This window comes from Glycine max, chromosome 18, assembly GCF_000004515.6.
Source record: "Glycine max cultivar Williams 82 chromosome 18, Glycine_max_v4.0, whole genome shotgun sequence".
Classification (NCBI taxonomy): domain Eukaryota; kingdom Viridiplantae; phylum Streptophyta; class Magnoliopsida; order Fabales; family Fabaceae; genus Glycine; species Glycine max.
In genome coordinates, this window is record NC_038254.2 from 36179757 (window position 1) to 36251845 (window position 72089).

Below are 72089 nucleotides of genomic sequence, written 5' to 3' on the forward strand. Positions count from 1 at the left end.
GATCATTTAAGGCGTTGGACCTTAAAACGGTTTTTAGTGATTTTGGCGGACAAAAAGGCATGATTTGTGAGTTGATTTTAGCTTTAGTTTCACTTTGGTTATTAGTCAATTCATTCAAGGAAACTTTCAAAGAAAAAACGTCCGATTGATTTTTTATTATTTTATTCGAAGATATTTTGATTATTTTATTATTATTTTTCCTTCTTTCGGTTTAAACGTGGCTACTGCGTGAACGATCAGTTGGATTTTATTTTAACAGTGATTAAACAATATTACAACTCAAATGATCGGTTGAAATTCATTTTATTATTTATTAGGTGAGAAAACGACTTAAATAAATGGTTAAAGCACGTCAAAAAGGGAAGAAAAGAAAACAAACAAAATGAAAATAAAAGTACGCGAAACAAGTGGGGAACACTAAGGGTGCATATAATGAATTGAAAGATTTGATTTCGAGAACTTACCAGTTGAAGACCGAAGAACGACGAAGAACGGTGAAGAATCTTCACGACATCGCTCACGGAAGCGTTACGAAAGCACCTCGGCTTAGATTTTTTCCACGGAAACAATTTTCTTCACTAATTTCGAGAGAATCCTAAATACCAGAAGGGCTGAACATTTTTGCTCTGCCCTCTTTCCCCTATTTATAGGAGAAAAGAAGGAGGTGGTTGCCACCCATCTCGCCTAGGCGAGCTGGGTTGCTTCCACCAGAAGGCACCACTTTTTGTTAGAACCCCGGCTTGGTTGCTATTTGCACCCTTTTTTTACTAAATGCACCCCTCTTTTGTATTTTTTTGCTGATTTCTTTCCGAAACGTTATGAACCTTTACGAATTACGTAACGACACCCATTTTCTTTCCGGAATGTTGCGAAACTTTACGGATTATGCAACAATGCCCTTTTTGACTTCTGGAATGTTGCAGAACTTTACGGATTGCCAACAATGCTTCCTTTCGACTTCCAGAATGTTGTGGAACTTCACGGATTACCTAACGATGGGTGTTAAGTACCTCGAGGCGGTCAAGTGAAGGTTGCATGCCACCAAACAATGATCCCCGGACGAAATTAGGGTATGACAGGGGTGTTTTTTAATCAATGGTCTTATCAATATTTTTTTTAAACATAGTAAGTTGTGTTTACTGCTTCTTGTCAGAAGTGTTTAGGAAGTGAGTTTTCGCAAAGCATGGTCTTATCCATGTTTACAAAGTTCTATTTTTCCTTTCAACTATCCCATTTATTGAGGTGTTATCGGTGAAGAAAAGTGTTGGAAAATGCCATTCTTTTCACATAAAAGACTCACCATTCATAAACTGAGTTGCATGATCACTTTTGATAGAAGAAATACAAAAACCATTTTTATTTTGAACTCACTTACAGAATATCTCAAAGACCTTGAAGGACTCATGTTTATGTTGAATAGTCATCAACTATGACATAGCCATATTTCTTTCCTCCCAAACCCAACATTCGAGTTGGTCCAAATAGATCCATGTGCAACAGTTGTAAGGGTCTAGTGGTGGAAACATCATCTTTAAACATAAAAGAAGTTTTGATAGGTTTCCCTTGTTGACATGCTTCACAGAGAAGATGGATTTTCCGACAAATCGTAGGCAGTTCTTTCACTAAATCCTTTGTAAATAGTTTTGAAATGTGTTTTAGATTGACATGCCCATGTTTTTTGTGCCAAATCCATCTTTCATCCTCTCTAGAAAGCAGTCACGCTACATTTGGTTTACTTAAACCTATTAAATAAATCTCATACAAATTGTTATGTCATATGGCAGTGAAGAAGGACTTTCCTGAAAAAGATGATGGAACTCACAAACCAAGAAGGGGGTGAATTGGTTTCTAAATTAAATTAAAAAACAAAACCAGAGTTAAAAAAAAACTTCTCTTCCGAGGATCGTATCACAAAATTTTGATAAATCAACATTTAATCAATCACCCTTAACACTAAATCCTTTGTTAAATTTTTTTTCTCAAAAAGATATTTTCTTTAACCCTTAGTAAATTGATCAAGACTAGAATGAGAAAGAAAGATAAGATCAAGATAAGATATATACCAATTTTTATCCTAGTTCACTTTCTATCTATAGAGAAGTTAATCCAGTTATATAATCCAAACTGAATTAGATTTTCACTATGCATATAGAATTCTTACAAGCAATCACAATCAATCTCAATTCCTACCCTAGAAAAAGAGACTAAGGTACCCAACCCTAGGGTCCTTTGTGAATAAAAGCCTAAGAGAAACCTACCCTTAGCCCAAACTAGAAAGACCTATTCTAGCATGCCTTCAGAAATTCATACATATACTAACAACATGTAAAACACACAAAAAACTGAGTCAAGGAGAGACACAGTCTAATCAATCACATGCAAGAACCTTTCCTTGAGTGAATACGTGTCTTCTTGAACTCAAGAGAAATTCACAACTCACTTTTTACCACGAGAGCTTCAGAAAATCGAAGTCTAGAAGTTGTGAGTTGCACACTGATTCTAAACACTTATTCTTCTCTTTATTCCTCTTCATAAACATGAGAACACAAGGTGGTTATTTATAGAGAAAATGGTTATAACTGCCTGTAATCGGTTATTTCAAAGAAGTAATCGATTATATTATTATTTCAATCAATTAAATTGTTATTTCCAACACCTGGAAAACATTCAAGAACAATGTAATCGATTATATTCTAGATGTAATCGATTAAAGTGTTCTTTATCACTTTTGGGAACACTTTTAAGAACAAGGCAATCAATTACGATTATTTGGTAATTGATTAAAGCAGAGACTCATAAAAAATCAGTCATTGTCTCAATTGAACTGTATAATCGATTACGATTAATTGGTAATCGATTAAACCGAAACTAGAATCTCTCTGCAAGCTACAAACACTTGTGTAATCGATTAAAACAGAGAGTTTTATGCATTAAAGAAGTTTCTAACTTTAGAAACAATCTTCTTAATTCTACATGATGATGCATGATGTACACATGAAAAGATAGAGACAAAGATGCAACAATCAATACAAATGCCACTCAAGGAGTTGGGCATGTAAAAAGACAAAACTTCTTCAACCTTCTTCATGTTGCTCCCCCTATCTCTAACATTGTTATCTTCTGTCTTGACTATACATTGGTCTTTGTTGAAGGATACAATATATCCACTATAAAAAAATTGACTTATGCTTAGTAAGTTGTACGTCAGGCCTTCAACATATAAGACATTGTCTATGGAGGCTAAAGAAGGAATACCAATATTACCTATACTAGTGATCTCTCCCTTACCCATGCCTCTAAAGGCAACTATTCCTCCTTCAATTAGCTTTAGGTTGAGGAACATAGACCTTTCCCCCTTCACGTGTTGTAAGCAACCATTATTCAGGTACCAACTTAAACCCTGGCCTTTTCCTATCTAGGATATTTGCAACAGGAACAATCTCAGATTTTGGTACCAAAATCTTTTTGGGTCCATAAGCATTAGTACAATTAGAAATTTGTTTCTTCTTATGGATGCATCTGAACTTGGAATGTCTAGACTTACCATAAAAGTCACATTTGTTTAAGACCGACTGTGACTTAGAAGATGATGCTCTTTTTTCTACTCTTAGACCAGACTTGTCATGGGGATGTTGATGGAATTTTAAAAGCATTGTTAAAGTGTTAGAGCTTTCCAAAAACTTCTCAAAGTCTTTTGTAAGACAAGCAATCTCCTCTCTTAGTTTTTCAATAGTATAGAATTTGTCAATCTTATTGGCTTGAATTAGACTCTTTTTCAAAGTTTGGATTTTCTTTATCAGATCTTCATTTGATTTCTTCAGCTCAATGTTTTCACAAACATCTATTTTGTATTTTTCTTTATACTTCTTGTATTGAAGAGAAATCATGACTATTTCAAAGAATAAGATCATAGGGCATATCTTTGTTAGGGTTTTATTTCACTTAGATTCAACTTATAGGCCAAGTGTAACCCAATCATGATGTAGTAATTGAACTATCGTCCAGGTCGTCTCCCAAAGGAATAAAGGAGGGATTGTTAGAGATAGGGGGAGCAACATGAAGACTAGGCCTTGAAGCTTAAAGAAGCTTGAAGAAGTTTTGTATTTTACATGCCTAACTCTCTTGAGTGGCATTTGTATTAATTGTTGTATTGTGTGTTGCATCTTAGTCTTTATCTTTTCATATGTACATCATGCATCATCATATAGGAGTAAGAAGATTGTTTCTAAAGTTAGAAACTTTTTTCAGTGCATAAAACTCTTTTTTTTATCGATTACAAGGTAATCGTAATTGATTACACAAGTGTTTGTAGCTTGCAAAGAGATTTTCGTATCAGTTTAATTGATTACAAGGTAATCGTAATTGATTACATAGTTTAGTTGAGACAATGATTGGTTTTTCAGGAGTCTCTGCTTTATTCAATTACCAAATAATCATAATTGATTACTTCTCTTCTAAAAGTGTTCTCATAAGTGATCAAGAACACTTTAATTGATTAAATCTAGAATCTAATCGATTACATTGTTCTTGAAAGTTTTCCAAAATTTGGGAAGAACACATTAATCGATTGAAATGATAATATAATTGATTACTTCTTCAAAATAATCGATTACATCGACTATTTAATCAATTATAGATAGTTATAATTGTCTTCTCTATAAATAACCACCTTGTGTTCTCACTTCTGTGTGCTAAAAAGTACAAGCTGAAATAAGTCAAATAAAGAGAGAAGATTAAGTGCTTCGAAAAAGTGTGACTCATAACTTTTAAACTTCCTGTTTGAAGATCTCATGGTGAAAAGTGAGTTGTGAATTTCTCAAGTTCAAGAAGACACTCATTCACTCATGCAAGGTTCTTGCATATGATTGATCAAGTTGTGTCTATCCTTGACTCCATTTTTTGTGTGTTTTACATATTGTTAGCATATCCATGAATGTATAAAGGCATGCTAGAATAGGTTTTTCTAGATTGGGGGTACAGGTAGGTTTTTCTTATGGTTATTCACAAAGGACACAAGGGTCGGGTGCCTTAGTCTCTTTTAATGGGATAAGAACTGAGATTGATTGTAATTGCTTGTAAGAATTCAATATGCTTAGTGAAAATCTAATTTAGGTTGGATTAGATTACTGAATTAGCTTCTCTAGAAATAAAGAGCGAACCAGTATAAAAATTGGTGTACTTTTTCTCTTGAACTTATCTTTCTTTCTCACTCTTGTCTTGATCATTTTACTGAAAGTTAAAGAATATATCTTTTCAAGAAAGAACTTTAATAAAGATTTTGTGTTAAGGGTAAAATCTAGTATTGGTTTATCAAAATTTTGTGATACAATCCTTCGAAAATAAGTTTTTTTAACTTTGATTTTTAAAGTCTAATTTGACATAGAAACCAATTCACCCCCCCTCCCCTCTTGGTTTGTGAGTTCCATCATCCTTTTTATCATGGATTTCATGTAATTATTTAAGTAAGAATTAGATTTTTGTATTTTTTTTTTATGATTGTCCCAAAATAAATACATAAAATAAATTGCAACTAAAATTAAATGACAACAAAATAATTAAGTAAAAATAGAAATACTAGACTTGGATGGCGATGTCGATCTTAATGAATCAATGTCTAGGTTTGGACTTAGAATTCGTTCGATCTACTGTAACTTCAAAATTCTCAACTCATCATCCTCAATTCACTGATGTATTCTACCAAGCTTATGCATGGTCACAAATTCTAAACTACTTGCCCGAAACCCATTCCCTTGGACATACCGACACAAACAATCATCATTAATGGTCGAGAATTAGCGAGGCTTAACCAAGATTATTCTATCCCTAAAGATAATTCCAATTAAGTACTTGATTCATGTTCGAGTTTCAACAAGACTCACCAAAGCGCAAGTCAATTTCTGAATTCATCTATAATATGACCAATTAAATAAAAACATTCAGTGCAAAAATAAATAAAGAACTGAATATGAAGTATTGAATTGATATAATTAAAGCGAAACAAGGTTCATCCTTTCCTTTCCTAGGTGGAAGGAATTGCACTCATAAAAATTATAGAAAAATATTAAACATTTTTTTATCAATAAATATTAATTTATTAATTTTATTAGAAATATCAATTGAATAATTTGAACCCGTAATCTCTCATTTATTTTCCTTCTCCCTTCACCCGTCAACAAGCCAATAGACCAATCTTTTATTTTCATAAAAATACAAAACTTGTTAACTCCATCTGAATGTATAATTTGTTTTCAGCTGACAAAATTGGGTTCATCTTTTCAGCTGACAAAATTGAATATGTAGTAATAGTTGGGATTTGGTTAAGTAGTGCTACTGTTGAAAGAAATATATTCTTTCCTCTTAAATTCTAAAAAATTTATGATTGACTTGAATAACCTGCATAGTGGATAAATAACCCTTTTTAATGGTTACATTTAACCAAACTTTGATTCGGTTTCATATTTTCTTTAATCTCATCTACAAACGATACGATCATAATTTTATTTTATTTTACAAACGACAAGCTTGACTTCATATATGGAACCTACTACCGACATAGCTAATTAAAGTGTCACTATCCAACTTGACAATAAACTAAAACTTTAGTAGGCATTTATTATTCAATTGAATATTCAAAGTGACCAAATGGGTACTATTTCAGCATTTCTTACCATTTCTTAGTATTATTAATTTCAAACACGACAAGTTATGCGCGTCCATTCTGTCTTGAAAACAATTTAGGATGCTATGTTGTCATGTGCCCAACAGAAGATGACTGAGAAATTGACAACTTTATTTGACTGTCACAACCACGCAACCCTCCTTCAACTCTAAGGTCACAATATACTAATTTATCATCCTTTGTACTATTTTGTTATTATTTTGGACAAACTTTTTATTTTTTATCTATTTACTTTGGACAAACTTAACTGTTATTGTTTTAAAGTGTTTGTAATATTATTTTTCTCTTAAAATTGAAGTTTCATTTATTTATCACAAAGTACTTGTTAGGATTCATGTTAAAATATCCAACATCACGTTGAAATATTAAGTACCGTGATTTTAGGTAAATATTCATATAAACCAAATATGCATTGAAATTTGTTTTTTTCTTTTTGCTTGTATCTAAACCAAACAGTGTACGATGTGAAGTTCTCAATGAAACATAATAAACAACTGAAGCCAAAGTGAAAGGTACAATACTTAATTCAGTAATATTGTTCAGGATCAACCACGTCTTTAAGATAACATTATTGTCTAAACGTTATGAATAAATAAGAGGAAGACATACGAGAATAGCTGTACTAAAGTATTATTTTACAATTGAAAGAAGCAAGATTTTTTCCTGCACCAGCTAGGAACTCTGTTAAACGTATAAGCATTATGTATCAAAACTAAACAGCAAATAAACTGCTGTGGCACCTAACACAGCATCACCATGTGAGAAGAAACTTGACCATTTAGATACCAAAATTGCAGGCCTGAACGAAATCTAATTCATAGTCAACATACTTTGTCCAAAGTGGCTTGAACTGAGCCATTGCAATGTCAAGCCATGGTTTCATGTTGCCATTGAAGTGCACCACTGCTGCATTGTTAATCTCATCCATGCTGATGCTTGGGTTATAGCCAAGTCCCAGAACATGCCATGACTTATCCAGTGGCTTTGTTGTTGCGTAGTATGTGATTAAACCCGGTGGCAATGTCCCTAATTTCCATAATGTCCGATTCTCATTCTGCAGTAGCATGAGCATGTCGTGTTATACATGATACGATATAGGCTCAACATGATTAGTTACAAATGATTGGATATGAAATGAATAGATGAATGAGACATAACATGTATGAGCTATATTGTTTCTATTCTTAGTTTCTAAATGTGCAGACTCTAGCATCAATGCTAGTGATGCAATGATCAGCATCACATGGAATTTAATAGCATCAAGCCATCAACAGGTATCAAACAATGTTAAACGGGGTTAATAGCAGCTAAAACCTAGGGTTGTATAATAATGACGGGCTAAAAAGTTGCGGAGAAATAATAAGAGAATTAAAATAAGGTCTTACCAGATTCTGCCAGTAATGATATTCTTCTGTGCATTTTTCCCTTCTCCAAGCATCCAAATCAAAGAAATTCATTCCATAAGCCCATGCACAAGCCTTTGGATTAAACTTTGCTTTAATCAAGGGGTGAGAGAAATTCATGTACTGTGCATATCTATGGAATGACCCAAAACATGTTTCTACTGCTCCATTCACCTTGCCATCCATATCAATCTTCCATAACCCAGTGAGGTCCTTCTGAACCACTATGTCATCATCCAAAAACAAAATTTTATGCAGCTTTGGATACATTTCTGGCAAGTAGAACCTCAAATGGTTCAATATTGACAAATATTTGGGGTTCCTAAACTTCATATTAGTTGTGTCCTTTGTTGCATTCTCAAGCTTGTTCTCAAAGTAAAATCTCTGAAGGTTAGCAGACTCCAATTGTTTTAGGACTGGCACATAAGATGAATTCAGGAACTTGTAATCCTCCACTGCCTTAACCTCAATGTGTGCACCATTATAATCCTTCAACTTAAACATCACTTGCATTGCTCCAAGGTTCATCTTATCAGTCACAACATGAAACACATGCTTCCAAGGCTCCTTTGCATTCTTTGTTGCCGAATTGACCACAACAGATGCTGCAACAACATTATCAGAGAACAAGGCATAGTGGTACAGGTTAGGATCTTCAACTTCTGGAGGGGTTGGCTTCCCCTCAGTTGAATACTTCTCAGGATGGGCAATCCTCTCTTCCATCAACCTCATCGAGAGACAATGCAAGCTCTTTGGAATCGACTTGGCAGCAATGAGGCTGGAGAAAGCACCCTGCTTCTTTGCCTTGGTTAACTGCTCATTCACGGCGAAGATTGTATCCTTCAACTTCTGAATCTTGAGCTGGTTATCAAAGGACTCCTTTGCGTCACCAATCACCTGGCGTGTGGTCTTAATGCGCTCCTTCACTTCCTTCTCCAATTGGCGAAGCGCTGATTCATCAGCAGGGGATGCATCATTGCTGAAAAGGGTCCTGTATTGTGGTTTGTTCATTAGATCTGAGAAGTTGCGCGATAGCTCCGCAAAAATCCTAACAAGCTTTGAGCTCTCAAGCTTGAGCTTGCGTGCATAGGAAGAATAAACAAGAGCCAAAGAGCGATGATCATCGGCTTGCTTACGAATCTGGTCCAACCGAGGCTTGAGAGGATCTGTTTTCAGAGCTAGAATGGATCTCCTTATTGACTCAAATCCATGTGCAACACCACCATCAGAACCCTAGTTCACCACCACAACAACGATTAGTAACCTAGCTTCATCAAATCTTTTTTATTTCTCAGAAAGAAAAAACAATTTAAAGAAAATAACAAACTTTTCCCCTTTCTAGCAGTAACATTTCCATTGAAAATTTTCCACACTACAAGAACAAATCAAATAAAAAAAAAAATAAAAACAAACCCTGTTTGTTTCCAATGAAAATTAGCTCACATCAAGCCTAGTTCAAAAGTACAACAGCAATCTTGTTCCTTTCTCAGAAAAGAAAATAACAAACTTTACCCTTTCTACGAGTGACATTTTCATCGAAATTTTCCCAGACTACAAGACAAATCATACCCTGTTTATCTACCAAGAATGTTAAAACACATCAATCCTAGATCCAAAGCACAAGAACAGATTAATAACCTAACTTAATCAAATCTATGTACTTTCCCAGAATAGAAAACACGAACATTTTTCATTTCTAGTAACACTGCCAAGAAAATTAGCACAAATCAAACCCTCACTGGATCAGTAGAGAATCAGATCCGACCCATTTGAACCTACACAATAAGGTCCAAAACTAACCCCACACCACCAATTTTTTCTTCGAATTAAACTAACCCAATAAACCAAAAAGCCAGAAATCAAGAAATTGCAAAATAAAAAAATTGTTTTTTTTTTTTGTTCTCCGGGAAAAACCACAAAAGGGAAAATAAAACATAAAAAAGGGTTGAAAATAAAGTAAAAGTATAAGCTTACTGTGTGGTGGTATTGATGGGATGAATCAGAATGGGAAGTGAAGAGAAGAGAGAGAACAAAGAAAATGCAGAGGGCGATGGAGATAGCAGAAGTGAAAGGTGTGAAAGTTGGGATCCTTGAACGTGGAATTCGAGGATTCACCATTTTGGTGTCAGAAACTCAGAACCAGAGAGAGTGATGAATGATTTGATTCAGAGGAAGCAGCACTCACTCACTCGACTCTCAAAATCAGAGTCTCGGATTTTCTCTTTCACTCTTCTTCGCAAAGAGAGACAGGAAGGAAGGCACAGATTTGACATCTTATATGTTTAACTTAAATTATTAGTTTTTTTACTGTTTGAAAATATATATATAAAAAAAAAAAAAAAAAAGTTAAGCTTGTAGAATTTATTTTATTTTTTTAGAAGAAGTTAGGCATTTATTACTTACTATTAGGGAGTAGTTATATTTAACAAGTTTTAAATAGTAATAATAATTGTTGAACTTTTTTATTTTTGTTGTAATAACTTCTCCAAAGAGTGTGAAGGGCAAGAACTTTATCATTTTCCAAGACATCCGCATATTAATCTTAGCATAGCCTAGAAATAATTGAAACCTATATTGTAATTTTTCCTTTTTGTTGCCTTTTGTTTTATCCGTTTTTTTCCTTGCATGGACAGCATCATTAATTTTTTTTCTTTCAGCATTTTATGAAACAAATATTTTGTGAATATTAATCCTGATTCTTAAAAAAATGTTTTTATTTATTGTATGAATTTACTCACTTAAATAATCACAAACTATTAATTAGTAGTTCTATTTAAGTGAGAAGAGAGAGATTACATTGAGTTGAGTTCATAGAATAAATAAATTATCTTTTTATTCCTAAACTTTTAAAAAAATATATTTTTAATCTCTAAACTTTTTAAGTATGTTTTTAGTTCATTAACTTTTTTTTATCCTTTTATTTCTTTAAAAAAAATTCATTCTTACGTTTAATCCATTTAAGGAATTAAAAATAAAAATGAAAAAAAAATAAGGACTAACAGTCAGGACAAAATAAAAGTTAAAGAACAATAAAAAAAGTTCACCAATTAAAAACATATATTTAAAAAGTTTAAGGATTAAAAAGATAATAAACTCTAAAATAAATAAATATGAGAGAAAAATTTCTCAAATAATTATAGTAATTATTTTACTCAAAGTGGATAATTAATGAGTTTAAACCTGTGCAAAGTGGCGACGGATTAGAAAAACTCAAATAATTAATAATGAATTAGAAATTATTTTTTTATAATTTGTGTGTAATAATATGTTAAATTTATATTTTCTAAGCCTTTTATATGAAATTATATTGTTTAAGTGATTTAGCATAAATGAAAGGGGTCAACCTTGGTGAGAATTCAATGCCTCGAAAACCCAAGGGTTCCTCTGCAAGGTTTGTTATGGAGGGTGAGTCAGGGCCTAAGATCAAGCCAAAGAGCGTAGCCGATAAACAACAGGTGAATATTCTTGTACTATCCTTTGTTGGTCCCAAGGGGTAGAGAAGTTCCTGCTTTTTCAGGGTAATAAGGGGTAGAGAAAATGCCTCCGACCAAAGTTGAGTACCAGGCGTTATAGCGTTGAAGTAATCCATGTCATATTCCCAGGAAAAGCTGAAACGACCTTCAACAGATGGGTACCAGTACCCAAAATTTAAGGACTAAAAAGATAATAAACTTTAAAATAAATATGAGAGAGAAAAAATCTCAAATAATCATAATAATTATTTTACTCAAAGTGGATAACTAATGAGTTTAAACCTATGTAAAGTTGTGTTGGGTTAGAAAAATCCAAATAATTACTAATGAATTAGAAATTGTTTTTTATAATATGTCAAATTTATATTTTCTGAGTCTTTTGTATGAAATTAAATTGTTTAAGTGATTTAGCATAAGTGAAGGGGGTCAGCCTATTGATAAGAAATTTAGATAATTTGCAACAAGATGTTATTGTTAAAAAAAATGTGAAGGAATAAATTAAGAAATTATATATGACCTATAAATCTAATATTGATATCTAGACTGACTTGAGTTAGTAGAGTGTGTTTTGAAAGGTACTATTATGGTAGTTTATAAATCATTTTGACTAGCTTCTAAGGTAGTTTGATTTAAAGAGGAGTATTAACAACACATTTTTTATATATATTTTTTCTTATTGATTAAAATATATTAAAAACTACAAAATAAGGTGATAGTGTCATTAAATAAGATGTGGAACATGTAACATCCATAATTTTCAATTTCTCGACGGCTCTCATACTACAACACTTCACGCGGTGACACTTCACTCAACATTCTTATTGGTCAGAACTCTTCACCAGACATAACCCTTCGTAAGTAATCCTGTCTGATATCTCGAAAGTCAGTTTTGTCTACTTCTAGGATCAATTACTAACCTTACACGGAAGATTTTTTAGCGTGTTTTGTCCTCACTCACACGATTTTCGGGAAACTTTCCAGAAAGTCACTTATCTCATAACTACTCAAAGTCAAACATGTCTATTTATGAAGTTCTTAAGTAATGAATTACTGAAAAGTATATGCATTTTATTTGTATATGTAGTATCAATTAATTTTTTTACAGTGTCATACCTGCACAATCTCTGTTATTCTTGTGTGATTCAATCTAAGTGTTACATAACCCATTGAATTTTGTAATTTCCAATAAATTTCCACCAATGAAAGAGAATATTTTAAAAGAGTATGTTAGAGAATGCAAGCCTAACATTTCTTTTGATACAAATCATTTCTCTTTTATTCATTTTATCTTCACTTAAGTTTATTAAGTCAAAAAGAATAAAAATATTTTTTTAATAAAAACATAACTTGTCTATATTTTATTATTTAATTACGGTGTTTAATAATTGATATACATTATATTATTATTTGTTAAAATACTATTTATCCCAATTTAACATAACTACTCTCTTGTAATTATTATTGATGTGGATACTTGATACAAAAGAATTCCCCCGCTTCTTTTAAATTACTCCATTTTTTTGTATTAAGTCACTTTGGTTAGTGAACTAACATGTTATTATGGGAATAGAAATAAAAAATAAAAGATGAATAACAAATAAAAAAATTTAACGAATTATTCATTTACTGAAAATTTAATTTCTATATTTTTAAAATGGTCAATTTAGTTAACAAATATATAAATGTTGTAATAAATTAGTCCAACATGTAAACATAAGACTAAGTCCTTGAAGTATAGGGGTGTTCGTGAGTTGATTTTGGTTAAATTTAGGACTTAACCCAATCAAATTTGATCGATTGGGTTCGGTTCGGTTTTCACAATTTTTTTTTGAAATCTAACTCAACTCATTTTTGAACGGTTTGGTTCAGTTCGGACCAATGAATTATCCATTTAAATTTAATTTTTTTTCTTCTTAGAACTATATTTTATATCATGGTTCATTCAAATATCCAATACAATTAGCACAGTATTATCAAATCTTTGAAAGTAATAAAATTGATTCATTTAATATCATCAACTAATATTCTAAAATAGACTAATACAAATTAAAACAATTTCAACAAGATTTACTACAATAGTCTGAATCACAACTATTTTCTACAAATTAATTTCTTTCAATAAGTCGCAACCAGATTTGCTACAATCAAATTTGTTGCAACCAGATTTGCTGAAATAAATAAACAAAATATGATTCATTAATATTATAAATGTGACAGAAAAAATAAATATGAAAAAAAAGGTGAAACAAATAACAATGTACTAGAAAATAATACCTTAAGAAGTTTCAACACTAATAATTTCGACACTTATCGTTCCAACACATGCAGTACAACTCTAAAAATTTTGATCAGTTCAGTTCGGTTTTGATGGGATCTATAAATCTAAACATGTAACTCAATTCGTACATGAACGATTTTGATCGATTCAATTCGATTTTGACTCAAATACATAAATTACTCAACTTCAACTAAAATATTATAATATTAATTTAGATCAATTCGGATTCACAAATAACCCTTACCCATGAACACAATTGTTGAAGTATGACATATATTATCGTAATGATCTTAAAACTATATTACATATTGGCAAATTATTTCACGACATACATTATTCATATAAACAGTTCGACTAAAATGTTATAATATTTAACTGGATTAAATTAATTGTTTTGAAAATATATCAACCAAATTATCAGCCAATGCATAATTGAAGGATTAAATTGGCTATATTCTTCTTTTTTTCATATTCTATATTTTGTCGACATTCCAGTGGACCTGTGATCTCCGGTGTTTCCGGCTCCATTTTCCCACCGTCACTTCCTTGCTTTCAATCCCGCGTTACTTTTAGCTCCGGTTGCCCGTCACCTCCCAAATGTTGTGTTCTTTTTCTAATTTCTTAACAGAGGATGCATTTTGTTTTGGAGTTGATTAGTTGGCAATAGGGGTGGAAATGAGTCGAGCCAAGCCAAGCCAAGCTTTATTAGACTTGATCTCGGCCTGAGTTGAATACGTAAGGCTTGAGCTTGACTCATCACCTGTCATGAGTTTTTTTTTAAGGCTCGGCTCGGCTTATATAAAGAAAATAAAAAGAGCATAATATTAAAAAATGTATGGATTAGAGATGATTTGCAGAAAATGAGTTTTATTCTATGTGAACAGTGTGCATGAACAGTAATAAAAACTGGAATTCTAAAATCGTAGAATTATTCTCCTCTCCGAAAAAAAATTCCCTAAACTAAAACCTTTGTACTGTTATATAGGTCTTCAGCCCCAAAGCTTACAAATCTATTTTAAGTCCAAACCCATAAACGAAATAAAATAAAATCTGGACAAGATAAGATAAGATGGAATGAAATAAAATCTGGACGAAATAAAATCTAGATAGAATAAAATCTGAATAAAATAAAATCTAGATAGAATAAAATCTGGATAAGATAAGATTTGATAAAATAAAGTTATTATTATTATTATTAGTTAAACAAGTCGTGTCAAACTTAACAAGCTTTTTTTTATGGTTTGAGCTTGGCCTTTTTATCTAAAAAGGCTTTTTAAAAAGCTTGAGCTTGACCTTTATAGTAAACAAGCCGAGCCGAGCCGAGCCGAGCCTTACATAGGCCGAGTCGAAGGTCCTCGACAAGCTGATCGGCTCATTTTCACCCCTAGTTGGCAACATACTTCACAAATAAAAATATAGGGATTATTATTTTTTTCCCCTCTCACCTTTTGTGTATTTCGTTTTAAGTTTCTCGCGAAATTTTGTTTCTTAAAAAAATATCATTCCTTTTTTGCCCCTGATGTAAAATTTTTGAGAGAATAAAAATGGAACGAATTTTTTTTAGGAACTAAAAATGAAATAGTTTTTTTTTATTGACTAATACAAGTCAAAAAATTTATGAGCCATTAAAAAAATTCGCAAAAAATGAAGGACCAGAAAGTTACAAAACCCTAAAATATAAAGTTATAATTGTTTATAAAAATAATTTATAAATAAAAATTCAATAATTTCTTTACTTATTATCTCAAGTTTAATTTCTTAATTTATCTGGTATCATTTATCATTTTAACTTTTAAATTACATCTTTCACTTCAAATGAGGCAAATATCAAATTTTGAGTATCAATTCGAGTTATCTTGTTTGGATTATAGTATGTGTTCAGACGAGTCTTTGAAAATTTAATTTTAGATTATTTTAGTTTTATAAAATTAATTTTAGTTAAAATTATTTTTATATAGAGTAATTTATATATGCTTCGAAGCTTTTATCTATTTTGGATAAAACTAAATTTAAAGTAGAGGGTTTACGATTATAAAATTTTGTGATTTAGTGTTGAGTGACTAAAAACCAACTATATACACTTAAAAATTAAAAGACCTAATAATTGTGGCACCTATTTTTCACTTGTCCTTATTAATGGTATTAAATTTTAACATTAATATTATTTCATTGCAATCCTAAGAATTATTTATGACGATTCTGAATTTTGTGTTAATGTACTTATTTTTTTCCCAATAATTATTTTTCAGAACTTAAAAATAATTGTTAATTTACGGAACCAATTTTTATTGTTGTTACGCTTTGTATTCTAGAAATTAACATATAAAACTTAACAAATAAAAAATAGGTTTCGGAAATTAATTTGCACAGCAGAAATTCTTATGTTATAAAAATTAATTTATGGAATATTTTTTTATGCTCTGAAATCTTGAATTTAATTCTTGAAACTTATAAGAATGAGAAATAAACTAAGTATATTTTCTTTATTTTTAATTATCTGTTGGAGGACAACTTTTTACACAAATTTGAAGATCAAAGTTGATACTTGCCCAATTTAATGAAAGTTTCTTTTTCACATCCTATTATGGGGTGAGAGATGAATGGGAGGAAGAGAAGGTGGCCAATACTTCGTAGCTTGATTAATCTTAAAAAAAGTCTCGATATGGGTTGCCATATTTTTTTTTTGGCACATACACTATAAATCTCGTTTGACCGTTATTTTTGACTTTTTGGGTTGGCATATTATCACCAATTGGCAATTTGGCATGCAAATGTGTTTCTACCTAAACTATCTGAAATTCCTCCGCGTTCCTCAAATCCGGTGCAGCGGCAATGTAACCAAAAACTGAAAACTCAGCTGCATAAAAATAAACAGGGTCTCATTGTGTGCACTGTTTTGAAATTGAATTAGAAATCAAAATGGTAACATCCACGTAAATATCTATCTACTACTTATAATAAAAGACCGATCACCTAGCCCATGTGTTATTCTCTCCTTCACCCTCAGTTCATTTCAAAACTCCTTCTTTCTTTCACTGTTTGCTCATTTCAAAATTTACATATGTTTTCTGTTTTTTTTATAAAAAAAATAGTTAGTAGAGGCAATGCACTGCTATGGATTAGACGTAGGCGAGTTTGCAGTTCCTGGGCCGTGTGTAGAAGCATAGAGGGCTTACTTCTTACGCATTCTGTATTCCATTTTCACTATGCAATCTCCATTCTATGCTTTGTTCCGCTTTCTCTACTCTCCATTATCTCTTTTCTTCTCTGCGAGTGGGTATGGTTTTCTTCTTCAAAATCATTTTATTTTCTATTTTGTAATGTTGGTCTCGGTAAGGGTTGCTCTTTTATTCCACTTTTGTTTGCCATTTGATATGTTTGTTGCCCTTATATACCATTTTTAGTTGTTTGTTTTATCTGCTCCTTGCTCATGTCTTCAATGGAAGTTTTTTTTTTTCTACGACTCGGTAAGGTGTGTGTAGCAGCAGGGAGGCCTTACTCTTTCCATATTCCATTTTTCATTTTGCATTCTCCATTTTCTCTACTACCTATTATATGCTTTGTTCTACTATCCCTACTTTTCATTCTCTTATTCTTTGCAACTTGGTAAGGTTTTGCTCTTCGTAAGGTGTGTTGCATATCATTATTTTTCATTCTCTTTTTTTTTTTTTTTCAAAATTACTCTTCCTTAAAAAATTAGTCTTTCTTTTGAGGTCTCTCAGGGCGGATCCAGACAATAAATATCAGTGTGACTAAAATATAAAAGAAATTATAGACTAAAATATATTAAAAATAAGAAATAATGTTATTTAATGAAATGTATTTACAATGAAAATCGTCTACTACTCATTTTTTGAAAATGAGCTAAAATAACATCATTGTTGATTGTTTCAAGAACATCTCTTTCTATAAAAGTTACAAGACGATCATTTAACCATTGATCACCCATTTTGTTACATAGTTGACTCTTCACAAACTTCATAGCTGAAAAAACACGTTCCACGCTTGCAGTTGCTACCGACAAGACTAAAGCCAACTTCAGAAGCCTATAAACTATATCAAAGGTGTTGCACTTTTTTGTTTCCACAAGCTTTGCACAAAGGTCTGAAAGTCCTTTTAACTTTGCAAATTTTGGATCACATTGAACATTTCTAACATAATTCAGAAGCTAATGTCGCACCACCACTTCCGACACATCTACAAAATCATTTGGATAAAGTTCTACCATCCTCAACAATTTTTTCACATCAAAAGCTTTTTTCAAATGATGATGAGGGACTTAAACATGAAACACATTGTAAAAGTTTAGTATTCTCTTCATCAAACCTAGCATTGAGCTCATGCAACTGCAAATCTAAAACACTAAATAAACAATCATGCTTATAATGATCCAAATTAGAAACACTAGAAGTGGTAGCATGTCGTCTAGGTTTCTTCCCTTGCACATACGGTGCATCCAAATCAGGCACATCAATATCATGCTTATTGCAAATTTCCATAACCTTAGATATAAGTTCTTCCCATCCATCATTCCTCATTTCTTGTAATTCTTCTTTGGTGGCTTTGACAAGTGATAAAGCATTCAAAAGATCTTGATCACGCTTTTGTAGCGCTACACTTAAATCATTTGTAAATCCTAAAATCTCAACCATCATGTATAACATGAAAATAAAATCAAAGGACTGAAGCACATCTAGCAAAAGCATAGTTTCACCATATTTTTCAAATGACGTATCTTTCCCGACTTCTTCATGTACCTCAATAATGGCACCATATATAGTCATTAAACTAGTGACAATCCTAAAGTGGGAACCCCAACGAGTGTCACCCGCTCTAGCAATAGATGATTCTTGATTTAATCCACTACTAGTCTCTATCTGACCCTCTTCAATTAATTTAGCAAATTGAGATACTTATTTGTCCCGAAGCAATTCTTGTCTCTTATTAGAAGACCGTATGAAATTAACAAGCATATTGACCTTACCGAAAAAACCACTAACATCTTTGTGAGTCTTAGCACATGCAACAAGTGCCAATTGAAGTTGATGGGCAAAACAATGCACATAATAAGCGGATGGATTTTCATTTTGAATTAAAGTTCTCAAACCACCAAACTTACTCGCATATTGCTAGCTCCATCATATCCTTGCCCCCTTATGCTAGATAAACTCAAGCCATTAATAACAACAACTTCTCAAGTTCCTCCTTAAGTGACTTAGCACTTGTTTCTTTAACACTAACAATCCCAAGAAACCTTTCTTTTACCAAACCTTCACTATTAACATAGCAAATAACAATAGCCATTTGTTCTTTACCAGCAAAATCACCGGATTCATCAATCAAAACACAAAATACATCATCTGCAATATCACATACAATTTGTTGAGTTATTTCACATGCACAAGCAGCAACAAGATCTTTTTGAATCGTAGGAGCAGTTATAAAGTTATTGCCCAGAACACAATTTATTACATTAGCTATCTCTGGGTTAATTTCCTTTAAAGTGTCCACCAACTCAAGAAATGGCCCCTTAAATAAAGATTTAAAGGACTCGTCACTCCCTCTAAATGACATGCCACACCTTAAAAGAAATTTAGTAGCTATAAGAGATGTGTTTACATGAACACAATATTCGAAATTCATTTGTTTAGTTTGATTAACAAATGCAGCCTTAATACTTTGGTTTGGGTTCATGAGAGCATAACTCATATGCACACAATCAACATGACTATTGGAAGAAGTAGCATGATTAGCCAATCTTTGAGAATTCTTCCAATCACTAAACCCCTCGGTCACAAAGTGATCTCCCCCGTATTTAGAGACATTCTTAAACAAAAAACATGGCTAGCAAAATGCTAGGTCCTTAGATTCACTATAATCAATCCAATCATACAAATCAAACCAATTTTTGCCAAATCTACGTCTTTGATTACCTTTAAGAGACCAAGGGTAAACGAAATTATGAGGAGGTTGATGACGACTTATTTTTAAATAAGCTTTCCTTACCTCATTTTGGATGTCAGGATGATAGCTTGAAATTGGAGGCCTAATTCCTGGATCTGTTTCCAACAATTCATAATCAACAACTTTAATAATCTCACTTGGATTCTGAGTTTCTGATGCTTCTAGATTTACTGAAGAAGTAGCTTTGTCTCTAGAAAGCACAAGAAAAAAATTTCTTCATCCTATAAAGAGAAAATGAAACCACTAAAATTAGTTAATTATCTAACTCAAAGCTACTATTATCTTTAGCTGTGCATTAATAATTCATTGCAAGAAGTTGAATTTTGAGGTTTATCTGGTGAAAAAGGAAAAGGACCAAGTCCCTGAAAGAGGAAGGAAAGAGAAACAAAATGGACAGAGCAAAAGCAAACAAGGCCTTTCATGGAAACCTTACCTCAACAAAGTCGTGGAATGGTGGAAGGGAAGAGGCGCAGTTCACCGTTTAGCATTCAGATTTCAGAGGAAAAGGAACCCTAGGTCAGGTGCAGCACAACAACAATGAATGACAGAGAGAAGGAAGTTTTGTTTAAAAAAACCTACTAATCAAAACGACGTCGTTTTGAAACAAAAAAAAAACTCAAAAAATTCTGGTGTGGCTATAGCCACACTCTGCCTCAACGTGGGTTCGCCCCTGAGGCCTCTTCCTTCAAAATTACTTTTCAAATTTGAATTTTAATTCGAATGAGCTTTACATTTTCTCAATTCTTTATCCCTCATTTTCATTCTCTATTCTTCTTCTTTATCTTTTCCCTAAACAAAATCGAACAAAAAACCACCTTGGATGAACATGTATTGGTGCCGACACTATTTTTGAGTCTCTGCTTCGCTATTTTCGAGTTGTATCGCCCGTTCCGTTCCGAGCTCTGTCACCGTCGACTTCTCACCGCTCCAGTCTTGCGATTCCTCCCGTCGCAGATTCAGCTCCGACGACTCCCACAACAACCACAACCATTATCTCAAAACTTCTCTTATTTTTATGTTTTTTTTCATATGAAAATATGGACTTGGACAGCTATACTACAATATGATAAAAGTATATATATATATATATATATATATATATATATATATATATATATATATATATATATATATATATATATAATTTGTGTTTTTTTGTCATGTTACATTTTTTGAATGGGCAATTTAGTTTTATTAGAAATCTAATTATATTTTGTATGTTTTGTAATTATTATTTTTCAAGTAATAAGGGTATGAAGTTTCTTGGTTTGGTGTAAGATAAACAGACTATTGCTCTAGAAACCCATTAGCTCAATTCTATTTGTCATACCCTAATTTCGTCCGGGGACCTTTGCTTGGTGGCATGCAACTTTCATTTGACCATTTTTTAGGTACTTGGCACCCATCGTTAGGCAATTCGTGAAGTTCCGTGACATGCCGAAACTCAAAAGGAAGCATCGTTGCTCAATTCGTGAGGTTCCGTAACATTTCGTAAGTGAAAAGGGGATGATTATGTAATCCACAAAGAAGGCGATTGCTTCTGGAGGAAGCCACCTTGCTCGCCTGGGCGAGCTGAGTGGCAAGCATCTCCCCCATTTTCCTATAAATAGGGGGAGAAGTGAAGGGGAATTTCGTTCAGCCCTCCTGGTAATTCAAGAATCACTTGAAATTAGTAAAAAAATTGGTTCCGTGAAGAAAATCTGAGCCGAGGTGCTTCCGTAACGTTTTCGTGGGGATTTTCGCGAAGATTTTCAGCCGTTCTTCGGCGTTCTTCGTTCGTTCTTCATCGTTCTTCGGTCTTCAACCGGTAAGTTCTCGAAACTGAACTTTTCAATTCATTCTATGTACCCTTAGTGGTCCTCATTTGTTTTTACGTGCTTTTATTTTCATTTCATTTACTTTCTGTACCCCCTTTTGACATGCTTTAGTAATTTGCTTAAGTCATTTTCTCATCTAATCAAAAAATAAAATAAATTTCCACCGATCGTTTGAATTGTAATATCCGTTAATTTCATTTAAAATGAAATCCGACCGTTCGGTCATGCCGTAACCATGTTGGAAACCAAAAAGAGGTAAAAATAATAATATAATAATAAAAAATATCTTTTAGTAAAATAAAACAAAAAAAATTCAATCGGACGTTTCTCTTTGGGATTTCTCTTTCTTGATCGAATCGACTAATAACCAAAGTGAAACTAAAGCTAAAATCAATTCATAAACCAAACTTTTGTCATCGCCTAGAAAAGCCATTTTTCAAAGGTCCAACGCCTTGAAATGGTCTTCTCCGCTTTTATTGGTTAAGTGTAGATTTCTAAAGGCCTAAAATCAACATGTAAACTTTATTACCTCTTTCAAAAATAAAGAGTTCATTAATGGTCCAATGCCTTAATGTCTTCTCTCTTTTCAAAAGAATCGAAAGATTGTTTAATGGTCCAACGCCTTAAATGACCTTTCATTCAATAAAAACATATTTTGCAAAAAGGATAAAAACAACTTAACCAAACACTTTGTTCACAAAGAACTACGTAGGTCTGATTTCCTTATCGCAATTAAGGAATTTGTAGGAGCAAGGGAAACACCCTCGTCGACTGCAAAAAGATAAAAAATATATAAAGGAATAAAGACGTAAAACGGAACCTAAAAATTGAAGTCATGTTTGCACATTTAAAGGCTGCCGTCTCTTGTGACGGACGCGTGGGGTGCTAATACCTTCCCCGTGCGTAAATACAACTCCCGAACCTTTCACTTAAAGTTCGTAGATCACGTCTTTTTTCGGTTTTTCTGACGTTTTCCTCAAATAAACGTCGGTGGCGACTCTGCGCGTATTCCTTTCTTGGAACACACACCCACGAGTCACGCGTCGCCCTCCCGCCAAAGGGTAGGTTGCGACAGTTGGCGACTCCACTGGGGACTATTTTTTTGAGAGTTAGGCCATTTAATCTTGTGCAATGTTTTATCATGACATCCTCCCTTCTTGGTTTCCCTTTATTTTCCTTATGTTCTTGTGTATATAACTCTTTGATGCTTTTAGTGTGTTTTAAAAGGTATGCATGAGGTAAATATTTTCATTTGATGCACACAAACACCAACACTATTTGCACACACGGTGATTTGAAAAAGGGCCCTATACCCGGGTTCGTGGGAACATAAGGAGTGGAGGTGAATCTGTGATCATGCTAGGTCTTCGACTTGCTTGATTACAGTGAACCCTCGTCTAGAGTTTTTCTCTTTGATAACATATTGTTGCTAGTAGTCCCTACTGCTGCAATATGTTCTTCGAAGGGGATGATACCTCTAGAGACCATCAAGAGAGATATGACCACCTTGGGAAATATCACTAAAAGCCCTTTTAGCTCCCTCCCTTGTAGGTCCCTAAAATAGGGGCACGGAGCAAACAGGCCGCGTGCCATTTTTCACACTGCCATGCATAAGTGTCATGTACCCTTTTGCTTGTATTTGTTTGTGAACATCCACGTGTTGTGCCTTTCACATATGCATCATGCACGGGTTCTATCTTGATCCCCTCTCTTTGGCAAACCAACGGAGGGTCCGTGTCACCTTCTTAAATACATACGTCGGGCACTGTGCTACCCCGAGACGTTGTATCTAAAAAGGAGACAATTTCCCGGGCTCCCGCATTCATAAATTGCATTTGTGGCATATGCATCTCTTCATGCATTCATCCATTCCACCCATGATAGATGTCGGAGTTTGGATTCGCACCGATTTTGTTTTACTTTAGTAAAACATGGGATCAAGTCAAAAGCCTTCACTTAAAAAGAGGTTCTATCAAGTCAAGGTCAAGAGACTAGGAATCACCAGCCTAAAAGAGCTAGGGCAGTTGATGGGTCAGCTCCAGCGGCAAGCTTTTCACAAAGCTTACGGTAAAATCTGGGACCTAGCCATGGTAGAAGTCTCCACAGAGTCCATTGCCTCCCTCGCCCAGTATTATGATCAGCCGTTGAGGTGCTTCACTTTTGGGGACTTCCAGCTATCACCCATGGTGGAAGAATTCGAAGAAATCCTAGGATGTCCTCTAGGGGGAAGGAAACCATACCTCTTCTCAGGGTTCTATCCCTCATTAGCTAGAATTTCTAAAATAGTCCAAATCTCGGCGCAGGAATTAGACCGCCAAAAGCAAATCGAAAATGGGGTGGTCGGGATACCGAGAAAATGTTTGGAGGCAAAAGCAAGAATCTTGGCAGGTAGAAGCGAATGGGCCCCGTTCATAGACGTTCTCGCACTATTGATCTTTGGAGGAGTCCTCTTTCCGAATGTGGATGGGTTGGTGAACCTGGCAGCGATCGACGCTTTTCTCGCCTATCATAACCACAAGGAAAGCCCGGTTGTCGCTATGCTAGCCGACCTATATGACACCTTCGACCGAAGATGTGAGAAGAGCAGTACGAGGATTGTTTGTTGTGCTCCAACTCTTTATGTATGGTTGGTTTCACACCTTTTTCACCAAGTGGTAAGGCGTGCTTGCCCGCTAGAAAGTCACCGCTCATGCACAGAGAAAGGAGGCGCAAATTGGGACCAACTCTTAGCAAAAAAAGAAGGAGCGTCTATCAACTGGTTCCCTCGATGGAAAGAAGGAAGAGTCGGAGTTCTTATTTCGTGCGAAGGGTTTTCGAATGTTCCCTTGATGGGGACGAGGGGTTGCATCAGTTACAATCCCGTTCTTGCTATAAGGCAACTTGGCTACCCTATGAGAGGGGCACCACTAGAGGAAGAGCTCGCACCTGTCATTTCACGAGGTTTGAATAAGACCAACATGGAGACACTTCAAAAGGTCTGCAAGGCATGGGAGGTTGTGCAAAAGAAGGACAAAGAACTCAAGGGCAGTAACAATGGGCCCATCGGTGGCTACCGTAAGTAGTTGAAAGCCCACGTGCAAGGTTTGGATTGGCTCCCGAGTTTGAGAACCGCTAAAAGGGAGGAAGTTGAGGCACCAGAGGAAGACGATGAGGTGCAGGCCCTTAGGACGGAACTTAAGCAAGCTTAAATAGTCAAAGAAAGGTTCAAATCAGCAGCTCTGAAAATCCGAAAAGAGAATACCGAACTAAGAGATGTAAATGTGGCTACCACCAAAGCCTTGGAACGAGAAACCAAGAGGGCTTGTAGGGAAGAACACGGCCGGAACAAGTTCCGAGGGGCTCTGTGGGGTAGCAACAACGAGCTTAAACTCCGAAGAGAGGAAATGGACCAATCACGAGTAGACAGTTTGATCTTGAAAGATGAATTGAAGGCTTGCTCGAGGTCCAAAAGAAGTTTGTCTCAGCGGTTATGCGAGACAGAGACCAACATGTTAGCTATTATCACCAAGAACCAAGAGGAACTAAGTCTAGCCACGGCCCACGAGCATAGGGTGGCGGACGAGTATGCCCAAGTATACACGGAAAAGGAGGCTAGAGGAAGGGTGATTGACTCGTTACATCAAGAAGCAACAATGTGGATGGACCGATTTGTTCTTACCTTGAACGGGAGTCAAGAACTTCCCCGATTGCTAGCCAAGGCCAAAGCAATGGCGGACACCTACTCCGCCCCCGAGGAGATCCACTGACTTCTCAGCTATTGTCAGCATATGATAGACTTAATGGCCCATATAATTAGAAACCGCTAGGAAGTTTGTATTGTCACTCAGATCTTGACTAGTTATAAACTTTTTGAATAAAATGAGTTTATCCCATGTTTTTACTCCAAAGATCAGTGCGAATCAAATCACTCCCGCATTTTATCTCTAGCATGCATTCATATCATGCATCGCATAAGCATCTCTTCATGGCATCATAATGAACATATCGTTCCTGCATTTGTCCGTTGTCATATTCTAGCATCACATTTTGCATGAGTCATTGCATCATCATGCATATGTGTTCAACATACTTTTTGTTCTACAAACTGCATACCTTTTGTTTTCATGTTCGCTCATGCATGACCCTTGCATTTTCCTCTGTAAAACAAAAACAAAAAAGGAGAAGCATGAAAATTCACGATGCATTCTTAGTTGCATATATTCAGTACCATGAGCCAACCATGTTGGGATCATAAACTCGTTTCACTTAAAAACAAAATGATTGAACATGATACCTAATGCATGGCTAACTAAGAAAAGATGTTTCTTCGGGCATCTCAATTTCATAATTACATTTTCCATGCATAGCTTAAAGTATGCCCGAGTCATTCATCCCTATGAAAGGTTGTTGAAGTATTTGGCGATCAGAATTGTCATTCCTTGGATTATAGGGTTGAATTAAGCTCATGCTTTTTCGAAAAAAGTTCATCAAGTCAAGTTGAAGTATGGAAGTAACCACCTTGCAAAAAAATTGGGGCAAAACATGGATCGAGTTACATCGCTGCTTCATCTACTGCCAAACACATTTAGGACTATTGATGTCCTTGTTACTTCCAGTTTCACCTTGACAAAGATGTCATGGACCATGTTGAAAATCTAAATTGATTCAACCCCATGTCCTGCGTAAAAATTCGCAATACTTCAACTGTGCATCATTCGCATACATCCATCCTTTTCATTGGTTGCATTGCTCATTGCATTCTTTCCTTGAAAAAAAATTAAAAAAAGGAACTTAATCATCAAAAAGAAAAAAAAAACACGCTTTACGACGCCCTTACCGAACCTGTGCTAGAGCTAGAGTAATGGCTGAAGTAGATGTACAAGAGCAAATGGCCACAATGATGGAGGCCATGATGAGCATGAAGAAGATAATGGAAGCCAATGCGGTTGCAGTTACCGCTACCAACGCTGTTGCTAAGGTGAACCCGATGCCCCCATCTGGTCTCCACCAAATGAATCATCCAACCTCAGCGAGGGTAGGCAAAGGTTTGGAAAGTACGGGCGGCCCCATTTATGCGCAAATTCAAAACAAGCATGCCTTCCCACCATATGGCTTGCCTCCCAACTATACACCACCCAATGTGGCATACACTCCCAATGAGGATGTCAATAACTCCGCTCCCATACCCATTGAGAGCCAACAACCCCAAACTGATCATGCACATGTCTCTTAAACCGTGGGGGAGACACATGAAATTCCCCACCACAATCTAGCCGACTTCGAGCCTTGCCTCGGATATGCCACTGAAGGGCAAGCAGTTGGTGGTATACCCATGCCATACACTTTGGAGGGCCCTCAGTATCACCCACAACCACACCTCTTGCATTCCACAACAAGTAAAAACCATGCTATGGCAGAAATGGGAAAGTTGGATCATCTAGAGGAAAGGCTCAGGGCCATTGAAGGAGGTAAAGATTATGCCTTTGCTAACCTAGAAGAGTTGTTCCTAGTACCCAATATTATCACCTCTCCCAAGTTCAAGGTGCCAGACTTTGACAAGTACAAGGGAACTACTTGCTCCAAGAACCATCTAAAGATGTATTGTCAGAAGATGGGGGCGTACGCAAAAGATGAGAAACTGCTGATGCATTTTTCCAAGAAAGTTTTACTGGGACAATTGTTACCTGGTATACTAACTTAGGAAACTTCCTGAGTCCATTCTTGGAAGGACCTAATGGTTTCCTTCGTTAGGCAGTGTCAGTATAATTCTGATATGGCTCCGAATAAGATACAACTACAGAACATGTGCAAAAAGGGGCACGAATCTTTCAAAAAATACGCCCAAAGACGGAGAGACCTGGCACCTCCAATGACGGAGAAAGAGATGATCACAATAATATTAGACACATTACCAGTGTTTTACTAGGAAAAATGGTGGGGTACGCGCCTTCAAGCTTTGCAAATTTGGTCTTCGCCGATGAAAGGATTGAAGTGGGTCTAAAAAGAGGCAAATTTAATCATCCTGCTTGGACGAATGAGAAAGTTGGGGCAAATGAAGAGGATGAGAAGGAGGGAGAAACCCATGCTGTGACTGTCATTCCTATACGGCCAAGTTCCCCACCATCTCAACACCATCATTACTCAGCCAATATCAGCTATTCTCATTACCCACCACCCATTTATCCACAAAGGCCATCCCTAAATCAACAACAAAACCCACCAACCACACAACCAATGCTAAAGCACAGACCAAAACACCAACCAAGAAATGAATTTTGCAGCAAAAAGCCTGTAGAATTCACCCCAATTCCGGTGTCCTATGCTGACTTGCTCTCATATCTACTCGACAATTCAGTGGTAGCCATAACCCCAGCCAAGGTTCATTAACCTCCATTTCTTTGAGAATACAACTCGAATACAATGTGTGCTTATCATGGAGGAGCCCCGGGGCATTCCATTGAGCATTGTATGAACCTGAAGCGTAAGGTGCAAAGTCTAAATTGATGCGGGCTGGCTGAAATTTGAGGAGGATCGCTTGTGAATCCTGACATTGACAAGCGACACCACACATGGGGCAATTTTGAAAGCTGTTGTTAGATGTCTCTAATGACTCATCAGGATTTTCAAGTTTACACCATTATTGTAAACCACAGCTACAATGCTAAATAAAATGGATAAATTTGATATCTTTGTCCCTCATCCTCTCACAAACGCATCTTTGCTTATTCAACTTTCACTGGAATGTGGATGCAAGCCATTGGTTTGTTTGCTCAAGCGACCTGCGCTCCTGAGTTTGGACTTCCAAGACCGTTCAATCAGAAATTACTCATGCTACACATTTGGTGAGGGTGCCGTAAAATGACAAGTAAAGAAAAAATAAATTTCAAAATAAAAATATAAAAAAAAGTAAAAAAAAAAAGGCATTTGATTGACTGTATTTTCAAGACGTTCATGTGACCTCATTTTATTATTCCGGAAAGTTTGTCTTTTTAGAGAGAAGTGAGTTATCAAAGATAGGATGTTGGACAAATGGCCTCAGTTACCTTAAGAAAGAGGGGGGTTGAATTAAGATACAAAGACTATTCCCTAATTAAACTTTCACTCTCTCTTTTTGGATTAACAATGCACCCTTAACATGAATTACTCAAAAGACAACTCAAAATAAACTTCTTTAAAACAAAAGATAAATAGCAATAAATAAAGGAAGGAGAGGAATGCAAACTTGATTTATACTGGTTCGGCCACTTCCCGTGCCTACGTCCAGTCCTCAAGCAACTCACTTGAGATTTTCCACTCTCTTTGTAAAACTCCTTTTACAAAGTCTGAACCACACATGGACAACCCTTCCCTTGTGTTCAAGAATCCTCTGCAACAAGAGACCCACAATCTCTTAATTCCTTTTCAGAAATAAGAAGAAGAGAAAAAGAAATCTCTCTTAAAAGAGATAGATTGTACAATGAAGATCAATCAAAATTCCTTACTAAATATGCAAGTGGTTGACCAAGGAATCTTTTGAGAGGATAAGACATTTCAGTTCAGAAAAACTCTTAATCTTTTGGGAGGATAAAACTTTTTGGGCAATGAAAACTCTCTTTAAATTCGTGTTTCCAAGTCACCTTTGATGGCCATTCATGAACCATTTGAATAGATGTGACTCTTGGAAATTATTTTCTGAAAATCCCCTCGGGTAATCAGTTACAAGACTTGTGTAATCGATTACATGCTTTAAAATTTAAATTAAAACGTTCAATAAACTGCTGGTAATCAATTACCATCCATGTGTAATCAATTGCACATATATAAATTTTGAATTCAAATTTCTAGTGACTGTTATAAACATTTTTCAGCTGCTGGTAATCGATTACCAGAGAGTAAATCTCAAATTAAAATGATTTAGATAGAATTCTTTGGCCAAACATTTTGCTTTTTCAATTTGGAAACTTCTTCCTAAGATTCTAGAGATCAACTTGATCATATATCTTGATTTCTTGGATTCTTGGATTCTTGTCTTGAATAAAACTTAGAAGCACTTGATCCTTTAGCATCATCAAAACATCAAAACATCTTGCTTCTACAGAGGAGTCATTTGACTTGATCCATCAACTGAAAAAATCGTTCAACTATTTCTTGTCCTTGGAAAATTCTTTTTGCAAGAATCAACTGCTTCTTTCATTCTTCCTCACTACGAGGTTGTGAAAACAAGACAACGATTGATACCTCAAAGCCTTACACTGGGGCAATGAAAGGCACCAGGCATAAACCTCAAGCGAACCTAGGGGCAGATTAAAAGTTCTCACCCAATAGGTTCCCTGCTACAAGGTCATGACGAAAGACAACGATTGGTACCTCAAAGCCTTAAACTGGGACAATGAGGGGCATCGTGCATGAACCTCAAGTCAACCTAGGGGCAGATTAGAAATTCTCACCCAATAGGTTCCCAGCTACAAGGTCATGACGACAGATAGCAATTGGTACCTCAAAGCCTTACACTAGGGCAATGAGGGGCATCGTGCATGAGCCTCAAGTGAACATAGGGGTAGATGAAAAGTTCTCACCCGTCGATGTTTTTAAACAAAAAAAGGGGGGGACAAAATCGAGAATTTCAATGGATTGGTTAAACATCAAATGGCTCCATTACTGTTACTCCAAAATGGTCAAGTGACTAAATCAAACAGAGCATACACTCTGAGGGAGTTCCCGGAGAGATTTGCAAAAGTAGGATAAGGTTGCATGAATTATAACCTTTTTCAAAAGGACAGTCAATCTGTGTTTTCCGAAAAAATTCAAAATCAAAATCACAAAATATGGAAAGAATGTCATGAAAATTGTACAAACTTTCCATTACATTGCATTGTTTCATATGAAGTCCGCATTTACCAAATTTCACAACAAAGGTTGCATGCATCTGCATCACTAAACATCATGTTAACTACATAGATTTCCTACATCTAATCTTTTGAATTTGGGATGACCGGCTCTCTCGATGAGTCAATCTCTTGCTTTCTCATAAGGATGGACCCTTGGGTACTAGTACCCTCACCTTCAGAGGACTACATGTCCTCACCATCAGAGGATTACAAGTCCTCGCCATCAGAGGACTACACGTCCTCGCCTTCAGATGACTACACGTCCTCGCCTTCAGAGGGTCATGTACCTTCACCTTCAGAGGATTACAAGTCCTCGCCATATGACGACTACACGTCCTCGCCATCAGAGGGTTGCACGCCTTCACCTTCAGAGGACTACACGTCCTCACCTTTAAAGGGTCATGTACCTTCACCTTCAGAGGACTACATGTCCTCGCCTTCAAAGGGTCATGTACCTTCACCTTCAGAGGACTACACGTCCTCGCCGTCAAAGGGTCATGTACCTTCGCCTTTGTAGGGCTACACGCCCTCACCTTCAGAGGACTACACATCCTCGCCTTTAGAGGACTACACGTCCTCGCCATCAGAGGACTACATGTCCCCCATTTTCAAAGGGCGACACGCCCTCACCTTTAGAGGACTGCACGTCCTCGCCATCATAGGACTACACTGCCTCGCCTTCAAAAGGCGACACGTCCTGAACTTCAGAGGGCTGCACGCCCTCGCCTTTAGAGGGATACGCATCCTCACTTTCAGTGGGCTCCATATCCACACCTTAAGATAATTTAAGGTCCTCTGCCCTTAAATGCTTAACCGAGACTCGCGCTTCCGGTTAAGGGGCCAGTAGTTTCCTTTTATCAGTTTCTGGGCCGCCCCCTAATATTGGAGGGCGACCAACTGTGCAAGCACAACCAGAGAGGGAGGCTATCACGCAGCTACTATGCATACCGGGGCAAGATTTCACCCGTGCAGCTGCAAAGAGACGAGTGTGGATCATGCGCACCAACATGACCACTCTTACACGGATATAAAAGACGTTGTTACTTAGCAACATTCTGCCCAGCGACCGTAATGCCGATCTCCCCTTGCGGAAGTATCAGTTGGTTTGTGTCATCCCGACATAGGTAGGTATGCATTATTTCCAACTAATTTCTAATGTCATCTACTGTTTGCAGGGATCGCGCCCGCAGGACACCCGGTGGACCCAGAGATGTTCAATAGGGTCCTGGGGTTTCCAGCTCTGATTACGGGCCTCTGTCAGTTCTACGGAGTGCCTATCACCCCCAGCAAGGTCATCAGGCCCCCTACTAATCGAGTTTTCATCAAGAGGTACTGCGCCCCCAGGCAGGCGTAAGGCGAAACACCACAGCAGCCTGGGGATGGCCAGCAACAGGCAACAAATGCACTGTCGCCACCTCCAGAGCCCCTCAGCTCATCCACAAAAAGGTTAGAGTATTGCCTACGACACATGGCCGACCAATAGGCGACCAAGTCCAAAGCCAAAGGTAAGCAAAGTACTAGGTTCGTGACCGACAAGACATCAGGCGTCCAGCTCAAGACGTTAAAGAAGCGCTACTAGGAGGCAACCTAGTACCTTTTAAATCTCTGCTTGTTATTTGATCACCTTTGTTTCTCAAGTCATAGTAGGACACACCTAGTTACTCAGGATCCTAGGAATTTAAATAAAACAAGCACAAGCTCGGAAGGTAGTCATACCTAAAATATATATATATATATATATATATATATATATATATATATATATATATATATATATATATATATATATATATATATATATATATATATATATATATATATATATATATATATATATATATATATATATATATATATATATATATATATATATATATATATATATATATATATATATATATATATATATATATATATATATATATATATATATATATATATATATATATATATATATATATATATATATATATATATATATATATATATATATATATATATATATATATATATATATATATATATATATATATATATATATATATATATATATATATATATATATATATATATATATATATATATATATATATATATATATGTATGTATGTTTAGGTAGCAAGATACCTTGGATATGCATGTATATAGCAAAAATATCTCACAAAATATATATATGTATGTTTAGGTAGCAAGAAACCTTGGATATGCATGTATATAGCAAAATGATATCTCACAAAATATATATATGTATGTTTAGGTAGCAAGATACCTTGGATATGCATGTATATAACAAACATGCCTCACAAAACATATATATGTACGTTTAGGTAGAAAGATACCTTAGATATGCATGTATGTAAACAAAAAATACTTCACAAAACATATATATGCATGTTTAGGTAGCAAGATACCTTGGACACGCATGTATATAGCAAAATACCTCACAAAAATATACACATGTTTAGGTAGCAAAATACCTCATGAAAAGAAAAAAAAACAAAAAAACAAACAAGGAAAAGAAATAAACACATAATAAAAAGGAAAAAAGAAAAAAAAAGTTGTCTAGCTGAAAAACCAACGTGCTTTTGAAAAGAGATAACTTCCAGCTTTTCTTTGAAAAAAAATCACTGATCATAACCAGTTTTTGAAAAAAAAATGTGTGTACACATTTGAAGGGTAAATGCTGTGAAAGTTTTTCCGAACACCCAAGATAGACTCGGATGAATGCACAAATTGATAAAAGAACATATTTTGGAAATACTGGGTTGACTAAAATAGAGGAAAGGAATCCTGAGCCCTAGCATCACATGACCATAAAAGTTTGACACTTGAGTGTCCGCATAGGTGCATGCATGACTAGTTTTGCATACAACTTCCAAATCATCATTGTTGCATTTGTGTCATGGAAATAATGTGGGACATCCCCTTTTATCCTTGAACTAAACCAAACCCTGACATATATCATGTCCAACCGTGCTACAAGCCTTGAGCCAAAATCCCAACTTACAATAAACCTTGACCCAAGGTGAGAATATCAATCCTTGCCCTCGGAAGAAATCACAAAAAGAAGGAAAATCCCCAATCAAAGAAAGGGAGAAAGCAAAAAATGAAAGAAAATTCCCAATTAAAAGAGGGAAAGAAAGTAGAAAAAAAAGGAGAAGAAAGAAAATCCCCGATCAAAGATCGGAAGAGAAAAGAAGAAATATGCAGAAAGGTCTTAGGACTAGACAATATCTGAACAATACAGATTTGTCACCAAGTAAACAAGAAAAGAAAGGAAACCACGACCTAAAGTGGTCCTCTCCCTTTGATTGCCAACCAAAAACCTGTGTGTCAGCGACTTTTTTGCCCCGCACTAAACAAAAAACAGAAAAGGAAAAGGCCAAAAAATTCAAAGCCAAAATTCCCGCAAAAATACCATTCCCAAGAAAAAGTCCTACTGATCCATGATCACGCATGTAATCTTTGATTTGATAGGAAATAATTTGCAAAATCAAGTCATGGCATATCTATGGTTCGGAATTAGGATCAAACACTTACCCGTGTGAGATTGATACACTTTGAGTGATTTTCTTCTATTTTTGTTGAACCCAGTGTTTCCACTAAATGCTCATTTAGAAGCAAAATGCAAACATCCAAAATCTCATTTATGGTTATGAGGAATTTTCATCAGCATGCTCCCCTTCCCCGGTAGACACATTGTTTTTCATCCGAAAAGCATATGTGCTCCGATTAGTTGAAAGTTTTTCTCTCTTTACTAAAGCATGTTCGCATTTTAGTGAAGAAGACACCGAGACTATTTTTAGTCTCACAAGTTATCCAGAACTACGTAGGTCTGAATTCCTCATTTGAGGATACGTAGGAGCAAGAGCCTCGCTTTTGTCAGCCGCCCCACAATTTATGTCATACTGACACTGGAGTCACGTGACATGCGGAGATACCCAAGTGGTTGTCCGCACTTTCAAAACTTTCTTTTGCAATCTGTAAGACAAAAAGCCTGATAGCATGCAAAGACTAGCGTCGTCTTCTGCACCCTTCGTCAACCGCGGCCCAACAAGCCCGTTGACACGCGGAGATTTACGTCATCTTCCGCGCTCACAAGATCTGTCATACTGACATTTGAGTCACGCTGACGGGCAGAAATACCCGAGTGGTTATCCGTATAAACATTCTTTTGCTATCTGTAAGACAGAAAGCCTGATAGCATGCAGAGACTAACGTCGTCTTTTGCACCCTTCGTCAATCGCGGCCCAACAAGCCCATTGACACGCGGAGATTTACGTCATCTTCCGCGCTCACAAGATCTGTCATACTGACATTTGAGTCACGCTGACAGGCGGAGATACTCGAGTGGTTATCCGTATAAACTTTCTTTTGCTATCTCTAAGACTCAAAGCATGATAGCACGCAGAGACTAATGTCGTCTTCTGCACCCTTTGTCAATTGCGACCAACAAGCCCGTTGACACGCGGAGATTTACGTCATCTTCCGCATAGACAAATTTTGTCATACTGACACTGGAGTCACGTGACAGGCGGAGATACCCGGGTGGTTATCCGTATAAACTTTCTGTTGCTATCTCTAAGACTCAAAGCATGATGGCAAGCTGAGTGGGTAAGCACGCAGATACATATTATGCGCCCTTTATCATTCAGGAATAGACAAGCTGAGTGGGTAAACGCGCAGATACATATTCTGCGCCCTTTATCATTCAGGAACAACAAGCTGAGTGGGTAAACGCGTAGAAATAGATTATGCACCCTTTATCATTCAGGAACAACAAACTGAGTGGGTAAACGCGTAGAAATAGATTCTGCGCCCTTTATCATTCAGATTTCGCAAGTTGGGTGATAAACGCGTAGAGACAAATTCTGCGCCCTTTGTCATTCCGCACACCTTTTCGCCACCCAGAGACGATCGTGTCTGGTGGCACACAAAGACAAATTATGGTCATTCTGTGTCTTGCCGCCCAGGCTCGATCGTGTCCAACAAAACGTAGAGACAAATTATGGTCATTCTGCGTCTTGTATCAACCGAGAGGAACAAGTTCGACAGTATTGGGATGATGTGTCAGTACTGATCATTTTCAAATTTTTGCAGGTTCCGCTGGCAGGAAGGTTCACTGGCCGAAAGGTGTTTCGCTCGAACGAAATTAGTGTCTTATCTTTACTTCCCTTTTATCTCCAATAAAAGACAAGTAAAGAGGGACAACTGTCATACCCTAATTTCGTCCGGGGACCTTTGCTTGGTGGCATGCAACTTTCATTTGACCATTTTTTAGGTACTTGGCACCCATCGTTAGGCAATTCGTGAAGTTCCGTGACATGCCGAAACTTAAAAGGAAGCATCGTTGCACAATTCGTGAGGTTCCGTAACATTCCGTAAGTCAAAAAGGGGATGATTATGTAATCCGCAAGGTTCCGTAACATTACGGAAAGAAAACAAGTATCGTTACGAAATTCGTAAGTTTCCGTAAACTTGTTATAGAAGCTAGATTTGATTTTTTTATGGTTCAAATTTCTTGTTCTTGTTCTTGAACCATGAATTGTGTTGAGTTTAGGTTCCTTTGAGTTTTATCTTGTTATTTTTTGTGGTTGAAACCTAAACCATAAAATTCTTACAAAAACATTAAAGTAGAAGAAAACCTCAAAAATCTAGAGTGACTTGTTCACCTATTGTAGTTTTGTTATAGAAGTCATATCTTGTCATGAAACTTGTCACATAAGATTTCTTATGTTGTGCTGAATTTTATTTTTCTTGTTTCTTTGTTTAACTCATTTGTTCATGAGTGTATGAAATTCTTTTAGCCTATTATTTGATTTGAGTCAAATCTTTGCATGTTAATTAGTCCTTAACATGTTCATGCAAAATTCTTAGAGAGTCTTTGATTGTGATCCTTTTCTTGAACTTTTAGGTTTCCTTATGATTGTGTCTATTGTGAATTTGAGTTTTGGTGAATGAATTGTTGGCTGAAATTTTGATTCTAAGTGAATATTGAACTCCTAAAACTGTGTTAAACAAGCCTAGTGAGTTCAACATACATAGGAAGGTTGAAAGTAAGCCCAAGACAATCAATATTCCATGCTAAAAAAAAATTCGAAGTCTGAAATTGCTGGTGGTGGCAGCTTGGACATACAAAATTGTAAAAATTACTGAGAATCGGCTACTTCAAATTTTGAGCTGAAATTTTTACTGAATTTTCTAGACATCTAGAAAAAAGTTATAAAAAAAGAAAAAAGTGATTTGGATAAAAGAAAAAAAATACTAAAAATCACAGAAGTTGGCAGAAAAATCAGTATCCAGAAAAAAAAAAGTGAAAGGGAAGTGTGCTTGTTGTTTTGGCTCAAAATTTATTCTATAATTGGTGCCTATTTTATACCAAGCTTAGTTCCTAAATTTCAATTGAAAATTAATGTGAAAACAAGTTCCAAAGCTAGAGGTTTGTTGAGTCTTTTTTTTAGTTTTTTTTTTACTCTACTCTAGAGCCATTCTAAGTTTCTCTTTAAGTTCTAGCTTGCTTCTATGTCCTTTTCATTGCTTTAATTGTTGAATAATCCTTGAAAAATTGTCTTGTTAAAACTCCATTGGTTTAGCTTTAATTTAATTTTTTTGGTCTTTGGTTATTGCTTGTCTCTTTGTTTTCTTGTTTGTGAGTTGTCATATAGGGGAATTGGAAAGGAGGATTGGTGCCATCCCATGAAGAATTTGAGTCAAGAAGCAAGGGGTCAACCACCTTAAGAGCTATTGGACTAAGAAACACTCCAAATTGAGTGAATCACCAAAGAGAGAACAACCACCTAAATTGTGGACCTTTTGTAATTCTATAACTGCCAATTTACTTACCTTCATTGCTTTCAAATTTTGTAACAAGAAGGGCTTTCATTGGAAGTAAGTTGGGAGCCTCCAATAGGTCACCCTACTTCCATTTGTGTGTAATAATTTTAGGCAATTTTTCCTTAGGATTGTGAGTGTTTTGTTGGGAACCTTAAATGTGGTCATCCAAACACTCTTAGGATTCGCATAGTTTACATTTCTTGCTTACTTTCATAGCTTATTTCCTTTACCTTCCATTGTCAAACCGCCTAGATAGCTTGCCTTTTACGAATTAGTTTTTACCTTATCTTCCACACCTCTTTTAGTGTTTACTTTGGCTAGTTTCAAACATAGTTTCTTTTACCTTTTGTTTTCAAACCTCCAACAAGAAAGAACCACAACTTAGGAACCAGCACGAGTCATCATTCATCTAGTGTTAATGGCAAGGGTACTAGTCATAAAGACCCTTTATCTAGAATCTTAGATGAGTTGAGTTCCCTCAAGTTAGAAAAACAAGAGAGAAAAGAAAAAGGAAAAAAAAAAGTGGAAGAAATAAGTCAAAATAAAAGAAAGAAAATAAGTGAAGAAAAACATGTCTCATATAGTAGTCATAACTCTTGCAAGAGCCTAAGTGAAGAATTTTGTGACTATTACGAAGGAAGACATAGGTCACATCTTAGACCTCACTCCCATAGGAGAGAAAAGGAAAGAAAGCCTCAAGAGGCTAACATTAACCTCCCATACTTCCATGGGAAGGACAATGTAGAGGCTAACTTAGATTGGGAAATAAGGGTAGAGCAACAACTTAAAAAGAAGTCTACTTCAAAATCTTATGGCTCTCACTCTTAACCAAAGAAAGACCAAGGTCAAGGCATCTTAGGGGTGACACCTTCTAAGCCCAAAGATGATAAGGGGAAGACAATAGAAAAGCAAGCCCCTAAGGCTAGTATGCAAGAGAAGATTAGCTCTATAAAGTGCTTTAAATGTCTTGGAAGGGGACACATTACTTCTCAATGCCCCACCACGAAAACCATGATTATGTGGGGCCAAGACATTTATAGTAGCCAAGATGAGGCTACTACTTCACCTTTCTCTAGTGAAAGTGAAGAAGCAAAAGGGGAAGAATCTAGTGAAGAAATCTACCCCCAAGAAGAAGGACAACTATTAGTGGTTAAAGAGAAGTGTAAGGAGGCAAGTGTCTCCTCCAAGAGGTTAGCTAAGAAGGAAACTCATTTTACAATAAAGACAAACATTAAATAAACTTCCCCTCTTAGACAACCTCCACATTTTCTCTTTTGTAAAAAGACACTTGCTAGCATTGCCACAACTCTTGGGCTTGAGTTTATTCCTTAAGTAAAGGATTTGTTGGATGAGGGTTTGGTTCGCAAGAGCTTAAATCCTTGTGCTTTGTTGGTTCCCAAAATAGGTATTATTAGGCACCAAATCCCTAAAATAGGTGGTATGATGAATGTTTTGAGTGGTGCAGCCATCTTTTGTAAAATCACTCGTGCACCCAACATCTTCATGGTTTGTGTACATAAGGACTCATTAGGTAGTTTGTTCTTATTTTTAGTTTCAATAAAAACTTAGGTACTCATATGGGACACCTTAGGTTTGTCATACTTTTTGGTAATAGTAATCAACATGAAAATATAAAAAAAAGGTATGTTTTATTGCATTACTTTTCTTAATTTTTCAAATAGTGATCAAGGGGTTCCGATGAATCCTAAGAGAATAAAGGTCATTCCTGAGTCGCCCACTCCACCAAGTATAAGAAAAATTTGGAGCTTTCATGACTTAACAAACTTTTACAAAAGGTTTGTCTCATATTTTTCTATACTTGTAGCATCACTCATTGAGTTGGTGAAGAACCATGTTCCTTCATGGGAAGATGCCTAGTAAATGGGTTTTTAGACCTTACCTTACTTCAACATACCAAACACCACTAATACATATGTTTTTGTTCTTTTTACAGGTGTCGAGAGAAGGAGCCCAGAGTATGAAGAACCTCAGGATTTGAGGTCAAATCCTTTCCAAGGTGGAGGGAATGATGCAATCCTACCCTACAAGAGCATTGGATAGAAGACTCCAAGTAGATTGTGCTAGAGATCCAAGGGAAGGCCCTAGGGTTCTCATGAGCCTTAGGGTAGATTTCGAGCCCATGGGCTAAGTATGAGCCCGCTTATCTTTGTAAATATTAGAATAGGTTTTTCCTTCTTTTGGGCCTTGTATTTTGGCCATTCTAGTAGTATAGGGTTTCAGCCTTGTATTTCAGGGCATTTTGAGTAGTCTTTGTAGTAGGGACTTTTTTTATATTTTCATGTATTTTGACATGGGGGTGAACTTAGCTATTATAGGGGGTGTGTAGCTAAACTCTAGTTTCTCATCTCAAGGAGGTGAGCTTAGCTATTAGAGAGGTGTGTGTAGCTAAGTTCTATCTTCTTTAGGAATCTTCTCAAGGAAGCTTCTCAAGGAGGTGAGCTTAGTTATTAGAGGGGTGTGTGTAGCTAACCTCTAACTTCTCAAGGAAGTTTTCTCAAAGAAGCTTCTCAAGGAAGTTTTCTCAAGAAAGCTTCTCAAGGAAGCTACCTAGTCTATAAATAGAAGCATGTGTAACATTTGTTGTAACTTTCATGAATGAAAGTCTTATGAGACACACTTCAAAGTTCCATTTCTCTCCCTATTTTATTCCTTCAGTTTCGTGCTCCCCCCTTTTCTCTTTCTTTTCCTCCATTAAAGCATCATCTTCAAGCTTCTTATCCAAGACACATTTTTGGTGGTGAAGCTCCTTCTTCCATGGCTTATTCCCTAGTGGATGGTGTATCCCCTCTCCTCTTCTCCTTTGCCTTCCGCTGCATCTCCATGGTGGAAAATCACCATTGAAGGACTTCATTGAAGCTCAAAGATTCAGCCTCCATAGAAGCTCCACAAGCAAGCTTCCATCAATCATGAAAGTAGTTGCTTGTAACAACAATTACAAAAAGATTGATCATATCGGGTTCTTTATTCTTTATTTGTCTATTTAGTAGGATTTCTTTGTAATTAATAAATTATCCCTTTTAATTTATTTGTCTACCAACATTGAAATCCTTCATTCATGGTTACACTTTGTTTAGAGATTAAGAAAGAGTTTAGATTTAGAAATCTTTTGTGCAAAAAGTTAAACTATTTTAATAAAGTGTTCATTCTTCATTTGTTTTGACCTCTTAATTATTTTTTATCACTGCTTAATATTAGTTTGGGTAGCAATGACCATGTTGGAATAGACCACGACTATGGATCCGGGGTGGACCCACATTCCTAAGCCTTAGCCTACTTCTTTAACAGATAAAGGATGATGCTTGCCCCTTAATCATTTTTTTTGTTTTGCCTTTTTGATTTCTAATATGTGGCAAGTATACTGTGCAAGGAGAAGAAAATAAGGGTTGTTAAGGAAAGATTAATGAAGAAGGATGTACTTAGAACTGTTGATGAGTTTGAGAAGCTGATTAGAAAAAAGCTTTCCTAATAGCAATTTCATCTAGATAAAATACATGGATTTCACAATTTCTATGGCAGATGTTGAGAAAGCCTACTATATCATATAACTGAGTAACTTTTAGTGCTTGTGCTCATGTCCAACTACTTTAGCTAAGGTTCATTTCACTAATTGATATTCAAGTTGAAGTAATGATTTTATAGGTACTTGGTTCATGTTATTTTGTAAAACTTACTCTAATGTGATCATTTCACTTTTGTGCTACCGAAATTGTTTTTTTTTGTAAGTGATTTTTTTTATAACAGAGTAAGTCACATTGTTGCAACAAGGATTCATTTATGACTCAAACTTATGTTTGCATCTTATGCTATAATATGTTGGTGTTTCAAAGACCAGAAATTCATTTGTTTCAAACTAAACCGAAAAGTAATATAATAGATAATAAGTACTTTCTTATTTCCTATTTAGCACTTGACTTTTTCTTTTGCCTTCAATACCATTCTTTGTTTGACGCATGCACGATAGACTTTTATTGCGTGAGAGAACAAGAAAAAGTTAAATAAATAAAGAATTGGTTCAATAGATAAAAAGATAAAAATAATATTATCCATGTATTATATATAAATGCATAATGTGTTACAAATTTATCAAATATTTTAAACATAAAATATTTTTATTTTTTTATTTATTTAACTCTAATTAGTTTTGTTTGAGTTTTCAACATATTACTTTTATATATGCATTTTATGGTTTTTAATTTGTAGATATTTTAAATATTTGAAAAAAAAGATAATCTTTAAAAGATAATTTACTTGATAAAGTATTATTTTCCATGTTTAAAATGCACGTAATTTATATAAAATTATCGCTTTCTTTAAAATATGTAATGTTATTGGGGTTTAAAATATTTTTTAAACTTTTATTTTATTTTGTAGCAAGAAATTTTTTTTGTATCTTAAATATAAAGGTAAAATGACCTTAAAAAATTGCATCTATCCTTATATCCGCAGAGATAACAACTTTAAACAACAAATTTATTTTGTTCAAATATCAACTTCTAAAAAATTGAATTATTTTGTAAATATTCCTTTTCTCTTTATATATAATTATTTAATTACTTATTCATATGTATTAATTAGATTTTTTAAGTATTAAATTATTTAATTTTTATTTTTAATTTTTACTTAAATTAGAAAAAAATGTACCCAAAACATGTATCGTAAATCAATAAATAGAAAAATAGGTGTATATACTATATATAGATGGACCATTAATATCTTTATTTAATTTTATTTAACTTTGATTTTTTTTAAAAAAATCAATGTATTATCTTTTTTTATTTTATCATTTTAATTTGTAGATATAATTTTAAATATTTTAAATTAAACCATAAAATGTGGATTAATTGCAAATTTGATTTTTGTTTTAATACCTGGTCTCAACTCAATTTTGAATCTGACTAAGTAAAATAGAGTTTTGTTGTAAATATTGATTCTAATTTGCTCGAGCTAAATTATATCTTGTAGAGAATACAGTAATTTCTATTAAAAAATCTAAGTAATTCACATCTACACTATTATTTTACAAATTTAAATATAAAATAATATTATATCAAACTAATTAACTAAATATAAAAGTATTGTTTTTGAATTTTTTGTTTCATTTTCTATCATGTTAATTTTTTTAAAATTTAAATATATAAGTAAATTTATTTTATTGTTTGATTTCCATCAAAATGTTTAGTTTTCTATCATTTTTTAAAAAAATAATAAAAGACAAGTAGATTTTTCAAATTATTTGGTTATGGTATAAATGATTGGTTCTATCTAATATATTATATTATTTATTTGGAAAAAAAATTATACACTTTAATCATTTTTAAACATGTATACAAACAACAAACATGATAGATTTTCTCACCTTTACTCAAATCTGTAAAATTGGATATAACCTAAACATGCAAACACATGAATGTGGTTTTCAAGGAATTTTTTCAAAATCTATGGTAAGTATCTTAAATTTGATTCATTGTATTTATAATATTTATCTCTCTATAAAATACTAATCAAATTCCTAATAATTGTGCAGATTTGCACACTAATTGAGTGTATTTTGAATTGACATTAAATATATTCTAGTAAGTGCTTTTAGGAAATGATTTTCTCAAACTTATAACTCTTGCTTCCAATTCAAAAATTCAATAATTTTTTACAATACACTTTCTAATATAAAAAATCTAAAGAAGGATAATGCCAACAACTACTATACTACAAATTTTGCTATAAATATTTTTAGAGATATTCATTTGTGTTGACACTAATCAGTCAATATTTAGATATTTGATTACATAAAACACTAATTTGCTAATATAATTTGTCACTAGGTACCACTTTACCACAACAGATTCAACCACGATTATACATGTAACAGACTATACATTGACCACCTTTTGTCAATTTGGGTTATAAATTTCTTTTGAAAAGGGTTTGTAACAATTGTATTACAACATTCAAATACAATTATGTTGTTTTGTTAATTTATTGTAATAGACAAAGTTATATTTAAGATAGGAGATTTGATTAAACTTTTTTCTTAATATTGTAACTTTGTCTTGTTGGCTATGTAGTTTACTGTCAATTCTAGTTGTGTAACATACATTCATTTAAAAAGGCAATACTACAATAATTTGCTTTTTAAAAAAGGCAATCAATAGTATATCTTTCTGTTAAATATATAGTTTGAATTAATTTCTCATTTCATAAATATATCATTTGTCAATTAATATAAAATTTGCAAGAAATTACAGAATGCACGATTATTTACAATCGTTGGAGGAAGAGTGCAAAGACTAGTTCTAGATGGAAGTTTTTTGCAAATTACCATAATTTGGGGGCTGGCCAGGAAATTATATTTGAGTTCTTAGATCCAAAATCTAACTTTGTTCTATTGTGGATTGGTTAATTGTAATTTAAGTGCCGAGTACTATGTTCAATTGGTTATCCAGAACTTAATCTTAATTTCAGGATGTGCCGAGTACTATGTACTCATTTATTCACCCATGTTAATTTGGAAGGGACTACATAATGCAAGATTGTTTACAATCACTGGGGGAAGACTGCAAAGATTGGTTCTGGATGGAAGTCTTTTGCAGATTCACAAAATTTGAAAGCTGGCCAGGAAATTAAATTTGAGTTCTCAGATCCAAAATCTAACTTTGTTCTATTATGGATTAGTTTGTAATTAAGTACATTATACTTAACCAATCTATGTAAATTTTTGTTTATAACTATTTCTGGTGTATTTTAGCAGAAATGATGTTGCTATCATTTTGTAAACTTATGAGCTAAATAGACAACTTTATTATATAAAATATATTACATATTCCAATGTTATTAGATTTGGTTCTCATTTACTTCTTTTCATCTTCTTCCTTGCAAATTTAGCCTTTTATGCCTGATGCGTCATTTGGGTATGCTCGTGGCTTCGTGATTTGCTTCATGTTGAAGGCTTTGAATTTCTGTGGTAGTTTTGGTTGTTGGAATGTGGAAGTGGAAAATTTTATGCTTGTAGTATTTTGTTTTTTAATTATAAGTTGGGTGTGTGTTGAAACTTGAAACTTGAGTTGGTAGTGAGGAATGCTTATGTGTTATTTTTGAGGTTTTTACAACTTTGAATGTTGGGCTGTGTTGTGTATGATTATAGTTGGTTTTCAACTCAACTATTTAGTTCATGTTTATTTTAGGGGCAAGGTATTTGCTACAGTACTTTAATAATGTTGTGTCTTGTGTTTTGCATTTTAGAGGCTCTAGTTTTAACATTTCTTGATAATCTTATATTAGTTTTGGTTCTCATTTACCAAATTCTACATAGTTACAATTAAATATATACAATTATACTATACATTTAATTTTACAGTTTACTCGTGTGTCTGCACAGGTACTGAACTAGTATAATGCAAATGAAAAAATATTAAAAAATCATTACAAATTACAATTGCTTATAAATTTAATTAACATGATTGCACCATGAGAGAGAGAAAGAGAGAGAGACATAAGGTGAAGGGAAAAAATTATTTTAAAAAAAGTGATACTGCACCAATAAATAACTCGTGGCAAAGGTTAGTTTTTATATTTCTATTGACATAATAGTCTTTTGATCATAACAGATACCAACTCAACTTAAAACCCAAATTAAACTTTTATGCATAAGATGAAACCTTGGAACAACAAATATGAGACTGAGAGTAAGTAGTATCATCCCGGTTTAATATTAGGCAGAATATCGAATTCAAAGAGTGTGTGGTATAAAATATTTTTATTCACATGCCTACTAATGACTACAATATCCTTAAAAGAAAAAGTGAACTGCTATTAGTTCCTATAAAATGGATCTTAATCCTTATCAGCTAAGAGAAAAATATCAAAATAACCTTTATAATATTTAACACCATCCTTCCCAACTCACCTCTCTTTGCTCATCCCCTTTTTTTCCTTCCTTTTACCCTTTCCTCTTTTCCTCTCTTCACTCACGTAGGTTGAAGGTATTTTTTTCCATTTTTATATACATAATGGAATCATGATTCAATTTTTTTTAGGTTTTTGGTAATACAACGAAATCAAGATTTTGTTGTCTTACAATTTTAGTTGCACAACAGAATCAAAATTATATGGATGAATTTTTCAATGAGTTGCAACAATACATTTTGAACATTTTTAGTGTCACATCAGATGAAAATTGTGGGTAAATGACAATTGCAGCTTTGCTAGGCCAAGGTGAGGAGTCTTGGTCTTTCATTCACCAATATTTGATTTGGGAACTTTAAACATGACTGACTCTTTTTGTATGTTTAATTATTTGGCTTAGAAGAATTTTTTTTTGAAATTAATAACCTCTTTTGTATGTTGAACGTGGCCCAGTACCCAAAGCGAAGTGGATGACCATTCTCGACATGGGTTATGTCATTGCTAGTCAACAAAATATTGTGTTGGTCCACTTATCTAAGTTGTAAAGTTTGACTATCTTTTCACTTAGGAGTCCTGCGCCAATTGTGTTCTGTCTCATTTCAATTGGATTTGTCAATAGAAATCACTTTGTCAAAATATATATTATCCACTAAAGATACCATTTACTTGTGTAAACTAATATTGATTTATTTGTTAGTGTCGTCTTTTATATGACAATGTAGCTTTTTTAAAGAATAATTGTTTCTTGCCTCCTGTTGTACCACAAAGGAGAAGATACTGCACACCTGAAGTTCGTTCATGGCAAAAGCCTTACATGAAATGCATTGAAGCTTTTGACTCAATATAATTTCAATCAGCTAGAGGATCTCAATATGTAGTTGACCTTTCTAAGTATTAAATAATTTTAAATGCTTAATGTGTATCTAATTAATTTTATGGATGTGTATCTCAATATGTAGTAGACATTTCTATAAAATTTGATTTAATACATAAGTTATATCTATTTGTAAAACTTATCTGTCAAACTAATAAAAAAATGTACAATGAAAATATGATTATGTTGCACGGTGTATAACGAAATCACACTTACGTTGTGCATTTTTTTTTTTCTTGAAAAAATATGTACAATGGAAGTAGGATACATTACACAGTGTATAACAGAATCATACTTCCATTGTACATGTTGTATTTAGCCTCCTTGCACAATGGAACCATGATTCCATTGTACACTATGCAATAGAACAATACTTTCGTCATACATGTTGTATTTAGCCCCCCCCCCCCCCCTCACATCCCCCTTATACAAAGGAATTTTGATTTTGTTGTGAATTTTCCCATAAACTAAGATGCATAACGAAATCACGATTTCGATGCACTAGTGGGGGTGTAAAAAAATTACAATAGAATCATGTGATTCTATTATGTATTATACTCCCTCCATTCCATAATATATGACGTTTTAGAGAGAAAAATTTGTTCCAAAATATATGTTGTTTTACAAAATCAATGCTATATTAAATACTTTTTTCCAAGGATACTCTTAATAAATACTTAGTGGGAATAGTGTATAGGAAGAATAAATGAATCATTAATTAGAGAGATAAAGAGTATATTAGGAAGTTGTCTAATGTGTTCTTTGAAATTCAACTAATTAATTGCATTTATTAATACTTTTGCAAAAACCTTAAACATGGTATATTCTGGAACAAAGAGAATACAACAAAATCTTGATTTCATTGTACAATATTTTTCACACCCCCTAGTGCAACAGAATCGTGATTTTGTTGTGCATTGTGAATAAATATAAATATATAATGTTTGAATGGTGGTAGAGACCAATAACAATCTAGTTGGGGCTAATAGTAACCCAAAATGGAAAATGACAAGTTATAAACCATGGGCTCACCAAACTCAAATGGAAGAACCCAAAATCCCTCCTGCTTGAAGGACTTTTGTTGAATTGGGCTTTCCTCAAATTTTCTCATTAGCTGCCATCTTTTCTTTTCCATAAGGTGTGTTTTGTAGAAAAGAAAGAAATAGAAAGAGAGGAAGTATTAGTAAGTAGGTGAGAAAAGATATGAAGAAAAATAAGTAAAAATAGGAAGGAAATGTAGGTTGTTTAAGTGAAAAATAGGAATTGCCTGGTTGAAAAGAAATAAAGGAAAAATTAATTTTTCAAGATTATTTGGTTTAAGAAAAGAAAGAGATAAATATCATTATCATCATTATTATTAGTTGTTGTTGAGAAGGAGACACAATTATCTTTCGATTCAAGAAGGGAGACTGAAATTCAATAGTGTTCATTTCTATCTTTTTCTTTACACTTTTGAATGAAAAGCCATGTTAATTTTTTTTTTTTAAATTCTTCATTCTGATAAGTTATACCAAATGGACTAGCTACTGAAATTCAATATTGTTCATTTCTATCTTTTTCTTTACACTTTTGAATGAAAAGCCATGTTAATTTTTTTTTTTTAAATTCTTCATTCTGATAAATTATACCAAATGGACTGGCTACAAGAACTTTCACTAAATTCTCTCGCTCTTCTTACATTTCTTTCTTGGTATTTCAGTTACGCCAAACATAATGTTAGTGACTTAGCCTATAACTTGGTTGTGCGTAATGCTTATAACAAAAAAAAACTGGAAGGAATACTATAATAAGAAGAATTATGTTGGATAGCATATAACCATGTTCATTTTAAATTTTACAAATAGTGAGGAGAGGATCCCGATCCCTTCTTAAACATGTTCATTTTAAATTTTACAATTAATTTAAGTAGAAATCATCCACATGCACTCGCGACATCTATTTTTCAAGATCAAAAGAAATAAAAATATAATTACATTTTACACTAGGATAAAAATTTGTCACTTGCCTCATTTCATTCGGCTCAATCTGCCTTGTTTATTTTGGGGGAGTTACTATTCACATACCAGATTTGTTACTTACACTACCTGCATGTGCTTTAAATATTTTGTTTTTCTCCAAAATTTCCCTTTTCATGAAAACATGATTATTTTGACAAAAAATACATCAGAATCATATTTTCATTATATAAGAGGGAGTGCAAAAAAAAAATAGTCAATAAAATTGTGATTTTATTATGTATTTTGTCAATGAAATTATATTTTTGTTGTATAATTTTTTGTACCACTTTTTATTCAATGAAAACATGTTCAATTACGTTAAATTTTTATGAAAAGCAGTGAAATTAATTTAGATGTAAGTTAAATTTTTTACTTGAATTAATAATGATAAAAATTATATTAATGACAACACATTATATTTTTTAAAAAAATTATTGAATTAATAATTATATAAATTAATTTTTTATTTAAATTTAAATTAATGATCTCATAAGTTACCATTTTTAATTGTAATCAAATTAATTAGGTACAAATTAATATCATAATTAATTTGATTATTTTTAACAAAAATAATTCATATAATAACTAATTCAATTACCTGCTACGTAATTAATTCAAGTTTAATTAAAAAAGATACTACTATTAAAAATGGTAAATTGTCTCTTAATTAATTTAATTTCAATTTAAAATATAATTAATATCATAATTAATTTGATTACTTTAAAAAAGAAACTTGCATTTATAATTAATTAAAAAAAATTATAAAATTATAATTAATTAAAATAAATTCATAAAAAATAGATTATAGAAACATGTTTTAATCGTGTAAAAGGAAAATATAAAAAAAAAATGCACAATAGAAACAGGATTCTGTTGACAAAATATATAATAAAATCATATTTTCATTATATATTTTTTATACTTTTTTATATATAATGGAAACATGATTTTATTGTGTATTTTGCGAACATTAATCATGTTTATGTAAAAAGGGTATTTCAGAAGGAAAAAAATATATTTAAAGTACATGGCAGTGATGTAAGTAGTAAATGATGATGTTAAGAGTAACTCCCTTATTTTGTTCTCCGTTCAAGGAATTGGGCCGCAAGAGGCCGAAAGAGAACTTGGAAGCAGCTTGGAGAATTATTTCCTGCACCTCGAATGGACAAATATGTCCTTTCGTTTTTCTTGTGCCTCCTACTTCTCTATTCCTTACGCCTCAGCTCCAAACCCCAACTCTGAACCGCCGCCTCTATTCCACGGATAGAAATTCAATCACGCCCCACCTCCATTTCACAAAAACCCACGTGGTCTTGTTTCATTGATGCCTTCGAACAATCACACTACCCCTGCCATCATAAATCCATTTCCCACATGATACAAAATGTTTCGTAACCCCAAAAACTACAACCTAATCTGGAATGTATTCTCGAAAGCTTGTTCCGGAATATATTTTTAATTTTTAAGAACAAATATTCTGGAATATATGATCAGGTATTCCGGACAATAAAATCAGTAGTTCTAAATCCATTTCCCACATAATGCAAAATGTTTCGTAATCCCAAAAACTACAACTTAATTTGGAATGTATTCCAGAAATCTGGAATATATTTTTAATATTTTGGAACAAGCATTCTGAAATGGATCTTCGATTAGCTTGTAATTTTCCCGGATCAGGTATTCCGGACAACAAAATCAGTAGTTCAAAATCCATTTCCCACATGATACAAAATGTTTCGTAATCCCCAAAACTACACCCTAATCTGGAATGTATTCCGGAAAGCTGGTTTTGGAATATATTTTTAATATTTCGGAACAAGCATTCTGGAATGTGTCTTCGATTAGCTCGTAGTTTTCCGTATCAGGTATTCCGAACAACAAAATCAGTAGTTCTAGATTGTGTATTCCGGAAATTATTATACCTCCTCAACCTCATGGATTCGTCATTCTGTATCTGTAACAACACACTGACGTGGGAAATGGATTTTAGATGTGAACAAAACGAAGAAGGAGGCTAGGGGTGGATATCTTCTAGACTGTGGCGCAATGGAAAGGAAAGGGAAGGGAAGGACTTTGTCCATTCAAGTTTTATATGGGCTGCAGGAAGCAAAAAATGGGATGCAGGAAGCAATTCCTAGCACCTTGAAAGTAAAATACTACTTATTTGTACCTACTTCGGCTTTAAACTAGAATTTTTTTTCACTTGTCTATTTATTTTAAATTGTGACATCAAAACACACCGATTATAATTTCATGAGTAAGTAAAAAGGAGTCATCTGTGAAAAGAAGGGAAGTTAGAGAAATCATAAAGACTAAAATCTAGGAAACAGCTATTAGAACTTGGATTAGGAAACGGGCACTTCAATCAAATTGATCAAGTAATCCAACACTAATAATTGAATAAGGCGAAATAGTGAGTTTGGTATTTCAAGATATTCAATGGTGAATTACTTATCTTGGATCAGAATATGGATGGATTCTTGTAAGCATAACCCATTTTAAATTAACAATGGATTCACACGTACTCTCTTTGTTTTTTTTTTCTTTTCACTTCACACATTTCTTTGCATTGTCAGAGCTAAATCCGATTCTATGATCCATGATCATAAATGAATCTCATTTATTTTGGTTTGCTTCTTAGAACATCATAAAACGGTTAACAGTGGTTGAATTAGTTTCCAAATCTAGACACTTGACCAAAAGACAGATCACCCACCAAGAAGAGTTCAATGCCTGCACTTACTGATATTTGATCAAGGCAATGAAATAAAATATTTGGTAATTCAAATCTCTTGAATTAAATACAATCTCAGCAACCTAATATGCGATATCCAAACAGTAGCAATTATATTTACAAGGTCTAAAATTCATATAGAGAAATACATTGTTGGAGAAATTTTCAACAGGCTTTTAGCCTATTCCTTATACCTCAATATACTCTGACACATAGGTTAGGCATCGGGTATGAGCTAAGTAACATGATTACAATCAAAACTTCCAACAGTTATACCAGAAAATGTAATTGCTACATAAAGTAGAAGGAAAATTTACTTTTCTTTCACTTCATTATGCAATAAGACCCTCTAGAGTCTAGATGTAGGGGTACTCACGCAATTAAACCCAACTAATTAAAGAAAGACTTTACTGATTAAACTTGAACTGATTGCTCGAGATCCTGGCACCTTCGTCAATATTATACTATATGAGAAAATGAGATTATATTATAACACACGTTTTTTATCCTCCCAGTACTACATTTTGAAATAAACACAATTAACACACACCAAAAAGAAGGATAAAAAGAGGACACGCCGGTAGGATTTTTTTAATCTTTTATCTCTTTAAATATATTATTTTCATTTTTATTTTAAATTGAATATCAATATATCTTTTTTTTAAAATAACCAATAATTAAAATTAACATTATATTACAATGTAAATTATTCATCATAAATAAAAAATATAATGTATATGTTTATAAATACTAATTTATTATCAATTTTAATCATATAAAATTGATACATTCAAAATTGTTTATTCATTATAAATTTTAATTATATAAAATAAAGATTTATTATAAATAGACTAAGGTTAAAAGTTTTTAATAAAATATATTTAATATTAGAATAAAATATGTTTGAGTTACTTGTAAAATTTAAAAAGTATCAATTTTGTGCTCATAACATTTTTTGTATTAAGTTGATCTGTAAAAAGATACTCAGTGATAATTTTATTAAATAATTTTTTAACATAACTAACAGATTTAATTAGTTTCTCTCTCCACTTCCTCAAGCACACTTAAAAGACTTTAAAATTTACTGTTACTTCATCTTTTTTCCTTAATCTCATCAGAAAGAGAAGATAATTGCCTAGGAAGTGTGAAAAATTACAATTTTTTGAGTATTTAACTGCCGAAAATTTTTTAATTCATTTTTGGATATTAATGATTACAAATTATTTAATTTATTTGTAATCAAATTACAATATAAATTTGTTAGACACACCAACCGGAACATATTTTATCTTTAATATTATGTTTATTGTAAATTATTTCTCAGACTAAGCGCGAACTTGGCCTTGAAATGGAATAGACTTTGTCTTCCTAAACTTTTGATTACCATTATCTTGCAATTCGGGTGAATCAGGTCAATATGTAAAAGATTGGATCAAAAGAAAAACAAAATTTTGCATCCTCGGTATTTATCAATTGTCGATTAGTTTTAACTTCGAAGTTAAAACCAATTTGGGTTAACATTTCCTCTTTCCATTATTTTCTACAGACAAGTTAAAGAGAGTCCAGTTTAAGTTAAAGCTCAAGTCCATTAATTGGTATTTGTTTGGTGGGTTTTAACTTAGAAATTGGTTTTACAAATACGTCAAAGATCAAATCAATTTCAATTCAAAACGTTTCACGCAGAAACAAAAGGAAATTTTTTTTTTGGAAAAAGGTTCATTACAAGTATACAACTGCTCCACTCGGATAATTCTTCGCCAGCTGCGAGAAATTTTTATTATTCTATACTTGAAATTATGGTATCTTTTAAATAGATTTTAAAAGAAAAAATATTTACTTTTTATAATCTTTATATCTCAAAAAGTTAATTTCCAGTGTCAACCAAGAGATATCCTTCATGGAAAAAATAATTGTGAAAGACTGAAAGTATATTCCAATTAGGTAACTGAAAGATTAATCTTTCGAATACCATGCACTTAAAGATATATTTGAGAGTAGTTTTAGAAAAAAAGAAGAAGAAAGAATTAAATTTTTATTTTTAAGTTAACATTTATATTCTGCTTATAAAAATAAACAAAAGGTTAAAATATTAAATTTATATTAATTTATTAGTTTATCTGTTGTACTTTTGAAAAAGAATATCAAATTAGATCATATTTAATAAAAATTTATCGTTTTTCTTCAAAATTCAACTCTCAAATATTCTCTGAAAAAATCCGATTCCTTTTCACCCTAACCAACTTGTGTGTAGCAATGACATTGACTTACATCATGATTGAGATCCTTGACAAAGTGAAAGAGTGAGAAAGATAACAACTACTTCATGCTACTTTGCTCTTACCCTACCTCATTTAAATTTTTTTGATAGAACGAAACGACACCTTAACCGTTTTGACGCATTGGATGCATGAATTAATGTACTAAAAAAAAGTTTGATAAAGATTTTTTAAATCAACATAGTGTTGGATGCAACCACTATCTACCACTCCCACATAACAGCATAGCATGTGGGAGATAGCATACATGCAGGGTCCTCACTCCCCAAACCATTATTAGCAAAAGCATGCATGTGATAATGATATATTTCTTTTAACAGTGCAAATGCTAAAGCATATCTCTTGATTATGAAGCAGAATAAGATTGCTCTGGTTGCTTGAAACAGAGTCTTCAAGCCAGATTTTGCCACTGCCTTGGTTGAAGCATGAGTGTGTTTAGATAAATGAAGAATTAATATACAATTTCACTCCTCAAAGTTACCACCTGTTTTGTAAAGTTGTAGTCCTTGAAATTTTTTGCCTATATAATTTAGTGCTTTAAGGTATGTTTCGAGAGTTAAGTTTTGGAGGAGAAAGCAAGGGAAAACAATTTTTCATTTTTAATAAATAGTTTTAAATTGATAATTTTTTTAAAATAAAAATCAACAACAAAAGTTTATTCTATTAAGTGAAGTAGAATATATACATCACATAGTATCACTGAACTGCGTTAAAGATCAAATCTTCAAAGATATTATTCACCATGATATATCTCTTTCTTACCAACTTTCTCTGAAGTTTTTATTGGTCTTTCTCTTCCCCTTTTCTAACTAAAAATCATAATGTTTCAAGTGATTTTCTTTGTATCCATCTAAATCATCTTAATTGATTTTTTATCATCTTTTTTACTTTTCAATCAATATCACATTAATATCTCCTTGTATACAAAATAATAAATTTGTATAAACATAATCTGTTAAAGTTTTGTTTCTTCAAAGTATTCACCCTCCTCTTCATCCCTGTCATACTCTTGAGAGATGATATTGTTTACAAGTTAACTTGATGCAATAAACTTGTTAGCAAGTTAACGCTTTCCAGGACTAACTTGTATAGACATGTAGTTGGTGGAATCAAAGCAGCACAAATTGTCATTTTAGAGACCAAATTGTAATTAACTAGATAGCGAAGCTTCCTTGATTATTTAAAATCAAAAAAGAAAAAATAGGCATTATATTGACATACAAAATATTTACTTCTCATCATCATCATCAAAGAAATGCAGAATTTGTCTTATCAAAGTCACAAAAAATAAAAGCAAAATCCAATTTCAGTGGTTACTCTTTCTGCCATTCTTGCCAACATGGTGCAACCACCCAATGCCTTTGAGGGCCTTGGAAAATTTGAGAAGGTTAGGCCTCCCCATTCCTAAATTCATCTTCCCTGTGGAGAATTTCAAGGCCTGTAAGCAGCACAACTTAGCCTCCATGTCCTCTTCTTCCTCTTCCTCATCCTCCTCACTATTCTCAACCTCACCCTTCTTCTTCCCTTTCTTGGTGTTGCTCTTCTTCAGAACCTTGTTGTTGGACTCTGTCTCATATGTCTCCCAAAGCATGTCCATTCCTTCACTCCCATCTGCATTGTGCCTCTCCTCAAAAAGCTTACAAGCCAAGGTCCTCCTCCACTCTTTCTCCACTCTCATTGAACCAAAACTACCAAGTGCGTGATTATTATTCCCCATGCCTTTGCCACTGTACACCCAGTTGCTTTCTGGGCTCCCAATATTTGCTTCTAGTCTTTGTGATAAGGACTTCACCCTCCCGGATGCAGCAAAAGCAAATTCCCCATCACTGTTAGTGCTCACTTTATTGTCTCTATAACCCATCACCACTTTGGATCCACTTCTCAAGGGCCATTTCTCATTACTTTCTTCAACTTTATTGAACTCAGCAATCAGTGGCTTCACTTCTTTGTGTTCCTTTTGAGAAGACAAATCTTCCAACTCTTGATTTTCTTGGAACAAACTTTCTAGGCTCTTGACTTCTACAATAGGCATAGTGGCTTCCACTTCATCAACCTTCTCAACTGGGTTTCCATCCATGTTTATTTGGCTCTCCACTGGTATCTTCCTTTGGGGGCAATCTTTTTCGAAGCTCTGTCGGGCACTAAATATAGGCACCTCTTCTAACGGGGATTCGAACTTTGGTTGTGAGTGAAGGCTTTCGTCCACAATTATCCTTTTTTCTAGACAATCTTGTTCGAGACACTGTTGGGCATTAAATGTGGACACTTTTGACGGATATTCGAACGTTGGTTCACCACGTTGTGAGGGAAGGTTTTTGTCCAAGTTGACACTAGGCTTTGGCTCTTCCACTGCACAAGAATCTTCTCTTCCTTCAACTGAGCACTCAGCATCAACTGCTTCAAATCCTTCTGAACATTCTTCCACTGACTTAGGCTCAAACACTTCAAAGATTGATGCCTGGAACATGACAAGATATGCTTCAACCTCACCTAGGAGCCCCATTTCTTCATCTATCTCATCAGCTTTGGAATGCAGCCATGCTAGAAAAGATTTCATAACAGAAAGCACAATGCCCCACTTGGACTCAGAAGGCTCAGAACCACACTTCTCCTGAGCAAGATTGTTGGGAGTGAAAGTGAGAAGGGCAACTAAAAGAAGGGTTGTGGTGATGAACAAAGGGGAGAGGAAAGAGAGGATCCTAAGGAGGTAAGGGGAGAAGAAGATGAAGTAGGAGAAGTATAAAGGGTGAGAAAAAATGGAGAAACAGAAGTGGAAGAAGATAGAGAAGAGGTTACTAGATAACTCATTCTTCTTGTTGGAAGTGTTTGAGAAAGATAACTCAGTCATATTTTGTTTCCTTTTTTTTCTCAGTGTCGCGACCGAAGAAGAAGAGAGAAAGAGAACAAATGGTTTGGTTTAATAGAAAAAAAAAAAAAAAAACTAAGAATGGTGTTGTGTTGTGTGTGGATTGTGTGATGATGTTGCTTTTGGAAATAGAGAAGAAAGTGTGAAGTTGGAAGTGATCAGCACGGCGTGAATATAGGGGAAGAGATTGGTGAGAGAGAGTAATAACTGATGAAGAGTAAGGAACACTTCGATTTATGAAGAAAAAAAGCAACTTTAGAAACTTTTCTCCTTTCTTTTCTTGTCTATAACCAACAACCGCGTTTCCCACCTCTTATTTTTTATTTTTTATTGTACCATCACTATTAACGGGAAGGTAACTAGGACGAGTAATCACACAAAGTGTACTAGTGCAATAAATATTTGATACTTAATCACAGATAATTGGTGTAATAAATAATAATAAAGGAAGCTGTACATAATTTGACGTAAGAACTCGACAAAATGAACTGGGTCAGATTCAATTCAAAGATCATATAGATTATTGCTCTTGGACACATAAAAAGAATCTTATTTAGATCATCTTTGGATTGTCGTACCAATTTCTGTTTCTAAGAAACATCATCTTCCTTGCTTGTAAGTTGAAATTGTCTTATATTCGTATTACAGCAAAATCATCAGCGATTCAAACACACACTATAATCAAACCTGTCTTTGTTGAATTCTATATACAAACTAATTTAACTTGTGCTCGAATTAGTTTATTTTGTATATGACATCTTACGATAAAAACTGAACTGACATTTTTTTTAAAAAAATAGTAATATTTTTCTTAAAAAAATAAGCTAATTCAAATGTGGACTTTGAACTTAATAGGGTAAACAATAACTCTTTGAAAAGAGTTTGTTCATAAATTTAAATGTATAACTTACCAAGATATATTAAAAAGAGTTTATGAAAAAGATAAAAGTATTTTCATAAACTCAAATAAGTTCTTCCAAATGTCCTTTATTCTATTAAATATAAATGTATTATTAGGTTACATTTGGTGTTTGGACAGAGCATAATAGAACCTAATGCTGTGATATGTTATCCATAACTTTAATGTATTATTTTTATCATGAATTTTGTTTTGGTTTTATTTTTAATTATATGTTATATTTTTGTTTCGTTCTAATACATATAATAATTAATGAAGAACACAGTCAAAATGCCTTACTCGTTCTAATACAAAGCAGAGGAAGGAAGTACCATAAATTAAGTCAAAATATCATATTGTTAAACCCAATAAAATGTTTCCATGGAAGATTGGAAAACGGAAGCCATGAAATTGTTCATTTCTGTTACAACTCATTAATGATAATCAAGATTGTTTAGACCAATAAGAGAACAGAATTATATGCAAATAAGGATTTGTCAGACTTTGTTCCAGAAATATACTGATTTCCAATAATTGCAAGTTGAAGAATTAGTGTTTTAATTTTTAATTTTTATTTAAAAGAACACATAGCAGGTCTCACAAGAGAAGAAATAAAATGATAAAAAAATCATAGAATCAAATTTTACTATGGTGTGTGACTCAAAATCACAATTGGCACAAGTGAGAAGGCCTTAAAGTGGTGCTATCATAACTGTTTTCAGTTATTGTAACTGAATTAGTTTGGCACCAATGTATAGCCTTTGCTCTTAGGACTAGCTTTTAGAGTGTATATATATTCTTGATCTTGTAATGCAGATGAGAGTTTTTTGAGAGGCTGCAAAACAGAGGAGTTGCAGGAAACTTAGAAAGCTCTTAAGGGAGGTAGTGAGTTAGGTGATTGAGAGAGGTTTTGCAAAAGAGAAACCAAGAGAGATCAAAGCTAGCTGCTGCTTGTATTGAACTTGTAATTTCATGATCAACGTGATGAAGAGGAGCTGCACTTTCCCGTGGATGTAGACACATTGTCGAACCACGTAAATCTTGGGGTTCTTGCTCTGCTGTGTATTGCTTTGCTGTGTTTTCTGTTTTTCTGGTTTATTTGATCTTGCAGGCTCTTTGGTAGCTTATCCAAAAGAAGGAGAACCAATAAGTGGCGCCGTCTGTGGGGACAAGGTCAAGATCAAGAAAGATGGGAACAACAAAGTACGATATTGAGAAGTTTTCAAGGGAAAATGACTTCGGGTTATGGAGAATCAAGATGGAAGCAATCTTGATTCAACATGGCTGTGTAGAAGCTCTTAAAGGAGAAGAAAGGATGTCTGAATCTTTAAGCTCAAAGGAGAAATCAGAGATGATTGCTAAAGCTAGAAGTGCAATCATTCTATGCCTTAGAGATAAAGCTTTAAGAGAAGTTGCAAGAGAAAAGACAGCAGCCTCAATGTGGCTGAAACTGGAGTCATTGTATATGACAAAGTCCCTTGCAAATCGGCTATGCTTGAAGCAACAACTGTACACCTTCAAGATGATAGAGTCAAGAACAGCCACTGAACAATTGGTTGATTTCAACAAGATTCTTGATGATTTGGAAAATATTGAAGTAAAGCTTGAAGAGGAGGATAAAGCTCTCTTGCTTCTGAATTCCTTACCAAAATCCTTTGAACATTTCAAGGATGCAATTCTTTATGGCAAAGATAAAGGAGATGCAAAAACAACAAGACTCCAAATCTGAGGATAATGGTGAAAGCCTGAATATTTCAAGGGGAAGGAGTGAAAAGAAGGGAACAAGAGGAAAGAAGTCCAGATCAAGGTTAAGGGATTCAAAGAATGGCCAGAAAACAAAGTTCAAATGCTCTAATTGTCACAAAACTGGTCATTTCAAGAAAGACTGCCTAGACAAGATCAAGAAAGGATCTTTGGACTTTGCAGACATAGTTGAAGCCTCTGAAGGTTATGAGAGTGCAGGTGTTTTAGTAGTTTCTAATACCAAAACACAAAAAGAATGGATTATGGATGCTTATATCACAGCAGCCCGAGAAAGGACTATTTTGAAACCTTGGAACTGAAACCAGCAGGAGCTGTACTGCTAGGAGACAACTACCCCTACAAGGTACAAGGCATTGGAACTATGAGATTGAAGATGTTTGATAATAGAGAGTATCTACTGAAAAATGTAAGGTACATTCCAGAACTCAAAAGAAATCTTATTTCTATAAACATGTTTGATGATCTAGGATATTCAACTAGAATTTTAAATGGTGTTCTTAAGATTTCAAATGGATCTTTAATCATAGCTAATGGTAACAAGAATAAAAGTAATGGCTTGTTTATTCTTGAAGGTTCCACTATTGTTGGACATGCATCTGTAGCTAGTAATACATTGATTGATAAAACAAAACTTTGGCATTTGAGATTAGGTCATGTTAGTGAAAGAGGATTACATAAGCTTGAGAAACAAAATCTGCTAGGTGGTGATAAACTAGATAAACTTGAATTTTGTGATCATTGTGTGCTTGGTAAATCACATAGAATAAGCTTTGGCACGGGTATTCATGTTTCATCTAGGCCTTTTGAGTATGTGCGTTCAAATTTATGGGGACCATCTAGAGTGAAAACTCATGGTGGAAGCTCATACTTTCTCACCATCATAGATGATTTCTCAAGAAGAGTATGACTGTATGTTTTGAAAAATAAGTCAAAAGCTTTTCAAAAATTCAGAGAATGGCATACTCTTGTTGGAAATCAACTTGGTACAAAATTAAAAGTCTTAAGGACTGACAATGGCCTGGAGTTTGTTTCAGAGCAGTTCAATGAGTTTTGCAGGAAAATAGGCATCAAAAGGCGTAAAATAGTCCCTCACACTCCATAGCAGAATGGTTTGGCAGAAAGAATGAATAGGACCATTTTGGAAAGAGTGAGGTGCATGCTTCTAAGTGTAGGACTGCCAAAGACCTTTAGGGGAGAAGCTGCAAATACAACAGCATATTTGATTAATAGATGTCCTTCATCAACCCTAGATTTCAAGACACCAATGGAAGCTTAGAGTGGTGAACCACCTGATTATTCAGGATTAAAGGTGTTTGGATCACTGGCCTTTGCTCATGTTAAACAAGGAAAGCTGGATGCAGGGGCTGTAAAGTGTGTGTTCATTGGCTATCCTGAAGGAGTTAAAGGGTACAAGCTGTGGAAATTGGAACCGGGTGAGACAAGATGCATCATCAACAGGGACGTAACCTTTGATGAGAGCAGAATGACAATGCTAAGTAAGGAGCAGAAGGATAACAGCTCAAGTAGTGAGAGTACCAATTTTGAGGTGGAGCATTCTGAGATTTTAGATCATGACAGTGTAGATACCATTGATCACACTGATCAAGGAGAAGCTGGAGATAATGAAGAGCTAGCTACTCAACATGACTTGTCCAATTATCAATTGACTAGAGATAGAGAAAAAAGGGTGATAAAGCCTCCAAAGAGGTATGGTCATGCTGATATTATTTGCTATGCCTTGAGTGTTGTTGAGGAGATTCAAAATTCAGAACCAAAGACCTGGAGGGAAGCAATTGAAAGTGAAGATAGCCAGTTATGGCTTCAGGCAATGAGTGAAGAAATGGAATCTTTGAGAAAGAACAAGACCTGGATACTTGTGGATCAACCCAAGAAGCAGAAGACTGTTGGATGTAAGTGGATTTTCAAGAAGAAAGAAGGCATTCCAGGAGTAGAAAGGCCTAGATTCAAGGCAAGATTGGTAGCAAAAGGCTTTACACAGATTGAAGGAATTGATTACAATGAGATTTTTTCATCCGTTGTGAAGCATTGCTCAATTAAAATCATACTTGGTCTGGTAAATCAATATGATTTGGAACTTGAACAGCTGGATGTTAAAATAGCTTTTCTCCATGGAAATCTGAAGGAAACCATTTACATGAACCAGCCTGAAGGTTTTGAAGAAGGGGAGAACAAGGTGTGCTTGCTGAAAAAATCTTTGTATGGACTAAAGCAAAGTTCTCGAATGTGGTACCTAAATTTAATGAGTTCTTGATCAGATATGGCTTCATTAGAAACAAATATGACAATTGTGTATATATCCTGAAAAAGAAGGAAGTGTGTGTTCTTTACCTTCTCTTGTATGTGGATGACATCCTCATAGCAAGTGCTAATAAGGAAGAGATTGGGAAACTCAAAGAAAGCTTGAACGCAAAATTTGAGATGAAAGATCTAGGATCAGCTAGAAGAATACTCGGGATTGATATTCATAGGGATAGAGCAAAGGGTGAACTATTCCTGTCCCAAAGCAATTACCTCAAGAAAGTGGTGGAAAGGTTTAGGATGCATCAAAGCAAACCTGTCAGCACACCACTTGGTCATCATACAAAGCTATCTGTTATTCAAGCACCAGAAACAGCTGAAGAAATGTCTAAAATGGATCAAACACCCTATGCCAGTGGTGTTGGAAGCATAATGTATGGAATGGTTTGCAGTAGACCTGACTTGGCTCATGCTGTAAGTATTATAAGCAGATTCATGGGAGATCCTGGTAGTGCACATTGGGAAGCTGTGAAGTGGACACTAAGGTATCTAAATGGATCTTTGAAAGCTGGATTAAGGTACAAGAAGACAGCACATGAGGCAGCAATCACAGGCTATGTAGATGCAGATTTTGCAGGAAATGTAGACACAAGGAAATTTTTAATAGGATATGTGTTTACTTTGTTTGGTACAACAATCAGTTGTTACTCTTTCAACTACTGAAGCAGAATACATGGCCCTAGCTGAAGGAGTGAAGGAAGCAATCTGGTTTAAATGTATGGTAAATGAACTTGGAATAGCACAAGCTTGTGTCACAATTCATTGTGACAGTCAAAGTGCCATTCACTTAGCAAATCACCAAATGTACCATGAGAGGACAAAGCACATAGATGTGAAACTACACTTCATCAGAGATGTGATTGAATCTGAGAAGGTGAAGGTGGAGAAGGTTTCAACAGAAGAAAACCCGACTGATATGTTCACAAAGTCCTTCTCTAGTGTCAAGTTCAAGCACTGCCTGGACTTGATAAATTTTGAAGATGCCTAAAGCAGATTGGTAGAAGTGCAGCCCTGAATCGCAAGATAAACACTCGCTGATTTGGAGTCAAGGTGGAGATTTGTGGTTTGTGACTCAAAATCACAATTGGCACAAGTGAGAAGGCCTTATAGTGGTGCTGTCATAACTGTTTTCAGTTATTGTAACTGAATTAGTTTGGCACCAATGTATAGCCTTTGCTCTTAGGACTAGCTTTTAGAGTGTATATATACTCTTGATCTTGTAATGCAGATGAGAGTTTTTTGAGAGGCTGCAAAACAGAGGAGTTGCAGGAAACTTAGAAAGCTCTTAAGGGAGGTAGTGAGCTAGGTGATTGAGAGAGGTTTTGCAAAAGAGAAACCAAGAGAGATCAAAGCTAGCTGCTGCTTGTATTGAACTTGTAATTTCATGATCAATGTGATGAAGAGGAGCTGCACTTTCCCGTGGATGTAGACACATTGCTGAACCATGTAAATCTTTGGGTTCTTGCTCTATTGTGTATTGCTTTGCTGTGTTTTCTGTTTTTTTTTTTTTTTGGTTTATTTGATCTTACAGGCTCTTTGGTAGCTTATCCAAAAGAAGGAGAACCAACATTTACACATAATCAATTCCTCATGACTAAAATAATTGAGTTGATCGGAGGAAACAAGGTTCTATTTTTTATTGTTTTGCTTTGCCATTTGTTTTTTAAAATTCATGTAGCCACCTATTTATAATTTATGTGATTTCTATATTTTGATTTGGGAATGCCACATGTATCTATGAATCATCATACTCTGAAAATTACTTAATTTAAATTAATGTAACAAAATGAAAAAAGAAATGCATGCTTGTTGTTGTAGGATGTAGAAATATATTAATTAGACCAAATACCAAGTTGGTACTAGATTCAATTCCCTTAAGTAAAATTTTAAGTTAGAGTTTTGTGAATGAAAAAAATGTAATTGAGAGGAAAGAATTCCACTAAAGATGATCAATCAAGTTCTCCAACGGATTAGTCATCCATAAAATCAATAGATATTTCGTATCAATAAAATAGTTACATAAAAAAAATACATAATTGAGAGTAATTTGAAAAGGATAAAGAAAGATCCATTGCAACCACCATAAACAATGATATTTCCTATTTCTAAATAAAGGAATAATAATGCTTGTTTAGAATCAAGGCATGGAATTAAATGATTCTATGTGTAAAATACTTTTTCTTTGTCCAACTAAAGATTACTCATTCTTATAAATTGAAGCGGAAATAAACTAAACACACTCTGCTCATTAATGGCAGAACTCGAAAACTTTCATATCTAGAGTTAAAGATAGAATTTATTTTTTTTCCCTCTCTCTCTAAGATCACTAAGCTAAAAGCCTCAAGTATTTTTGTTGTCGCGTAAATAAATAAGGCTAAGGCAAGCTGAATGCAATTCAACTAACTTTTGCTCCAACATGATTTCAAAATACGAATCTAGTGATCAAGCCATTTGTGAGTCAAAAGGAAAATTTTGTCTTCCACTAGTTATGCATTCTCAAGTTACTTCAAAAAGTACTTGACCGAAGGTGAATTGTAACAAGACTTCGAAATAAATGGGATTATTAAAGATAAATAAATTTGATAACAATAAGAGTGAAAACAAGTTAATTGAATGTAGAAATAATTAGAAAAAGATAATTGTATTGATCGATTGACTTGATGTGTGTTTTCTAACAATTTTGAAACACATATATACATGAATATAAAAAATAACCGCCTAAAGTCGTGTTTGTCCATCTTGGACCACTACTTGGCTTTCTAACTATTAATTCGGCTAAAATAGACGTGATTCACCAAAGTTCTATCTTCAGTTGCATCCTCTTCACTTTCGTTTTTAGCTCCTGTCTTTAAAGCATGTTCAATTGATCTTATCATATTTCAGATCTGGATCATAACTGTTTTGCTTACATTCCTTGTTTTTCGGATCCATGATGAGTATGGACTTCAAATGACTTCATATATGCCAAATCTTACCCACTTAGCTGAATTTAAATTCAAATTACTTAGAATAACTTTGAATTTATTAGCTTTATCTTTTATCCTTGCATTTTGGCAACAAACTTGGCAACCATCTTATCCCATCGGCTAACTAACTTTGGCTAACATAATTTTTTTCGAGTGATAAGAACTTGCTTCAATTGGAATATAATCTTCTTGTAGAAAAACTAAAAGAAAATTGAAAATTACAATATGCACCATGTAAATTTGATCTTTTGTCCCTTAATCCGTGCTCGTGGTCAAATAAAATGGTAGTTGTTTTATGAGACTTGCATATAGATAAGTAGTGAAGTTAGAGAAAGGTATCACAAATGAAACCACAATGAGCTGCTTTAGTGGAAGATGATGGTCATGACCACCTACAAAGACTTCAATTGTAGGGGAGGCAAATACTCACAAATTGACTCAAACCCGAAGCATTCAAATAGGAAAAAAAGGCTTTTGGGTGAGTTTAGGAAAATTTACAGTTTCATCAAGTTATAGAAAAACATCATATTCTAGTGGGTAACTTCGGGCAAGTTCAATTTCGGACTTTTGAGATTGTCGAATACTGAACTTGGTAAAAAATATGATAGGAAGAGTAAGTGATATGAACATGGAAACATGATAGATCGCCTTAAAGATTTCAAACTTAAAAATTGATTTAATTTTCTTTAAGAGAAGGATATTGACGCCACACTCAATAAATAAGTGAGAAGGTGAGTGATGAGTCATAGATTTGATCACCACAAGTTGTCTTGATAAGACCAGATTCAGTTCTTTACCTAAGAACCAAGGGAAGCTCTCACAAAAGAGAGAAAACTCAAACTTTCATTCAGACTCCATCTACCTCAAAGTTACAAAGTTCCTACTATTTATAGGCTAGGCTTCCCTCTAAACATCTCACTAGGAATTAATTCTCACTTAGAATTAAATTCCCACTTACATTAAATATCCACTAGAAATAAAACTCCGCTAACCATTATAATAACTTGGGAAGTCTAAAAACATAAAAACTTACCTAAAAGACGTCAACAACCATCTAAACTTATTACATGAAAATAAAATATGAAAATTAAAGGAAAATTAGAAGATGGGCCTTAATTAGTTTTTTTAGACCAAAAGCTATATAATCCATCCAAATAAACTATGGTCCACAATTGCATCTTGAGTTTAAACTCTTGGGCTCATTGTGCTCTTCAAATCCCTTCTTTTCTTGGTTTTGCTAGAGCCATGTGCTCTGCCTCTGTAGTGGATACAACCACTGTGGGCTAAAGTGTTGCCTTCCAACTAACAAGAGTTGTCAATCGTGAATGCGTATCCAGCCACAAATCTCCTTGCGCCCAAATCTACAACATAGTCAAAATCTGAGTAACTAGCGAGAGCATAGGACGTGTCTCCATGATAGATGAGTCCAATATCAGTTGTACCCTTAAGCTACTTGAATATGCATTTCACAACTTGTCAATGTACCTTCTCAGGATTACCCATATACCTACTCACAATACTGATTGCTTGTGCTAGGTTCGGTCTAGTGCATACTATAGCATACATGAGACTGCCTACAACACTTACATAAGGAACATGAAACATGTATTCCGTCTCTAATTCTAACTTAGTAGTATAGAGTTCAGATAAATGAATGGACGCGGTTAAAGGAGTACATATTGGTTTTGCGGATGCAATCCCAAAATGATTCAACACTTTCTGAATGCATTCCTTCTAATAAAGAAAAAGCTTCTTTTGGACTAGATCCCTCTTGATCTCTATGCCTAAAATCTTTTCAGCAGCTCTTATGTCCTTTATCTCAAATTCACCACTAAGTAATGACTTCAGCTTTTGAATTGCCAACAAATTTTGAGATGCTATGAACATGTCATCCACATAGAGTAGTAGATAGATGTGGGAACCATCCTCCACCTTTGTTATGATAAACACATGAGTCATAATGACTTTTGATGTACTAATGAGAGACAATGAACTCATTGAATCTCTTGTACCACTACCTTGGTGATTGTTTCATCCCATAAAGAGACATCTTCAATCTACAGACATCATTTTCCTTTCCTTCCACCTCAAAACCTTTAGGTTGTTGTATCAAAATGTCTTCTTCCAGTCTTCCACAGAAAAAGATAGTTTTGACATCGAGTTGCTCTAACTCCATGTCATGAGTTGTCACTAGGACCAACAAAAGACGTATAGAGGTGTGTTGAACTATTGAAGAGAATATCTCGTTGTAGTCCACTTCTCCTTTCTGATTGTAGCCTTTAGCTACCAGAGGTACTTTATAACGGACGACTTCTTTAGTGGACAATCCATATTTTTTTCTTGGAGATCCACTTGCACCCCACTACTCATCTACCTTCAGGTAGTTCAACTAAATCCCAAGTCTAATTCTTCTGAAGGGATTCCATCTCTTCATTCATAGCCGTTGTCCACTCCTCAACTTCGGAACAGAAAATTGCTTCCAGTTAAGTCATTGGTTCAAATGAATCGATGCCTTCTGCTATCTGTAGCGCATAAGACACTATATCAAAGTCGTATCTTTCAAGAGCTTTAATTTGCTTTTATGACTTTTCTGGGCATTGTGATTTTGGGTTGCTAAAACCTTTAGTAATATGAAATATACACAACATTTGATAAAATATCATTAAAACATATTAGTAACCTTTATTCATATTTGAATTTTTTTTTAAATGTTACCAAACATTTTGAACAACATTTTTACTAAGTGTTAGAAAAAAAATGTTACTAAAAATCACATGTAGAATAGTGTTAATAGGTATCAAATGGACCCTACGTGTACAACAATTAATTAAGGAGTAAACTTGATCTGTGTTAGTTTAGAGATTATAAGCATATGTTAGTTTATAATCAAATTTTATAAAATTTTCATTTTAGTTCCCAATTTTAGAAAACATCACTTTAATCTCTTAAGTGAAACATATAGTAGATTTTTTTTTTAAATATATGACACTTCATAAAGTTATTAACTTAAATAAGGATTTTTTTTTAAAAAAAATGAAAGATTAAAGCAACGAGCGTTCACAATCTCAAAGACTAAAAACGAGGTTTATGTCTTGCTTAGATCGTAAAGTATAGTAAAAAGGAGAAGATACCTCTAATCCTATAGACGATACCAATTTCTACCATCCGTGGAATCTATTTTATTTTGAGACGAAAATTTTCAATTTTAGAGACAATTTGTCTATCTCGATCTAATTCATATTTTTCTAGTAGTGAGCAAAACTACGATAAAAAGAATGAAGTTTGAGCCAACTTCACTTGGTTTTAGAGGTCTGCCGGCAAGGTTTTCCTGACCCTATATGACAATATAGATGAATTTCTTTTTTCTTTTCCTTTTCGGGTACAAGAAGGTTCTCAATTTTGTTCCACCAAAAGTAAACTGAACGATCACAACAAAGCCACCATCACTAGTGTGGATGTGCTTGCTTAAAACATGCATCAATTAAATAAGTGAATAACGAATGATCCGTAGCTAAAAAAAAGGGGGTCAAAGAAAACACAGAGAGATTATGAGGAAACAAGAAAAAGAAAAAAGAGAAGGGTATGGCTTAGTTAATAGGGCCAGTTATAATAGAAGGTGAATAAGGGGTTTGGGATATGGATGGTTGCACATGGGAAACTACTCATGGCTACTCATGTGTATGCTATGCATGCTCCCATCCCTCCTAGAAAGCTTTTCTCCTTATAAGGACCCATATGTCTGTGGTTACACTTTTACTTTATATAGCTAAGTCTTCACATACATTTTTTATTTACCTTTTCTTTTCTTTTTCTTTTTTATTAATGTTTGACCAGTAATTATTTGTCTTTGTTTCCCCATGGTACAGACCAGTAATTATGGTTCCTTTCTAAAGCAAAAGAAACAATAAGATCATTTTGTTATCAGAAAGTGAAATCACAATTTGATGAAATGAATATGTGTGGAATATACAGGGAGATCTCGCGAATTTTAAGAATTAAATGGCGACTAATGATAGAAAAATTATTCATGTTTCAGAATTTGGGTTATTCGGATATATAAGTTATTATATTTCTTTTGGCACACTTTTTGTTTGATAATGAGAGTTGTCAAAATATTAAAATATCTAGCACCGTAAATTATATGGTCATCATCTTTTTATAATAATAAATTATATTTTTTTACATTGAAAGATTTTTGAACTAAAATGTTTTCTCTCTTAATTTAAAAGTTACACTTTACTTTCTTTAAAAATATACTTTAGTCTATTTTAATTTAATGTAAATAATACGTTTTTAACAATAATTTTTCTGTTGCCGTGATTTTCAGAAATATCAATAATTAGTTTGACTTCTACTATTAACTTTAGATGGAGTCTAAGTTGATTGTTCATTCATTTTTTTAAAGTTTTTAAAATTAGTTGATGGGTGTTTAAAATTAATTAATTGCACTAAAAGTTGTAAAGAAAGGATAACTATTTGTAAAAGACTTATTTTTAATTATATTCACCACCATAAAATTTATTTTTTTATTAAAATAGAATAACTAAAATTTTAATACATATATTTTCATCAGTATTTCAATACATATATATCACTGAGGAAAAATGAATATAATTTCTAAAATTAAAGAGAAAAACATGTAATATTGAAGTAACGAAAAAAAGGAAGTGTAATTTAGTTTTGGTTTTAATTCGACTATGGGAAATTAACTAGTAATTAACCTCACGAGTGATCGAATCTATTTCCATATTATAAACGAGATATTCTTGTACGGACTCGTACGTCATGCATATTAAAAAAAAGACTAAAATATATTTTTAATTTTTTGAATTTGAGTAATTATTTTTTAGTTCTTTAAAAAAGAATTTATTTTTATTAATCTATTAAATTTTTAAAAAATTATTTTTAATTTCTCTCATTATTTATGTTAATAATATCATAATTTATTATCGTAAAAAATATATATTTTTAATTTTATTTCTTTAAAAATGATTTGTGATAGTTTAAAACAGTTAAAATATATTAAATTTTATGACAATTCTTTATTTATATTTTTATTTTCCTTCTTTAAAATCAGTGGAATATGTAAAAAAAAAAAGACACTAAATCATAGGAGTCAAATATTTTGATGGTTTAAAATCATCAATGATTATTTTTTTAAAAAAAAATTCAGTTAAAAATTGTGATCAAACAATTGTATATTGAATAAATAGAAACTAAAAGTAGCTTTTAAAAAATTTGAGGGACTAATAAAAATATTATTTTTTAAGGACAAAAATAATCAATTACCCAAATATTTAAGGGACTAATAATAATTTATTGTCCATGTTTTGTTTATTGGTGTGTTTTCCTTTTCTATACCGGACCCTCATATTAAGCGAATTAGCAAGATTTTGATCTCAGGTTTTTAAACATAATACATCAATGCAACACTTTTCCAATTGGTAATTTAATTTCTAAGCGTATATTACATGCCATTGTCAAGATAATAGTCGTGAGATCATTTACATGTTTTAAGCACAAAATATCGTTATGCCAAAACGTATATAGTACCGTAAGACAGTGATGACATGGTGGCACCGCAGTGACTATGATAATATACATTAATTATGACAATAATGTGACAGTGTAAGATAGTGAGATTTAAGTCATTGAAAATTACATTATTATTTTTTTTTTGAAAAAAGCCAAGAACCAATTATTATTAAAACAGAACCTTACCACAAGGACAGGCTGTACCCGAGAAGGCTAACATCCAAGAAAAAAAAAAAAAAACAAAACCAAAGAATTACAAATTACTTATCTCCCTAACAATTACCACTATCTGCTATGTCCACACGTGAAGCAGCAGTACAAAAACTGATAAACCAGAAAACCATAACTCGAAAATGAAGCCTAATTAGCTAACAATAAACAAAGACCTGTGGCTCGAAAAAGTTGGCAACAGTCAGACCATATCTGCCACCACATATTACCAGGTTCTCTTAGTGAGTGACATACATTCCTTTGGGTTGATAATCAAGGAAGAGAAGGAATGAACAAATCCTTTCTTGTTATATTTGGACAAAATGTATTAGAATAAAAACATAATAGTACTCGGAATAATTATTGACAAAATGAAAATTAAATAAAAAATTCTTGTTATAATGATAATTGACAAACAAATATACATGAATAAACTAATTTTATTTTCGTTCCTGAAATATATGTTGCTAACAATTTTGTCTCTAAAAGATTTTTAAAGACAAAATAATACTTAAAAGTTTTTGCCATTGGATACGTTAATCTTTTTGTTAGACTCATTCAATTATATTGTCAAATTAGTACATAATTATAGGCAATTTAGTTGCTAAAAGAATTATGCATTAAACTTAATTATTCCTTTAATTAGTTATGTATCAATAACAAATTAGTCCTTAGAAAGACTAAGATGTCCAACGGAAAAAACATACAAGGACTACTTTGCCTTTAAAAATCTTTCAGGACTAGATTGTTAGTGTCTATATTTTTAAAGGCGAAAATGAGAATTTACTTTATATATTTTTTTATCAAATGTCTCAAAAGATATTTAGACATATAAATAGGATGAGGGTCTTCTAACGTCAACAATTCACCTTTTTTTTACATTATATTCTATATAATAAGATCATTCCGTTTGAGTATGTAAAATTACTATGAAGAATAAAACTTTATTTCAAAGTATGTTACACAGTTATATTTTTAATACTTATACTTAAAACTATTAACTAAAATGAAACAATCATACTTTAGTTGATTCACACACTCAATAATAAGAATTCACCTTAAAGGTGGAGTAACAAATCTCAATTATTGATAAGAACAATTAATATTATGCACATCTCAATAATTGAGATTATTCACTATGTTTGATTTAGAAGAATCAAATTCATATAGATAATTAGTCCTTTTAAGAATGTGCATAAGGATTTGATTCTTAACTGTACAAGAGAATAAGACATTATTGAAAAGATAAAATTTACTTTTACAATATGTAAACCTCAGAAAGGATACGTGTCTAATTATTTATTGTTGTATATCTTTAGCGTGAAAAAAAAAACTGAATATTTTCGTTACTTTTTTCACCTTTAATTTCAATCAAACTAACCTCAATTAAACAATCATCAAAGGCTCATAGTAGATGCTGCTGAGCTCTTCGTATATGATTGCCAATCCATATGTCATACTAAAATAAAATTTTCAAGAAAGGGACTGATGCAATATATATCACCAAATTGAGCAGATCAAACACCAAGTCATAAAACCCAAGAAGAAGAAGCAAGTAAATAATAATAGAGGAAGAAGGCTCTGGGCATTGGAGAAAATAATGAGCCAAAGTAATGATATAAAGGGCCCTTAAACGTAGCAAATGTCAACCTCCAACAATTGAATATTATTGCCTTTAATAAGCTTTTAGCCCGACAGAACAGAAACATAAAAGAAGCACTCATCAACCGATAGAGAAAGTTCAAATTACACCCCCAGTTTCAACTTTCAAACCATGCAAATTAATTACAAAATACACACTTCGAAAGGACCAACACACTACCATTAAATAACTTCTCACTATATCATATTAACCACCGCAACTGACGCTTTCTATCACTAAAGTTTTTACAAATTACAAGCAGTGTTGTTATCTAAAGAAAGCCAATTAAGAAAACGAGTAATAACAGTTGAAATTGTAAACAAATATATAAATATTTATAATAAAGTATAAAGTTTTTTTCCCAGATGGCAAGAATATATTTAATGGATGACGATCCTTCTCCAACTTTGTAAGATCACGTCTATGAAAAACCGATGATCTTTTTGGTATTTTTTTATCCATATAAATTAAAGATAATGTCAGAAATTTACAATAACTCATATTCCTATATCCCTTACCCAATCAATGGACTTAAATTCTTTTGATGATCTCTTTTGGTATTTAAGACACTACATACATAAGATTTGAACTCAAAATCATCAATCTAGTGCAAGTTGATCCAATTAAAACTTTAGTTAGTTTAATTAACTCCTTTTTTTTCATTCAAAAATAAAATCTCTTTTGGTATTTAAGACACTACATACATAAGATTTGAACTCAAAATCATCAATCTAGTGCGAGTTGATCCAATTAAAACTTTAGTTAGTTTAATTAACTCCTTTTTTTCATTCAAA

At 33.6% G+C, this 72089-nt stretch overlaps 1 protein-coding gene and 1 pseudogene across 1 annotated transcript; both read right to left on the reverse strand.

Annotated features, from left to right (window-relative positions):
• Window positions 1-7185: 7185 nt before the first annotated feature.
• LOC100785237 (galacturonosyltransferase 8) lies at window positions 7186-10428 on the reverse strand. The gene is made up of 3 exons (XM_003552060.3): window positions 10057-10428; window positions 8065-9315; window positions 7186-7733 (listed from the first exon to the last, which is right to left on the reverse strand). The coding sequence occupies exons 1-3, from the start codon at window positions 10198-10200 to the stop codon at window positions 7458-7460; spliced, it is 1671 nt and encodes a 556-aa protein (XP_003552108.1). The 5' UTR covers window positions 10201-10428; the 3' UTR covers window positions 7186-7457.
• Window positions 10429-16967: 6539 nt separating this feature from the next.
• On the reverse strand, window positions 16968-20788 carry LOC100803050 (zinc finger MYM-type protein 1-like; annotated as a pseudogene).
• Between the last annotated feature and the right edge of the window lie 51301 nt (window positions 20789-72089).

What these genes read in the sequence shown, in the direction of transcription:
- LOC100785237 (XM_003552060.3), bottom strand. Translation starts at nt 10,200, where the DNA reads ATGGTGAATCCTCGAATTCCACGTTCAAGGATCCCAACTTTCACACCT. An exon ending in CCCATCAATACCACCACACA is followed by an intron (nt 9,316 to 10,056) that starts GTAAGCTTATAC and finishes GTGGTGAACTAG; the next exon opens with GGTTCTGATGGTGGTGTTGC. An exon ending in ATCATTACTGGCAGAATCTG is followed by an intron (nt 7,734 to 8,064) that starts GTAAGACCTTAT and finishes ATGCTACTGCAG; the next exon opens with AATGAGAATCGGACATTATG.